The 60,948-nt window shown below is 36.8% G+C and overlaps 7 protein-coding genes and 1 long non-coding RNA gene across 13 annotated transcripts; 4 read left to right on the top strand and 4 right to left on the bottom strand.

Annotated features, from left to right (window-relative positions):
• Positions 1-4,802: 4,802 nt before the first annotated feature.
• LOC121779394 lies at positions 4,803-8,081 on the top strand. The gene is made up of 4 exons (XR_006045801.1): positions 4,803-4,865; positions 5,426-6,187; positions 6,309-7,338; positions 7,637-8,081. It is a non-coding gene; the product is annotated as an uncharacterized LOC121779394 (long non-coding RNA).
• A 4,228-nt stretch (positions 8,082-12,309) lies between these two features.
• On the top strand, positions 12,310-18,912 carry LOC121778624. Of its 2 annotated transcripts, none has more exons than XM_042176010.1 (5): positions 12,310-12,490; positions 12,687-15,238; positions 15,407-17,164; positions 17,683-17,932; positions 18,091-18,912. In XM_042176010.1, the coding sequence occupies exons 2-5, from the start codon at positions 12,749-12,751 to the stop codon at positions 18,588-18,590; spliced, it is 4,998 nt and encodes a 1,665-aa protein (XP_042031944.1). In that variant the 5' UTR covers positions 12,310-12,490; positions 12,687-12,748; the 3' UTR covers positions 18,591-18,912. The 2 variants fall into 2 exon arrangements, with proteins under 2 accessions (XP_042031944.1, XP_042031943.1); XM_042176009.1 differs by having other exon boundaries at positions 12,311-12,490; positions 12,625-15,238.
• Positions 18,913-19,553: 641 nt separating this feature from the next.
• Positions 19,554-22,758, top strand: LOC121779159. The gene is made up of 13 exons (XM_042176491.1): positions 19,554-19,783; positions 20,071-20,132; positions 20,226-20,313; positions 20,386-20,447; positions 20,518-20,614; positions 20,707-21,150; positions 21,227-21,682; positions 21,765-21,878; positions 21,966-22,067; positions 22,143-22,229; positions 22,301-22,433; positions 22,514-22,562; positions 22,647-22,758. Exons 1-13 carry the CDS (start codon positions 19,685-19,687, stop codon positions 22,756-22,758), a joined length of 1,905 nt encoding a protein of 634 aa, XP_042032425.1. The 5' UTR covers positions 19,554-19,684.
• A 782-nt stretch (positions 22,759-23,540) lies between these two features.
• On the bottom strand, positions 23,541-24,905 carry LOC121779158 (leucine-rich repeat extensin-like protein 3). Its single transcript, XM_042176490.1, has one exon. The coding sequence runs from the start codon at positions 24,903-24,905 to the stop codon at positions 23,541-23,543; it is 1,365 nt and encodes a 454-aa protein (XP_042032424.1).
• Positions 24,906-27,132: 2,227 nt separating this feature from the next.
• On the top strand, positions 27,133-31,683 carry LOC121779669 (histone-lysine N-methyltransferase, H3 lysine-9 specific SUVH5-like). 3 transcript variants are annotated; one of them, XM_042177038.1, is made up of 3 exons: positions 27,133-27,256; positions 27,386-27,434; positions 27,798-31,683. In XM_042177038.1, the coding sequence occupies exon 3, from the start codon at positions 27,801-27,803 to the stop codon at positions 31,506-31,508; it is 3,708 nt and encodes a 1,235-aa protein (XP_042032972.1). In that variant the 5' UTR covers positions 27,133-27,256; positions 27,386-27,434; positions 27,798-27,800; the 3' UTR covers positions 31,509-31,683. The 3 variants fall into 3 exon arrangements, with proteins under 3 accessions (XP_042032972.1, XP_042032971.1, XP_042032970.1); XM_042177037.1 differs by having other exon boundaries at positions 27,763-31,683; XM_042177036.1 differs by having other exon boundaries at positions 27,755-31,683.
• A 1,265-nt stretch (positions 31,684-32,948) lies between these two features.
• LOC121778151 (FCS-Like Zinc finger 10-like) lies at positions 32,949-35,357 on the bottom strand. The gene is made up of 3 exons (XM_042175450.1): positions 35,229-35,357; positions 33,521-34,579; positions 32,949-33,430 (listed from the first exon to the last, which is right to left on the bottom strand). The coding sequence occupies exons 2-3, from the start codon at positions 34,531-34,533 to the stop codon at positions 33,340-33,342; spliced, it is 1,104 nt and encodes a 367-aa protein (XP_042031384.1). The 5' UTR covers positions 34,534-34,579; positions 35,229-35,357; the 3' UTR covers positions 32,949-33,339.
• A 10,052-nt stretch (positions 35,358-45,409) lies between these two features.
• On the bottom strand, positions 45,410-50,604 carry LOC121780423 (general transcription and DNA repair factor IIH helicase subunit XPB1-like). Of its 3 annotated transcripts, none has more exons than XM_042178052.1 (10): positions 50,308-50,445; positions 48,645-48,838; positions 47,859-48,022; positions 47,667-47,739; positions 47,480-47,593; positions 46,347-46,409; positions 46,192-46,251; positions 46,016-46,099; positions 45,784-45,926; positions 45,410-45,704 (listed from the first exon to the last, which is right to left on the bottom strand). In XM_042178052.1, exons 2-10 carry the CDS (start codon positions 48,699-48,701, stop codon positions 45,617-45,619), a joined length of 846 nt encoding a protein of 281 aa, XP_042033986.1. In that variant the 5' UTR covers positions 48,702-48,838; positions 50,308-50,445; the 3' UTR covers positions 45,410-45,616. The 3 variants fall into 3 exon arrangements, with proteins under 3 accessions (XP_042033986.1, XP_042033987.1, XP_042033985.1); XM_042178053.1 differs by having other exon boundaries at positions 50,304-50,432; XM_042178051.1 differs by lacking the exon at positions 48,645-48,838 and having other exon boundaries at positions 50,304-50,604.
• A 2,776-nt stretch (positions 50,605-53,380) lies between these two features.
• LOC121779851 (kelch domain-containing protein 4-like) lies at positions 53,381-58,655 on the bottom strand. Its single transcript, XM_042177308.1, has 20 exons — positions 58,356-58,655; positions 58,111-58,197; positions 57,961-58,029; positions 57,522-57,654; positions 57,389-57,435; positions 57,235-57,321; positions 57,073-57,134; positions 56,797-56,839; positions 56,611-56,691; positions 56,285-56,404; positions 55,779-55,884; positions 55,313-55,376; positions 55,155-55,197; positions 54,848-55,057; positions 54,600-54,761; positions 54,368-54,499; positions 54,141-54,263; positions 53,952-54,038; positions 53,760-53,828; positions 53,381-53,670 (listed from the first exon to the last, which is right to left on the bottom strand). The coding sequence occupies exons 1-20, from the start codon at positions 58,485-58,487 to the stop codon at positions 53,563-53,565; spliced, it is 1,965 nt and encodes a 654-aa protein (XP_042033242.1). The 5' UTR covers positions 58,488-58,655; the 3' UTR covers positions 53,381-53,562.
• Between the last annotated feature and the right edge of the window lie 2,293 nt (positions 58,656-60,948).

Here is a 60,948-nt window from a genome sequence, read left to right as displayed (position 1 = left end):
TCTTCCAACATGGAATATCTTCTAGGAAGTTTCTAAGCCACTCGGCTTCTTCCCCTGCTTTGTCTAAAGTGATAAACTCGGATTCCATGGTGGATCGAACTATACACGTTGGTTTCGTTGACTTCCACGAAACAGCTCCACCCCCCACAGTGAACACATACCCACTCGTCGAGAACAAGTCTTTTGAATCACAAATCCAATTTGCATCATAGTACCCTTCGAGTACTTGGGGATATCTTGTGTATTGCAGCTCAAAGTTAAGAGTATACTTCAAGTATCTCAAAACCTATGCAGATCTTTCCAATGTTCCTTGCTTGGGTTGCTCATAAATCGGCTCAGCTTATTCACCGTACACGCAAGATCTGGTCAGGTGCAGTTTGTGATAAACATCAAACTCCCTATGATCCTTGCATATTCTTCTTGAGCTACAGGCTCGCCCGTGTGCTTACTCAAATGCACCTTGGGTTCCAATGGAGTCTTAGCTGGCTCACAATAAAACGAGTGAAACTTCTTAAGTACATTTTTCTCAATATAATGAGATTGTGTCAAAGCAATTCCCTCATGATTCCTTTTAATCTTGATTTTGAGAATCACATCAGCTAAACCCATATCTTTCATGTCGAAATTTCTTTTCAACATATTTTTGGTTTCGTTGATAATGGCACTATTGCTGCCCATAATCAACATATCATCTACATAAAGACACACAATAACAAAACTGTTATCTGAGTTCTTAATGTAAACACACTTATCACACTCATTGATAGTGAACCCATTTGACAACATCATATTGTCAAACTTTAAGTGTCATTGCAATGACGCTTGTTTCAATCCATATAGAGACCTCACTAGTTTGCATATCTTCCTTTCTTGGCCAAGTACTACAAACCCTTTAAGTTGCTCCATATAAATTTCTTCCTCCAATTCACCATTCAGAAACACAGTTTTCATATCCATTTGGTGAATCTCAAGATAGTGCATAACAGCAATTGCGAGAAGCACCCAATGGAAGTGATTCTCGTAACATGTGAATATGTGTCGAAGAAATCATATCCTTCTTGCTGCTTAAAGCCTTTTACAATTAGGCGAGCTTTGTACTTTTCAATAGTACCATCAGTTTTATATCTCCTTCTCAGGATTCACTTGCACCCTAAGGTCTTGCAGCCTTTTGGCAAGTTTACTAACACCCATGTGTTATTTCTCATAGTTGATTCAATTTCACTATTGATCACTTCTTGCCAAAATGGCGCATCTGGGCCAGACAGCTTCTGCCAACGACTCTGGTTCGTCATCCAACATAAAAGTTAAGAAGTCGATACCAAATGTCTTAGCAATTTTAACTCTTTTTACCACGTCTTGATTCTACATCCTCAGGACTTGACCTCGTCCTTTTTAGAGGATTAGAACCAGTGGATTCATCCATCATTCTTTCACTAGAACGATCCTCCTACCTCTTGCAAGGGTAAACATACTTAAAAAATATAGCATTCCTTGATTCATTGTTGTTCCTTCAGCCACACCAGGCACAATTGACCTATGGACTAGGAAACGATAGACACTACTATTAAGTGCATGGCCAATAAAGATGCAATCGACTGTTTTAGGGCCAATTGCAACTTGTTTCGGAAGTGGCACTTCTACCTTAGCTAAGCACCCCCACACTTTGAGGTACGAATACAAAGGTTTCTTCCCTTTCCACAACTCATAAGGAGTCACATACCTATTTTTTGGTGGAATCTTATTCAAGATATAATTTTCCGTTAACACAGCCTCTCCCCACATGTTATGGGGTAAACCTGAATTAATCAACAGAGCATTCATAATCTCTTTAAGTGTTCGATTTTTGCGTTCAGCAACACCATTTGACTTAGGAGAATATGGAGCTGTGGTTTGGTGAATTATACCACTTGCATGACATAATTCTGCAAACGACACTACATACTCACCACCTCTATCACTTCGAACACACTTAATTTGACAATTAAGTTGATTTTCGGCTTCATTTTTGAAGTCTTTAAACGCTTCAATTGCCTCATCTTTACTTCTTAATAAGTAAAGGTAACAATACCTTGTGCAATCATCTATAAACGTGATGAAATACTTTTTTATCATCTCTTGTTTGCACAAATTTCAAATCACATGCGTCTGTATGGATCAACTCAAGAGGTTTTGTGCTCCGCTCTACCGAATGGAACGACAGCTTAGCCCTTTTGGCTTCAACACACACTTCACATCTTTCTTGTGAGTTAAACTTATCTACTTTTAGTAAACTAAGATTTACTAATCTTTTTATAGCATTTAGATTTGTATGTCCCAATTTATTATGCCATAAATCAGAGCTTTCAAGCAAAAAAGAGGATGTGTCATCTTCCTTATTGCTTATTCCTTTTCCACGGTGAATGACCGTAACATTCAGCTCAAAAAGCCCATTCACTACGTTACCTTCACCTATGAACTTTCCATACTTGGTCAATATAACCTTTTCACACTCAAATTCTAATGAGAATCCGTGATTTACTAGAAGTGAGTCTGACACGAAATTATTTCGGATGTCTGGGACATGCAACACATCCTTAAGGGTAAGAACCTTTCCTGATCCTAATGTTAGGAATACATTACCCACACCAACCACCTTAGAAGAGGCTTGGTTTCCCATGCGTACTTTTCTACCTCCAACAGATTTGTAAGTAGAAAAAACGCTTCTCTCGGAGCACACATGACATGTGGCACCCGTATCAACAAACCATTCATTTGGATTATTACCATGGTCCACTTCGGAGACCATTGAGATCACATCATGATCTACACTTTCAAATAATTTGCACAGTATTGTTTCCAACAATAAGTACACAATTATGTTGAACCAAATGTGCATTGATATATTCAACAATTCATGCACCACAATTACTACTACCAAATCTAAATTGGTCTTGATTGTCAAATGACAAATGATAAACACAATTCTCAAGAGAATGAATCTCAAGGAATTAACAATTTCATAGCCCATGAACATCGCGACTGTTCGTTTCTTCATTCCAGCTTTGGAGCTCATGTTTCCTCAAACTTCGATTGGTATAATCCTGTCTTAGAAAAGTACACTAATTTGTCTTGCGATTGTTAGAAATAATGAGATAAAATTCTCAAGCCGTGTACATGCGGTACTCTAATTATTACAATCGAAAGAAAATAACAACAATAAGTGGAATGGAAATTACAACCGAAATAATAAAACAAACCAAACTATAAGTCGAGTCGAGGAAAACCCTCTTTCCGCAAGACAAATTACGCCCCGGCTAGTGCTCACGGAATGACGTATTGTCCCCAAAGATAAAACGACTTCCTCCTAGCGTGTAGAAGCACCTCAAACCCGCTAGACACCAGCGAACTTGATGGAGTTCCGAGAATCGAGCTATGCAATGCTCTTAAAATGCACACTATGATGTAGAGAGCTTGAGAGAAGATGTAATGCTTTTCGTTGGTGTGTATTCTCTCTACAAATCTATGCCTTTTATAGGGGCATCAAATGTAGACATGAAAAGTCATGGAATTAACCACCATAAACCACAATATTAACACAATAGAGGTTACAAGAATAAGAAAAGCCAAAAGCAACTCTTAAACCACACGTTTCCAACAGGAGCACATCTTTATTAACTTTAGAATCATCTTTATTAACTTTAGAATCTCGAGTGGTGTGTGATACTACTGTTGTGATTAATGGAAACTATTCATGTGCTTGTGTAACGACCCGATGGTGAAAAATAACGAAAAAAAAGGTTGAAAAAAAACTGCGCTACATTAGGAATTGCTTTATCAGCTTTGTTAATTTGTATTCTAATGCTTCAATCAAACTATACTGAATAGATTAAAAGTAGGTAATTTCACTCAACATTAATTTAATAAGATTCACAAACTCCTGGACAGCATTGAAATTTGTTTGATCAGTGTTGCATTGATATTGATTAGTCATGCATGCAAAGTTGAGGTTTAATTTTGTTGAATTTTCACGTTTGTATTTGATATTGAAATAGCCTAGCCATTTTTTTCAATTTACTACTCCCCTCGCGTTGATAACTTGATATCATAGTTTTCTCTTCTGATTGGGGAAACTGCTTACAGTTATTTGTTTTTTTGGTAATTTTAATCTATAAGTAGTTGTTTGCTCTTTGCCTCTTTCAGTCACATCATTAATTGAGATTAACTGACTTAAAATAAATTAGTACTACTATGAAATTTGTTCTATTATTATATCTTCCTTATAAATCCATTTTCCATCTTTCATTGATGTGGAATATAATTTGCTAAATATTTCACCAATATTATGGTTTTATTTTATGTTATATTTGGACTTTTAACAATTTAAACTTTGAACACTATGCTTATATGCATGATCTTATATTTATTTATATATAAAGATATGATCATTAAGTTTAAAAATATGCGTGATAATGCTAATTATTAGTTTTAGCGTTATACTCTTAGGGATGTGATCAAATGCAAACCATATATTTAATACAAATTCAAAACTTTAATCCTAGCCACTAATTATTAAAGATATGTGGTTAATATTGCATTTAATTTCTATGTCAACAAGAGTATGTAATTTGTCAACGGAAGGTAATTTTGTAACTTAATTTTCTCAGCGGTTTATGCGTTCCTAATTTCTCTCCCACCTTCCAAAACTGAAAATAATCACATATTCTTAAGGATCTTAACACCACGCGGAAACTTTATTCTGAAGACTGATTTTTTTTTGCCGGCGTATTCTGGAGGTTTTTTATTATCCGGCCGAATCTTAAATTGATTTCTTTGCTGGTGTCACATCGTTTTTTATTATTATATGGAGGGTTCTAACACTGATAAAGGTAATTTCACGGTGATGAGAATTATAGGTTACTCATAATGCAACAAAAGTTTTTTTATTTTTCATTTCCAGATTCGTGTTTTCCTTATGTCGTAGATTGACACATTCGTGATTCATAATTTCCATTCGTTGAAGATTGGCACATTCGTGATTCGTGAATTCCATATTTTAAAGATTTTTCATTTCCAGATTTGTGATTTTTAGTATGTTGTCGATTGCGAATACAATTTGTTATTTAGATTGTGTTTGTTTTTCCGTTGAACCTGTGTTGAAATTATTAGAATTTTTGTTGCTATGTCGTATCACATGGCTGATCCTATGTTGACATTTGTAAGCTACGGTTGATTCTACGTTGCAATTCTATTGACATTTTTGTTGATTCTATATTGATATTCTATATTGATATACATTTGACATTTGTAAGCTATGGTTGATTCTACATTGCAATTCTATTGACATTTTTGTTGATTCTATATTTATATTCTATATTGATATACATAGCTGCTGATCGAGTCCATTTTTTTTAATTCTCTGTTGACATTTGGCTGCTTTGTGTATCAGTCCCAATCATTCCAGAATGTAGATCCGACTTGAAGCCTTATGTTGGCAAGCTTTTTGAATCTGTAGAAGATGGCGTTTCTTTTTATGAAGAATATGCTAACGTATGTCGGTTAGATACCCGAAGATTTGGTCACAAATTATCAATTGGCGTCAAAACTTGGTAGACTCTAGTTTGTAGCAGGCAAGGTGAACTGTTGTGTGACGAGGAAAATGAAAGCACTACGCCCGAGGGTAGTGCCAACAAGCGTAGATGGCGTTCTAGTAGATTTCTCTGCAATGCGAGACTTACCTTGAAGTAAGTAATCGTTTCTGGCAGTGCAAGATATGTTATTAGCAACTTCATAGAAAACCACAATCACGAGATGGTTGACAGAAGCACGTTCGATACAAGAAATCCAACCGTAAGCTTGGGGATATCCATTATAAATTCATGCAGGATTCCGCAAAGGCAAATATTGGGCATACAACAACTTTCAACTTGTTAAAGGAGTTCATGGGTGGATACGATTCCGTTGGCTGCACCGTCACTGACATACGTAATAGTACTCGTGACATATTGCAGCAAATGAAAGACGTTGATATCAAGTTAATTTTAAATCAAATGGAGGAGAAGAAGGCTAGCTGCGACGGGTTCCATTACAAATTCCAACAAGCTAGTGATGGCAAGTTACTTAGTCTTTTCTGGTGGGATGCTATGTGCAGGAAGAACTACAAGATGTTTGGTGAAGTTGTATCATTTGATACTACATATTCCACAAACAGGTAATAGTAGTTGTTGAGATTCAGTTGATTCCACATTCAAATTAAAAAGTACATGTAGTTGATGCTATTTTCAAATGCCAAGTATATGTAGTTGCTTACATTTTTTAACAAATGAAATTAGGTATTGCATGGTGTTTGGTCCATTCACGGGGAAAGACAACCACGGATGTCCAGTAGCATTTTGGGCCGGATTTGTGTCAAGTGAAGGCGCAGACTCTTTCTCTTGGTTGTTGAGAGAGTTTGTAGAATGTAAGGGGGGGCTCCTAAGTTGATAATAACTGATCAGGATTGGGGGATGAAGCTTGCTATAGAACATATGCTAAACGGTACCAGACACCGTTGGTGTATGTGGCATATCATGTTGAAACTGCCTGATAAGGTTCCCAAAAAAATACTTGCTAGCGAAAATTTGAAGAGGGATTTGGACTCTTGTGTGTGGTCGGAATTATTGGAGCTAGAGCAATTTGAAGAAACATGGCTGGCAATTATGGATCGATATGGCTTGCAAGATGAATCTTGGTTCAAAACTATGTTTGAGCAAAGTGAATATTTGATACCAACTTAGTTTAGAGACTTCCCAATGGGGTCATTGTTGAAGACAACATCATTTTATGAGTCTGAGAATAGTTTCTTCAAAAGGTACACCAAGCCATACTACAATCTTGCTGACTTTATAATGCAGTACAACAGTGGATTGGATTCACAACGGAACCTAACAGAAAGACTTGATTTTGTTGATTCCACCAAAGTCCCAATTATGTCAACAAAGTTGTTGATTGAGAAACATGCAACATCTATGTACACTGATCGTATTTTCCAGCAAGTACAAGATGAGATCGTTGAGGGACATCGAAGGTGCCGAATGAAACATTGTGATGTGGCAAATAATTATGAGATATACACATTGACTGATAGTCATCCCAACAAATGTGTTGTCCGTCATGAGGTTGGCACTGAATGGTACGAGTGCGACTGCAAGCTGTTTCTGCGGCGTGGAATATTGTGTTGCCACGTTTTTTAGGTTTTCAAAAACCACGACCTTACATTAATACCAGATAGATATCTTGGTACAAGGTGGCTGAAGACATCGCTGTTAAAGGAAGTTCACAGTGAGCCTAATGAGGAGTCAACGCTTACTGCAGTTACTACAGGTGTGCACCTTATTCTAATTATGATGAATTTTGTCGATGGTGCAGACGTAGGCGTTTTTTAGTATGATTGTCTGTTGACATTGTGATGCTTTTGGTTGATCATGTATAGACATTCTGATGTTATTTGTTGATCATGCGTTGACATTGTGGAGTTATTTGTTGATCCTGTATTGACATTCTAATGCTCTGTCATGATACTGTGTTGACATTCTGATGCTATTTTTGTTGATCCTGAATTGACATTGTGATGCTATAGTATGATTGTATGTTGTATGATTGAAATTTTGTGCTAATACAGAGTCGCAAGTTGATAAAAAAATGAGAAGTTGCAACAAAACTGCACTCGTTGTACTTTCATTTATTTCAACGCGCCCAAAGCAACGACGATGACATTACTGCATTGTTTGACGGTATGGAAGCCCTAGGGGAAAAACTATTCGATGGTACTTTTCCATTAGTCTCATCGATGGATAAAGAACAGAGATTTGAGAATCTGTACGGATCTTCTCGACCTAGTGTTGTAACTGTGCACCCTCCTGATGTGGTGAAGACAAAGGGTTCAGGAAGAGGCGGCAGAATTGTGTCACCGAAAGAGAAGGCTATGAGGGAACAACAAAGGCCTCGTCGGCGATGTGGAAAATGTGGAGAAGTTGGTCACCACGATTCAAGAAACTGCGCCAGGCAAAAAGATAAAGCCAAAAAGTAGTGGGTTTTAGTTTTTTTTATGTTTACATGCCACTTGACTGTCAACTACATTTCAACAATGGTTTAAATTTTTCATTTCCAGATTTGTGATTTTCAGATTCTTACGATGTAGACGTCGGTATGTTGAGTCGGTTGCGAATACAATTTGTTATTCAGATTGTGTTAGTTTTTTCCGTTGAACCTGTGTTGAAATGCTATTGACTTTTTGTTGATTCTACGCAAGATGAGACTCAACAATGTTTTCAACTATTTGATAAGCACCGCAATTCTATTGACTTTTTGTTGATTCTACCGCGCAATTCCATTAACTTTTTTGTTAAATTTTCAACTATTTGATAAGCAGGTTTTCCATCCGTTAATTGCTTTAGTATGTTCAATTTTTCCACCAACATTCGACACAAGCATTTGTCAATAATATTTCAAGTTATTTTTACGACGTTCTTATAGAAGAATAAAGACCAATAATTTGATCTGAACAGAACACCAATACTATTTTTCAATCATGTGAAAATGACTTCTTACTGTTTTAAATTCAAATAAGAACAATGTTAACAAAAGAAACCTTCTCAGTTCTCAACAAAGTACGATTTTTAAAAAACTAGTCTGCTTCAAGCTACGCTAAATAGTTTCAACAACTAAACTAACTATTGATAGCCAAACTGTTGCTTGAACATGCAAAAAAACACCAACTTTCTCAAAAAAAATCAAACACACTTTCTTTTCTTCTTTGCCGGCTCCTTGTTGGGCATTTTACTGGGATCTTTGTTCAACAAACCATTGACCTGCCTCTCAAAATTGGTTCTAAACGAAGGGGTCACATTTATATAACTTGTCATGTACTTTGTGAATCAGACCCTGACTTTGTTGGATTCCGAAAGAAGCATTGTCTTGCAATAACGCCCCCTCAAAATCTGCAATGTCCTGACACTAACTCCTTGAAGACCACTATTCCACAAATTGATAGGCGTACCCATATATGTTTCCATATGTCTCATCAGGAAGACCGCAGAGTCCTTGTCGTTGTTAGTTGTTTTCCATGGCAAGTCCAGCAGCCAGATTCCACGTTCTTTACTTATCACTCTAGCAAGGTGTTTGAGGCCCTTGGTTAGGAGATATCGGACAAAAAATTCCCTCTACAGCAACCACGTCATAAGAAAATCAATATAAACACGTAGAACTAAACAATATTAGTAGAAAATCAAACCAACAACATTCATACAATTCACAATAAAATCAAAGACAATCTTTTCAACTAATTGTCAAACAAACTTAAATGTTGTATTTCAACAAAGCTTCAACAGCATATCAACATATTTTTAGGCACACACCTTTACCAACTGATTTAATATCAATACTACTACAGAAGAATATCAACTACAATCAGTTCAACTTTACTTAGCAGTAAAGTCAAGTCTTTACTATAGTTTGCCACATATCGAACACTGTTCTCAAGGACTGTATTGTCAATGACATTTGCAATTCCAGTCTTCATTGAAAAGCATACCAAATAGTAGTGTGTGGGAGACCATATTGGGAAAAACACCTGTAGATAGCAATTCAATTATTTTAATATTCAATTTGTAGTTTAAAGCCGATTATTGGGAAAATAACCTTCCAATAATTCATATTTGGTATAGATTTGAAAGAGTAATTACCAACTCATATTTGTTCCAGTCAAAAGTTTCAATGTTTTTGAATTGAGAATCTATATCCTTGCAGAATGCTTCCGCAGCTCTAGACTCCTCCCATTCATTTCTACGTTCAACCACATTATAAGATTGGAGAAACAAATTGAACATTAGTAAAGTATATCTCACATAAATCATAACCATTTACCATGTACACTTACCGTGGGAGTAGTGAACATGAACAATCTGTTGGGCGCTTTTGATGACTTGTACATCTCCATGACATTCAAGTACGACGCCCAAACATCAACAATTGCAGCGTTTCATGTGGCTTCAACGAGGTGAATTTCCTTTTCGATACTTCTATGACATCGTCCTCATAGATATTATGAGACCTGCAATTCAAACATATGTTAGCTGCTTGAATTTCCTTTTCAACCAAACTATACTAAACAAATCATTTAGTATAAACCTAGAGATTTGTTTCCTTTTCAAATCACTTTGTTCTTACATCCAAATCTCTTGTGTCGCAAGTAAAAACTGGTAACAATCCCTCTCTTCTTTGGTCAGAGTGGGGCTGATACAAATGGCACGCGAGTTGTATGGCAAGCACAACGCTGCACCCACCCGTCTTTCTGTAAGCGACCTTAGGTTCCTTGATGGAGCTAGTTGGATGACAACATATGTGCTTTCCTCACGAGTAGCTCCTTCATTATTCTCCTCAGTTGGTAGACCAGCATCAATTGCCGTCTCAGATGCAGATGGAAAAATACAAGTAGTAATTGTGGAAGATCCAACCATCATCCTAGCAAGATTCTTTGGCCAACGACTAATGATTTAACATGTGTTCTTTGGTGTCTCCAGGTTAACAACGACATCAACGTGTTGAACCACTATAACGTATTCAACAATGCGTGGAATGTAGAGCGCCCGTTGCAAGCTTCACGACCAATGTATGTCCGTACAACATAAGCTACTACTTCGTGAACAGACACCCCTATGTGGCTAGCTTTCATTATGACATTTTCATGTCTAATAGACTAAAAAAACTCATTTTGCACAAAAATAGTAAAAAGAAGACGTGAAAATGCTTTCGGGGCTCGCCATGCATGAACACATAATAAAGACCACTTGGTCGACTCCGACATGATCTACTTGAAGAAATCTAGGCATGCTTCGATCCCCCGATGATTATAATATTTTTCTATTATATTTTTAGTATTTTGACAATGTATTTATTGATTTCAATCATGTAATTTTAATGGTTAAGCAATTTTAATATTTTTCTGTTATTTGTAAACTTATTTGATTGAAAATTATTACTATTAAAAAAGAAGTAGGCAACTAACACTCGAAAACCTAATGCTTAATGGTCATGAATAATGTAAAAGAACACATGGATATATAATGTTTAAGGAATTAATACTTATAAATATATATTACCAGCATTAAGGCCATGTTTAGTTGCCAGGATTCTGTCTGTGAAAATAATCTGATTCCTTAAATTTTAAATTCATGTGTTTGTTTCCGTTTTTAATCAAATTGGGAAAGTAATCAAAATCCTGAAACAAGAAAAGTTAGTACAACTTTACAGGATTCTGAATCCTAACTTTTCTTAGGTATTCTTTTTTCCAGTTTTAGGATTCTTACGTATTTAATGCAATATAGTATAGTTTATTATTATTATTATTATTATTATTATTATTATTATTATTATTATTATTATTATTATTATTATTATTATTATTATTATTATTATTATCATTATATTTACTTAATTTTTAATTGAATAAATTTTATAATTTAAAATTTCACTACAATTTTATTGTTAATTACTAATTATAAATTAATAATTATTATATTATTATATAATTATAATGATTATATAATAATATAATAATTATTAATTTATAATTAGTAATTAACAATAAAATTGTAGTGAAATTTTAAATTATAAAATTTATTCAATTAAAAATTAAGTAAATATAATGATGATAATAATAATAATAATAATAATAATCTTATTTATTATTATATTATTATATATTATGATGTATAATCCATATTTAAACTATCCATCGTAATAATAAATAAAAGAATATAATTATTATCATTTGTAATTAGTAATTTATTAAATAATATGTATTATTATTTTTTATAAATAAAAAATGATAAGTATATTTTTAGTTTAGTGTTTAAATCAAATATATACTTTCAAATCTTGATATTTTCCAAACACGGGAAAGTAAAGTTATTAGAAATCATATTCCCGGATTTATTTTCCCAAGAATCATTTTCCTTGCCAACTTTACTTTCCCGCCAACCAAATATGGCCTAAGTGATTATATGAATACTATGAATTAATACTTATAAATATATATTACCAACATTAAGAGATTATATGAATACTATTAGTGGAGCTATTATGAATAGGAACAATGTTAGGTGCACAATAGTATTTTATTTAGCAATTTCCCTAAATCCACGTTTCGAATCGACGAATGATATATACCACGTGGGATTGATAAAGTGGCTTTGCATTAACCAATTTCTCATGAATTGATCCCTTTGATCGATTATTTTGCCAGCTGACAAATACAAGCCCTAATTTAGCAAAAATAATTACTAATAGCAAAAAGAAAAAAGGTTTTGGGAAAAAAAAGGAAATGGACAAAAAAAGCAGTGAATCAAATTAGGGCTTCAAATCAAAGCTGGAAATTTCTCCTTTTTCCCATTCTCTCAATTTCTCCCCAATTTGAACTCTTTCATGCTCGATCTCCACTTCTCCTATGGCGTGGTCGCCGTAATACTGGTTACAGGTACGCTTCATGTGTGTATGTCGCCGGATACATACTTGCATGTTTAATCTCTGCATTTATTTTCCTACTTTTTCTTAGTTTGCCTATCAAATCGGCGTATTTTAATAAATGAATTGCCTTTTGGTGTATTCCAGGGGAATTTGATGGGTTATTTATGGATATTTTTCGTTTTCTTTCCGTGTGAAATTTGTGGCAGATCTAAGTGGGACATGGAAACAAAGGGGGTCGTATAGATTTGATTGAATTGAGTGATTATTGATGGAAATCAGCAAAAAGAAGTCTGGTGGCGCTGAAATCTCTAAGAAAAACCGTTCATTAGATCTCAAGAGCCTCTATGAATCCCAGTTTTCTGAAGTGAGGAATAGTAAGAAGAAAGTTTGTGATGAAAATGATGGGGAAAATGTTAAAAAGAAAAAAAGGAAGAGTAGAAAGGAGGTTCCCCTGAGTAGTCTCGAGAGTGATGCTAAGAAGAGTAGGAAGGAGGATGTAAATGGTGTAAAACCAGAGCTAGATTTTGGAAAAAAATTGAAGGGTGGGAGTGAAGGTCTGCATGACATCTCGTTGCCTTTGGGAAACAATGGAAGTTCTTTCAATATCCCAAAGCGTCCACGGGGTTCTGTGAGGAGGAAAAAGTTGAAAAGGGATCAAGGTTCTGAGCCGACCAGACTTTCTGATTCTGCTGATTCTGCAGGAGAAGTCAAGGCTGAAGTTACTAAATCTGAGGATGGGGAGGCCCTCAATGACCGATTAGCTCAGGTAACAACCCCTCTATTGGGTAATGACAGTGTTTCAACTGTGAAATCCAAGAGAAAGGTAAATTGTTCTAGTTCAAAATCAAAGCAGAAGTCTGATTCAAAACCTGCTGTGAAGTCTAGTGGTTCAAATGTGAAATCAAAGCAGGAGGTGGGAGCTGAAGAAGTTAGGAATAGTGAGCCTGGTTCAGCTTGCCACACAGGGAAAGAATGTAATTCAGTTGTAAATAATACTGTTCCACCGCGTAAAAGAAAGCAGAGCAACAGTCAGAAGAAAAAGGATGTAGTACTTAGCAGTGGTAGAGGTGGTGCTGAGGCTAAAACTAAGAAGTCTCAACCTTCTATGGGTAGTTCATCAAATAAGCTCTTTGTTGATTTTGTGGATGAGGACGATGATGATGAAGAGAATCTTGAGCAGAATGCTGCAAGGATGCTTTCCTCTCGGTTTGATCCAAGCTGTACTGGCTTCTCATTGAAGAAGTCTCCAGTTTCTCAGAAGGCTGATGGATTGTTTTTTTCATCTTCATCTGCTCGGGACTCTTTTACCCGACAGGCCAAGTCGTTCGCTGATGGACCGTCTGCATCAGCTGATGATCAGAGCAGAAATCTTAGACCCAGGAGAGGAAATGCAGTGAAAGGCATCCCAAGGAAACGGCGCCATTTCTATGAGATTCTTTCCCAAGACTTGGATCCATACTGGGTTTTGAACCGGAGGATAAAAATATTTTGGCCACTGGATGAGAGTTGGTACTATGGCCTTGTGAATGATTACAATTCGGAAACTAAGCATCATCTCATAAAGTACGATGACCGAGAGGAGGAAATTGTTAATCTCCTAGATGAGAAATTCAAGCTTTTGCTTCTCCCTAGTGAGGTTCCTGACAATTCGAAAAGTAAGAGGAGAAGGGCCAAAGATTTACATAATGGACAAACAGCTCCATCAGCGGGTGATGCTAGCTGTACAAGGGACCCTCTTGATTCTGAACCCATAGCGTCATGGCTTGCTAGTCAATCTCATCGTGCCAAAGCTCCACCAAAATCTTTAAAGAGACAGAGGACTTCACAGAAGCACCTTCCTTTGGTCTCTTCATTGTCATCCGAGAAAACTGACTACTCAAATAGTGATGTAGTTGACTCAATGATATTTAGAAGTAATCCAGATTGTGAATCTGCATCAGTGGATAGCTTACTTGATGGCCAAAGGGGTAATAACTCTCTACATACACACACATCTCCAAGTGAGAAACATGTGGTTTATGTCAGGAAAAAATACCGTAAGGAAATTGAAGGAGGTAATTCTGTGTCTAGATCTGTTAAAGCGTGTAGAACTTCTCCATGGACTGTATCGCCACTTTCCCCTGTTGGTGTTGGCTGCCGACCTTCTAAAGGAGGATCTGGCAAGCTACTATGGTCGTTTGACTGTCAAGGCAAATTAAGACTGAAAGATGTTTTTCTGGATTCTGACCAATTCAAATTCGAGATTTGCTTACCTGTATTACCATGTCTAGGGACTTCATTTGAATCAGGGATTTTTTCACTGCTTCATGACATACTTATGCTTCAACATGGGGTGTTGGTGGCCAGTTCCACTGCTGTTGTCCTGGAAATGCTGTTTATAGATACTAATTATGGCATGAGATTTCTCTTATATGAAGGCTGCCTGAAGCAGGCTGTAGCTTTGATCTTCCAGATCTTGATTGTCTTTAGTCAATTTGATGAAAAGTGTAATGACGACATGAAATTACCTGCAACCTCAATAAGGTTCCAACTTTCTAGTTCTCAAGATCCAAGGAAGCAGCATGTGTTTGAATTTTACAGTTCCTCCAAGCTAAAAAGTTCAAGATGGCTTTACCTGGACTCGGAGATTCTGCAACATTGTTTGCTCATTAAACAACTGCCCATCTCAGAGTGCACGTACGACAACATTAAGGAACTTGAATGTGGAAATTTCCAGTCATGCGTACCTTGTGATGGTTTAAAACACTCGTCAAATGAGGTATTCTCTTATCTTACTTATTCATATGCTATTTATACTTTTGAAATAATGGTTTATGTCCCTCTTTTTTCTCCCTAACTGTATATGTAATAGCTATAGATACTGCGACCTGGAAGTTGCCATGGATCTGTTATTTAACAGTAATGGTTCTCCTTCTTTCACTTCCAGGGTTTCAAAAAGAAATATGTTTCTGGCATTTTGCCAATGGGTATTTCCCGAGAAGCGCGTAATAAAAGGATGACTCAGTCTGCTTTTAGTCTGGCCGCAAAGCCTGGAAAAGTGCCTCAATTCGCTCTTTCCTTTTTTGCTGCACCAACTTTCTTTCTAACTCTACATCTCAAGCTACTGATGGAACATAGTTTTGCTTGGGTTAATCTCCAACACCAGGATGCTCTCTGCTCTTCAGAAAGTTCTGATGCTATTTGTCAACCAGGTGCAGAATGTGTTCGATTTAAACCCAGATTCAGTGCTCTTCCAAATGGTACTGCTGGTAATGATATCAGAAAATTGGATGCTAAAGCTCCTGGTCTCAATGGTTTTCAACAAGATTCAGGAAGAGTTGTTATCTTGGCAAGCAATGCTGCTGAGAATGCATGTTCCTCTAAAAATATCCAGAAGGAGAATCCCGAGATTGATGGAAGGGGTGGATGTCTCAAAGAATTTGCTGGAAATGCATCATCCAAAATTATTAGTCAACCATGCCAGCATGAGCCTAGGAAAGAAGCGCACCAACTGATTGATGCACCCGAAGTTTCATCTATGCCTACTTCAATCACATCCCAAACTCCTGCCCCTAGGATTAATTCCACACCTGGTGCCATGAGAGTTGACATTCCATCTTCTGAATCAAGGCAGGCCTCTGATGTGGATTGGAATGTGCATGATGGATTTATGCATAAACCCAACACTATTGGCTTCAGAAGCTCATGGCAGCATAGTGGAAGCAACTCAGTTTCTTCTCCATTTGGACATAAACCCCTGGTGTGGCCTGATGGAAGCCCAAACTTCAAGCCCAATGGATTCAGTAATGGACCAAAGAAGCCACGCACTCAAGTTCAATACACATTGCCTTTTGTAGGTTGTGATATCAGTGAAAAGCAAAAATCGCCAAGCACAAAATCTCTTCCTTGCAAACGAATTAGGAAAGCTAGCCTGAAGAGGATATCTGATGCTTCTGGTAACAACCAGAAAAATGTGGAGTTGCTTCAATGTGTTGCAAATGTACTAGTCACCAATGGGGACAAAGGATGGAGAGAATATGGGGCACATATTGTGTTGGAAGTTGATGATCATAATGAATGGAGACTGGCTGTGAAACTTTCTGGGGTTACTAAATATTCCTATAAGGTTAAACACATTTTACAGCCTGGGTCTGCCAACCGCTACTCACATGCTATGATGTGGAAAGGAGGGAAGGACTGGGTACTGGAGTTTCCAGACCGGAGCCAGTGGATGCTTTTCAAGGAGATGCATGAGGAATGCCACGACAGGAATATCCGTGCTGCATCTGTGAAGAATATCCCCATCCCCGGAGTACGAATGGTTGAAGAGAGTGATGATGACCATGGAAATGAAGCTCCTTTTGTTCGGAATCCTGTACAGTATATCCGACAGGTCCAAAATGATGCTGAAATGGCAATGGATGCCTCACATATTTTATATGACATGGATAGTGATGATGAACAGTGGTTGATGGCACACAATAGTCGTGCTGACAAACATGATGAGATATCTGAGGATTCCTTGGAGAAGGCAATAGACATGTTTGAAAAAGTTTCGTATTCTCAGCATCGGTTGAACTTCACAGATGAAGAAATTGAAAAGCTTCTGATTGGAATGGGGTCAATGGGGGCTGCAAAAGTCTTATATCAATACTGGATGGAGAAGAGGGAGAAAATCGGCATGTCATTGATAAGACATCTGCAGGTCTGTTTTATATCATTGTCCTTTTATATTGTAGCATTGCATATCGTTTGTTAAGTTAAATACCTTTTGTCATATTTAATACTCCTATAGAGTGTCAAATAATTGCTCACTTTACTATGAATGACTTTTTAAATGTGTTTTAGTAGTGTGCCTGAACCAGAAAGAAAAGAGAACGAAGCATCAATGCACGCTTTCAATTGATTTTAGAAATACAATGATTGGTGGCATGTATGCTTTAAGTTGATCTCATAGGTTTAGTGTGCGTAGGTAACTGATCTCTTCAGGCGAATATATAGTGCTTTTGGACCATGCATCTGATTAAACCCATCACATTAGGTAGTGATTGAAAAATCACTATAAAACTGAATAAGGCTCTTCTTATTTTCCCAAGCTTGTCGAGCAAACTTAACATACAAAAATACAGCTACGGACTTAACTGGCCAATATATGGTATAGATATATATTTTCTCTCTTTTTTGTTGTTCTTAGGCTCATTGCTACCACTGTTTTGTATTCAGCCTCCTCTTTGGAAGAGGTATCAACAACAGCTGAAAGAATGGGAGCACAAGATTTCTCCCGGATTATATGCCTTTTCTGCAGGTAATCAGGGGAAGGTTCCTCCTGAAAAACCACCCATGTTTGCATTCTGCTTAAGACCACGTGGCTTGGAGGTTCCCAATAAGGGTTCTAAACAACGGTCTCACAGGAGACTTCCAGTTTCTGGACACCATCATGCTTCCATGGCGGATCAGGACGGTCTTATTTTTGGTAGTATTCACTGCTTTCCTGTTGCAATTGTCTCAATGATTATTAATAATTATACCATTACCTTTTTTTTTCTTTTCTTTTCTTTCTGGAAGCCATATCCATTCTGTCTCTTGTTCCATGATCATCTCTATTTTTGTATTAACAATTTCTCATGGCAGGGAGGAGATCCAATGGTCATGTTTTCGGAGATGAGAAGATGTTGTACTCAAGCAGTCTTCATCATGACTATTCCGATGTTTCACCATCATCAAGGCTACTGTCTCCACGCGATGCGCATTTCTACTTGGGCACCGGAGCCTCAGACAGCCCGAAGTTTTATAAAAACAAATCAAAGAAGCTCGGATCATACCCCTCTTATAACAACCAGCCATACACCCCGAGGTCAACAGGGAAGCGAAATGCAATCCAGCAATGGAACACAGGTGTGCCTGAATCACCTGGTCAGTGGCCTTATTTCCTCGAAGGACCTGACAGTCCAGATATCCACGAGCTACGGTTACGCGATGCATGTGGCGCAGCACAGCAAGCACAAAAAATGGCCAGACTGAAGAGGGAGAGGGCTCAGAAGCTGTTCTACAGAGCAGACCTAGCCGTCCACAAAGCTGTGGTTGCTCTGATGAATGCAGAGGCCGTAAAAGAGTCAGGCGACATCAATTAGAAAAGACAATGTGGTTCTGGTTCGTGTGGAGGAGAATAACTCTCCCATCAGCCGAGAGGGCACGATCCTATCATCGTCCTCGTCTCCGCTGTGGGTTCATAGAGAGTCGCAGCTTTCTATAATTTGTCCATAATATAAATATAAAACAGTAGTCATTTGTAGCGTGATGGCTGGGCAGGTATTTGTAGATGGCGATTTGTCACATCTGCCTAGTCTGATACAAAGGTCACTCGGCTGTATTTTCACTGTCAAGGGCATTTTTGGTAGACGCGTGTATTTTTCCAGCCAAAAAATGAAGCAAGAGGCGCCTCAAATTTTAGAATTCTCAATCTTTGTACATAATTTTTGTTGTTACCCTTTTCATGGTTTTCTAATCTCTACTGATATTAATTAATACACTATGGTTGTCAGATCCATCAAAACTGTATGGCTGTTACTCCAGGAAAGAAAATTTTATTTTATGCTTTTGATTAATGCTCTCTGATCATTCACCAAGTGAATGAATCCCAAGTAAATATTCCCAAAAAAGAGTGAAAAAGTTCTATTTGTAAGTGTTGTTATTTTGAAGTTTGTAATTTTCCCCTTTCTCTTCTTTGAATTGGGCGGAATGACTAATGAAGGATTAATTTTTTTTTATCCTTAATGCAAATACGAAATTTGCAAAAAAGAAAAAGAATATTTTAAAAATAAATGAAAATAGTAATGAATTTGGATCTTTAATTCTATTACAAAATCTTGAATATCATTACTTTGTCTTTGGTTTTAGCCATAATGCAATTAATAATAATAATTGTTATTACAACTATTATTAACATTAGTGAGTACCTTAAAACTAAAAAGGCAAAGGAACAGACCAACCGTCAAAACCGCCAAGATTCCCTCTTTGCCTCTCCGCCTCTGCTAACATGAAATCATCATTCTCATTCTCTTTTCTCCTTCCCTACTTCCACACTCCAAACTACCTTTCCTAATCCAATCATCCATTAATTTAGGGAGGGTTTCATCAATCTTGAAGATTTGCATCTTTTGGTTTTCTTGATTTTCTTTTTTGGTAGTTTTTGTTTAGAGGGTGAGTAGGAATACAAATTTGCAAAATGCCTCGTCGTGTGAAGGAAGAGGAGAAAGTTGAGATGATCATTCGCGGCCTTCTGAAGCAACCGGACAATAGGAGATGCATCAACTGCAACGCGTTGGTATCATTCTCCATCTTATTTTTTCATTTTTATTGGAATTTCTAGCTCATGCTCATTTAAATTGAATTGTTTTGTATTGGCAATGATCTTTTGTTTGATCATGTGAGATATACTCATTATTTGAGAAGTGAAACAATAATATTCTAATCATTTAGCTAATATCATCCCTATGTTTGTTTTCCCTTCTCTGTCATGTGTTACTACTGTGTGATTTAAAATGTTGAGGATCATGCATACTATGTTGTAGACGAGACGAATGAACCTAATAAGCATTATTGAATGATCAGGGGGCGCAGTATGTCTGCACGACTTTCTGGACATTCGTCTGCACCAATTGCAGCGGAGTACAGTATGTTTCTTTGAGTTCTTGTTCAATAAGAATACAGCAACATCACTACTCATTAGCCGTAGTAAATGCTGACTCGTCTTTCTGAAATCACAGCCGGGAATTCAATCATCGCGTAAAATCAGTGTCACTGGCAAAATTCAGTGATGAAGAAATCATGTCTCTTCAAGCTGGAGGAAATGAGGTCATAATCTGCTTTTGTTTTATCAGACTATGATCATAGCATAAAACAATTTTCTCTGCATAATTTTTTCAGAGGGCAAAGCAAATTTACTTCAAAAGTTGGGATCCTTACCACAAGTCTTATCCTAACAGCAGGTATATATACATAGTTATTGATTTTCCAGTTTATTGTCATCCCACATGAGGCCTATTCCTGCGTTTTCAGTAATCTTGAGAGGCTTCGAGAGTTTGTGAAAAGCGTTTACATTGATAGAAAGTATGCCGGTGAGAATAGCTCCAACAAGCTACAAATGGCCCAATCAGTAAGCCTAATGCTCAAACTCAGTTGGATCTAATTGATCACAAAATATAAATTTTGAGGTGCGAAGAGTTATGCATTGTTTCAACGCTGCAGGAACCAAGAAACGCCTTGTGTGAGTGGCCGTCTGAGAGGTCTCGTTGGGGTAGAAGGGATGACTATGTGGGGAGGTCTCCGGGTAGCAGTAGCTGTGGCAGAGACGAGTTTCGTGACCACAGTTTATTCGAGAGATCTTTTTCATCTGGAGGGTTGAATTTGAAGGATTTCTTGGAGGAAAGAAGTCCAATAAACAGCCATGTGATGCCAAGGTCTATCAGCCACAGGAGCCGTTCCACTCATTTCGAGATAATTGATGACAGGTTTCGAGATGATGGGGGCGTGAAACGCTACGAGAGGAACTCTGGCTCTGGAGGCAGGTCACCTTGCTCTATAAGGAGCACGTCAAGTGTCTCCCCTGTCAACTCGTTTTTGGGAGGCAAATCACCCGATCTACGAGTAGTTGCACTCGATGATCATAAGGCCTCTCCTAGTGGTCACGAGGTTAGTTAAATTTATAGATTACTGTCTTTAAACATTGAGCTTCAAAAGTGTTATGGTGCTTGTGTGATCATGGCAGAAGGTAGTTGCTGCTGCTGCCTCTAAAGAGAAGGAAAACGAGGCAGCAAATTCAACCAGCTTGATCGATTTTCTTGATGCAAAACCACCCAAGGCTAATGAGCAAGTGGCTTCAGAAACTAGCAATGAAAGCAGAAGCATTGTTCCTATGAATTCAGTTGAGGCTTTGCTGTTTGAACTGTCGGATCCCACGCCTTCGTCTCCAGCTAGTGCCTCCCAAATGTCTCTTGCAGTTGCAACTGTGAACAGCGCGAATAATGCTACTGATGTCGAGACAGAAGAAGCACCCGGGGTACCTGACTGCCCTGAACCTCTTGCTCTCACTGTCATGAAAAGTGACCAAACGTTGCATAGAGACGTCACCAATCATGTGATGCAACATGTCCACACACATCATATAATGCCTCCCAACACTACTATACAAAGCGCTTCATCAGTCGAATCTTCATTGAATGAGGTAACAAAATAGTTTTTTTCAAGATAATTATCTCACTTGATCATGATTATTTTCTGTAAAGAAAGACGTAATTCCTCTGCAGCAAGGGTGCAGATCACTTGCACCGGATGATCTGAGGCGAACGAAGAGCGTTTCAAACGTGCAATCATTAAGAGCTGCCAATACTTCACCTTGTTCTAGGAAGGAAATCCCAGAGGTATTAATCTACTTGTATAATCCTTTCCATAAGCTTATGTATGTATGTATATATATATATATATATATATATATATATGTTGTGCAGAATCTTTTCAGTTCGGGTTTCGTCTCGTTCAATCCAGCAGTCGTTGGATGGCAGATGCATCTGCCTCATGGAGGAATGCAATTCCATCATCATCCTGCACTGGTATGCCTCAAATAAATCTCAAAATCTTGATGTTTTACAGGTACACATCAATCTAAACGTGTCTTGTTTCAACAGCATGTGGCCACGTATCAGAATCCCCTGAGACCAAGGAATCCCTTTGACATTGATGATGATGACAGAATCCAAATTCAAGCAGCAACAGTAAGCACAAACAAACAGTCTTTTAATTTGTGAATGTGTTACCTTACCTAACTCGTATATGCTTGGTCTAGTTCATGGCCATGTCACCGTTGCACGGAGCTCATCCAAACATGTTGAATCCAGCAGCTTCACAGCCTCAGCCTTCACCTTATTATCTATCTCCTCAATCATACATGACCCCATATGGCATGAACATGCCTCAAGGTATACATTATAAAAGAAAGAATCATTTTTTTAAAAAAAAAGTTCAAATATTCATGATTTGATGCCAAACCTGCATGTAGTTCCTGAAGCTTACATGGCGCAGCTTCCAAACAACATGCTTCTTGCAAGGTAACATTGCAACTCTTTCTCCAAAATAGTTAGTTTTAGTAATATTTACATGGGAAATATCTCCTAATCAAGATCTGTTTGCAGGCCAGAAGGGAATGGCAACTTTGGCACAAGTGAAGACGCCTTTGCTTCCCTGAATCCGATCACACGCTCCTTGCCTAGTTCTCCATTGCCACGAGGAAATCCTTTCTTATGATGGCTTGAATGGTCGTGTATTGAGATACAAAAGTGCGCTGCCAGTGCAACGATGCTGTTTCACTAGAGATTAGAAATTGAGGCAATGTGACACATTATATGATGATGCTGTTGTTGTTGTATACTCAACCCTCTCCTATATAATTGAAAGCTTTGTTTATTTGAGACACACTCAATCAATTTTAATCTTATCTTAATTACAAGTAGACTAATTAAGTCAATGGCTGTTTAACATTAACTCAGAATGATCCCAATATATGTGAGCTTGGTGCATTAGAATCAGCAATATCTGAGCATGAAATGAAGAATTTGGAAGTATTCTAAATATTGCAATTAAACATTCTTCTTTTAGATGTGTATTTCAACTTGCATAATTGTAATTGTTTATTTCTCAGCAGGATGTTTGTTTTATGCTTCAGTTGATAGAAGATAATGACTGAAAATTGCATTAGTTGAACATAAAACTAGTACTAATTCAGAGGTAGAGAAGCTCATAACTTTACATTAACTCAAGCAATGTCAATGATACTGAATAATTATTCCCTAACAAGTGCAAAAACCAAACAAAGCCTTCTTTCATCATCTTCTCTAAATTCCTTGATCAGCTGCACATTGAGATCTTGAGTTTCAATCATATCTCACACCATTCATTCTTCACTTGACGTCACCTCAAAATTTTAATCTCATCGTGTCGGGGTTAAATAGAAACAACAGCTGTTATAGCAGTTGCAGTGTAGCTTCTGAACAAGGAAGTGAATGTGTGGAATCCGAAAAAGGAGGTGATCAATGATTTGTTGGTGGATTTGATGGTTGTTGGCACGGACACATTGGTGTTGTAGGGTTAAGAGCAGGAGGCTGAGCTTCTGGTGGTGGTGATGATGGTTTTGGTGGTGGTGGTGATGGTGGTTGTGGTGATGGCGCGGGCTGTGGCTTGTTAGGTGGAGGCAGAGATGTCTGAGCGGGGGGTGGTTGTGGGGGTGCACATGGCACCACCTTAGGTGGCGGTTCTGTTTTGGAATGATTGCATTTGAAGCCATCACAGTTAACCGGTCGAGCCAAGAACCTTTGGCACTCCAACGCGGATCTCTGGTTCGGCCTCTCCTTCAAACAGTTCATCTTGTCAGCAAACTTAGGCAGCTTTGGGCACGAAGCAGACCCTTCCGAGAAGAAGTTGTTGTCGTACACAAAGTTATCCAAGTTCGGAATCTCACATATCTGGTCAGCTATCTTTCCGGACATCATGTTGTGTGCCACGTTAAGTTGCTCCAACATGTTCATTTCCCCGATTGCACGAGGCAACTCACCAACGATCTGGTTATTGCTCAAGTCCAGCACTGTCAAGTTCTTCAGCTTCGATATTTCACTTGGGAAGCACGACGAAAGACCAGTGTTTATGAGGATTAGCTCGTTCAACGTCTCTCCCATCTCGCCTAATCCAGCTGGAACGCACCCTCGGAAGTTGTTGTTAGCCAGGACGATCACAGAAACGCGCGACTTGCCAATATTGTCAGGTAAAGCAGAGGAGAATCTGTTGTTGTTGACAAATATGGCATCAAGGTCTAACTCAAAGAGCTTTCTTGGGAGTTCGCCTTCGAATTCGTTGAAGCGGATGTCTAGGTACCTCAGGCTCGGTAGCTGGAGCATGACTCTAGGGAACGTCCCTGCAAAGCGGTTGTTGCTGAGGTCCAGCTCGTGGAGGCGCTTCATGTTGACAAAAGTCCGTGGAATGGTCCCACAGAATCTGTTCGAGTTTAAGTGGATCAAGGAGAGGTCGTAGAGAAGGCCTAGCTCGTTGGGGAGGCTCCCGGCTATGTCTCCGTGGTTGAGATCAATGCCTGCGACCGTGAGCTCGTGTGGGAACTCGGGCGTGGGCCAGCAGATGACACCGGTGTAGTTGCAAACGTCGTGTCCGATCCAGTTGGCAGTGATGTTGTGTGGATCAGAGAGCATGGATTCTTTCCAAGCTTGGAGTGCAATGTAGCCGTTCCTTAGCCTAGGGTTGCCGATATTGAGCCTGGGATCGACTGCTAGAGGCTCGCCTTGGTAGGACAGGAGGCGTCGTCTCTGGAGGTCCGGATCATCGTCTGTGGCTCGGGAGACGTTGAGAAGGAGGAAGATGGTGCAGAGGAACAAGTGAGAAGGTTTCATTGTGTTGGGATTGATTGATTGTTTTGTTATATGAGTTTTGGAATGAGGATTTGATGTAGTTTTTGAGTGAGTTTGGTGCTTAGAATAAGTGAGATGGAGCATGAAATTTGATAAATCTGTTGGTTTAGATGAGATTTTTATGCATTTTGTTAATTTGTTAGTGTGTATGTTGAGTGTAATTTCCACCACAGATATATTTAGCATGTATACTATGCTTTAATATTTACAAGAATGTGTATAGTAAGGAATGTGAATGTTTGCGAATTTGGTAGCTGAATTTCTGAAATAGTTGTGTATATAATTAGTTTAGCAGTTTTTAGATTATAGTAGTATATTTTTCTTGTTGCATTAGCGGTAGCATTGACCATATTCATCTTATTGTATTGGTGATTAATAAGCTTATATATTTGGTAAAGAAATGCATTGCAAGAGTACAAATTTAGAGTGTCAAATTTCTCCCAAGAGTGCTATATCAAAAGTCTTCTCGAAGGATGTTGTATTATGAAGTTGATCTCTGTTAGTCATATGATAAGATAAACTCGGAATCCGTAGCAAAATATTTAACGTTTTCTTCTTGTACTCTACTAGATGTATACAAAAAAAAACTTAATGGGGTCATCATATTTTGATATAGGTCGCATTCCTCTTTTATTCATATTGTGGAACGGGCATATAGGACTCCAAATGCTCGTTCAACATCTTTTCTGAGAGATTCTTAGTGTTAAGAAAATGATTTGTGCTTTTGAGTCTATGGAGAAGTAATTGACTTGACAAATGCAGCTCAAGAAGGATATACATTATCAGTCGGATAATATATTATACTCCCCACGTCCCTTAAAAATAGACCATATTTGTCATATTGAGATGTTTCTTAAAAATAGACCAATTCTATTCAAAGAAACCTTTTTCCTTCTATTTCTCTCTAATGGGGTGAGTCTCATTCTTCATTAACAATACTCTAATTATTTTTCCTTCTATTTCTCTCTTACTTTACCAATTGTGAATTAAACTCGTGACTTTTCAAATATTGTCTATTTTTTAGGGACGAAGAGAGTATTACGTTGGCGACCATTCACTATGTAACTGGTATATGGTGCTAGTTACTCGAAGACATCATCAAAACATAGGAGAGTCATGGAGTACATTAAAACTTGGAGTTCTGATATAAACTTAATCAAAACGTCTTTAGAGACAATAATAGTCATTCTCGTATGTTGATCACCGCTACACAAGATAACATATTATTAAGTTGTGAAATCCTACACATTAATAAATCGAAGTAGTGGCGTATACTCAATGTTACTTGCACGGTATGTTTATAATATAAATAAGCACAGATATTTCGCACTTGGTTTAATCAAACAAGTACTTATCTCACTGTGATCCATTTAGTATTACATCACACTTTAGTGTCATTAGTCATCCAAGATAGGAAGTGACTTTAAATCAACACCAGCACTTAGGTTGAAAATGATTACTTACTTTTGCAAGTTACCCCTCTGTCCATAATTAGAAATCTCATTTGAGTTCGACACAGATTTTAAAAAATGTAAAGAAAAGTGAAAAAAGGTAGTGGAATGTGGAGTCTATTTTTATTATATTAGTTTTATAATCGAATGTGAGTAGAATGAGTTAATGGAAAGTAAGGTCTACCTATATAGTAAAAGTGAACCGAAAATCCTAATAGCGGATAAATTAAAATGGTAAATCAAGAATCCTAGGGGCTGACAGATGGAATACTAAATAAAAGATCCTGTAAAAGACGTAATCATTAATATACCGACCATTCTATAACAAAGAAGAAATAATTATTAAGAGTTTAAAATATAATATGGAGCTTCTTTGTTATTTACCCAAGAATATTTACTTTATCAAATATAGTACTTCCTCCATTTTTAAACAATGATTTTTCTATTTTGATCGGTTCTATAAAATTAGGCCATTTTTAATTTTGGCAAACTTTTTTCTCTTATAAGATAAGCTTTATTCCCTACTAATAATATTATAATCAAATTTTCTTTCTATTTCTCATCTATTTTAGTATGTTGAATTAAAATTCATAACATCTCTATAGTTCCTATTATTAGGAAGTAGAGAAATTGAAAAGTAGAAAAAAGAATACCCGAACCCGATTAGAATTAGTGTGGATCCACGTGAGAAGGCCATAGATTCGGTTAATTCGCCCCAAAATCAAAGGGCTAAAACCGTAAATTGAAGTGCAGCACTGCCCAAATTTCCCTTTTCAATTCCACTCCGACACTTATTTCTCGTCCCTCTCTCTGCATCTATCTATGTCTCCATGCTCGCCTGAACCTCCAATCCTAAGCCTCCGCCGCGGCCACCACCACTCGGTACTTTTTTCTATTTTTGTTTTTATTTTTAATTTTATTCATCTGCGATTCGATTTGATTTGATTTGATTTGATTTGATTTGATTTGATTGATTTCTGGAAAATAATACTCTTTGTTGCGTTAATGCAGCTTCTGCGGTGACCGATTCGCTTTTATTTATTCGGGGAGATTGCTTCAGGTATTGCTGCATGTTTGTATGGTTGCATGTGTTTTCATCATTCTTCTTCTTTTTCCGGCTATTTATTTGTATGTCCAGTTTTCATTGCCAATGTGTATCCAATTTCTCTAGTTTTTTTTTTTCATTTTTCAGCCATTTGCCTGTTTTCCCTAAAGTTGTGTATCAAGGTTGGATTTTTAGGGGATATAAGTAATTTTAAGTTAAAATCACATTATTTTGTAGTAATTATTTAAATTTGAGAATTGAATATGTGTGTGTCTTGGGGGTGCCAGCCTTGATTTTACTGTGTCATTGACTCATTGTTAACCTTGTCTCTCTAGATTTTCAGGTTGGAAGTTGATTTCTTGTAATTGTTGATATCAGAAAATGGTTTCATGTTCAAATGGTAGCTTGTCTGATGAGGTCTCGAATAAGCGGCCTTTGGAGAATGGTTGTGTGCCTAAATATAAGCCCAGGAAAGTATCTTCTGTCCGCGATTTCCCCCCTCGGAGTGGCCCCAATGCAGTGCCAGTGAATTTGCGACCAGAAGAATCTGTTTGTAGTAACGCGGCTGGGAGTAGAGATGATCCAGGTGTTGTGAATTTGGAACTGCCCAACACTATGTTGGAGTGTCAATCACGTGAAGAAGTCAGTTCACCAACTTCCTCGACTCCCCGGCACTGTGCAGGTGTAAATGGTAGCATAGACGTATCAATGACTGAGACATTTGATACATTAATTGAGAAGGCAGAGGAGAATATAGCTGCCTCCATGAAACTGGTCGAGGAAATTGGATCTGTTGGAACTAAGATACCCGATGATGATGAGTCGCACAGACAGCAAGCAGTATGTAATCCTGTTGAAATAGAGAGAGATGAACAATTGGGTACATATGTGGGAAATGTGGAAACAACAGTAATAAATGGTCTCATGGACGAAGCTCAGGAAGTTATGCCAGAATCAGATCTTGTTGGAGTCAACATTGTGAAAGACATAGATACTCTTGATCAGTCTGGAGGTCGGTCACTGTTGGAAGAGTTAAAGGAGGATATTGGTGAAACGTCCTTTCAGAATTCTGGTATTGAGGTTGCTAAGTCCCTGGGTGATCCTCTGGAATTTTCTGCCATTTGTGGCAGTATTCAGCCAGGGCCTTCCATTAGGCCAAGAGATAAATACCGTCCCAGAAGAGTATCTGCTGTTCGTGATTTCCCTCCACGTTGTGGCATAAATGTTTCTTTATTGATTGAGAAAGAAAAGGGGATGGCTGGCCTAGGAAAGGATAGTCTGAACAGAACCGAGGAAGCTGAATTGACGCCAAAACCAATTATGTCGACGGATGCCTCAGAGAGAGAGATAACAAGCGAGATGCCCATGGCCTCTAAAAAATGTCCTGATGGTCTTTACAATGTTAGTGTTGAAATTGAAGAAAGTGAAGCATTGAATGATAGTGTTGGAAGAGGATTGCTAGGAGAAATGACGGTAGCCACTGCAGAAGGGGACGGGATGGAATTTGAAGAATACAACAGAGATTTACTGTATGGCATCACTGAGGAAAATGGAGCATCTCCAGGATCAGATACCTTGTCTAAGGCATCAGTGAATACCAGAATCGAGGATGTTGGAGGGTCAGTTGGCAAAGAAGTTGCCACTTTTTCACCAGATAGAAATGATAAAGATATGCATCCTCATGGTGATATTACCTCCAGGAATGAATTAAATAGAGAGGTTGTACATGGCCTGATGGCGGCACCATATTGCCCCTGGAGGAAATCGAAAGCTTCTTCAAACAGTCCAAATGGTGGAACAGATGGTCTAAAGAGGAGAATGCAGAACGTGTCTCTACAGAAGAAGCCCGAAGCCAATACTTTGAACACTAATGTCGAAGCAAATTCATCAGTCTCTCCATCTTCAAAGAATAAGAGTCCTGTTTCAGATGATAGGGATAAAATGCATAGTAAACCAACCTTCATAGACGAGGGAGATCATCATGCCGGAAGTAAGGGCATACGTGAAGCCACTCCTATATCCATGTTCAAGGCAGATGTTGACAGCAGTGATAATGATTCGGTAGAACCTATTAGAAAGAATGTTGTTGATTCTTCTCCAGGAGACAGTGATCAAGGGAGGAATTTGCATAATGCTTTTGTCTCAAAGGATGTTGTGGATAGGGTGGTTGTGCATGGTTTGATGGCTGCACCTAATTGTCCATGGAAGAAGGAGAAAGCAATAGTTAACTCAAATGGAAAGACAAGTGGAGCAAAAAAGATGAAGCAGAATTTGTCTTGGCGGCAGAAGTTCATGGCCGTTGCCATAAAAAGTAAACCTGAAATGAAATCTCCAGGTTTGTCTTCTAAGAAGAAAAAGAAAGTTCATATGTCCAATGATGTAAATGAGGGACCTGATGCTTTGGTGCTTGGAGATGATGGAGATCATGATGGAGATTTTGCTACAAATTCTCCTGTCAGCCGCAACCTAGAAGAATGTGAAATAAGCTTCCCTCGATTTGGTCCCAAGAGTTCTGGTCATGGTGATGATCGCAACAAAGTGAGAGAAACTCTTCGGTTGTTCAATGCTACCTGTAGAAAGCTCTTGCAACGAGAGGAAGAAGAAGTGGGAAACCTGGTTGAAGGAGAGGAAGGAAGATCAAAGCAGTCGGGCAGAAAACTCAGAAGGATTGATCTAATAGCTTCACAGGCGCTCAAGACGAAGGGAAAATATGTAAATACAACTAAAAGAATTGGAGCAGTTCCAGGAGTTGAAGTGGGCGATGAATTTCAATACAGAGTGGAGCTTGCTGTTGTTGGCATTCACTTCCCATTCCAGTCTGGCATAGATAGTATGAAGGTAGATGAACTTCTACTTGCTACCAGTATTGTTACGTCCGGGGCATACCAAGACGATGCCGAGAATGCTGATGTTTTAAGATATTGTGGGCAAGGAGGAAATGTCCTCGGGAAGTCTAAACAACCTGAAGATCAAAAGCTCGAAAGGGGGAATTTGGCTCTAAAGAATTGTATAGATAAAAAGACACCAGTGCGTGTTGTTCGTGGATGGAAGGAGATGGTGCGTATTGACCCTCTGGATTCCAAGCCTAAAATGGTCACTAGTTATGTTTATGATGGCCTATATACTGTGACTGATTGCTGTACAGAAAAAGGGCCACATGGTAAGCAAGTTTTTATGTTTGAGTTGAGGAGGAACCCAGGCCAGCCTGATCTTGCTTGGAAAGAATTGAAGAAGTCAAGTAAGTCCAAAGTCCGCCCTGGATTGTGTGTCACTGATATTTCTTGTGGAAAAGAACGCATTCCTATTTGGGCGGTGAACACTATAGACGATGGAAAACCACCTCCATTCAACTACATTTCAAAGATGATGTACCCTGATTGGTACAGTCCAAACCCCCCAGAAGGTTGCAATTGTGTCGGGCTATGTTCTGTCAGAAAAAAATGTGCATGTGCACATAGAAATGATGGAGCAATCCCATACAACCGCAATGGAGCTTTAGTTGAAACTAAGACTCTTGTGTACGAGTGTGGTCCCCATTGCAAATGCCCCCCTTCCTGCTACAATAAGGCCACACAACGAGGCATCAAGTTTCAGCTTGAGATCTTCAAGACAGAGGCTAGAGGCTGGGGTGTGAGGGCCCTGTCTTCTATACCTTCAGGAAGCTTCATATGCGAGTACGTAGGAGAACTTCTTGATGATGTAGAAGCTGAGGAGAAAATTGGCAATGATGAATATCTCTTTGACATTGGCCAGAATCTAATCGATTCCCCTGCCAATTCTGATGACGAAGAAATGACAGCTGAGCTTAAAGGAGGGGGTTGCACGATTGATGCATTGACGTATGGGAATGTTGGGAGGTTCATTAATCACAGCTGTGCACCCAACCTTTGGGCGCAAAATGTGATTTATGACAACGAGGATAAGAGAATGCCCCACGTGATGCTTTTCGCAATGGAGAACATTCCGCCGCTCCAGGAGCTCACCTATTCCTACAACTACTCCTTTGGTCAGATCCGCGACTCTGATGGAAACGTTAAGGTTAAGAGTTGTTACTGCGGCGCTGCAGGATGCAGCGGCAGGTTGTACTGAGGTGTTTGTGATTATGATTTTCATGTCTATATCTTTCTTCCATTTTTATGTCAGCTGCCATGTGCATATACAAAGCCTAGAGAGTGGCTCCCAAGTTTTCCAAATGAATGAATTGCAACATTTATAAATGCTGACTCTGTAAGCATCATATTGTTTTATGCAATTTCTTTGTATGTGATGCATGGTTACAGTTTCAAATAATTGCTTTACAAGGAGATGTAATCAAATGTAAACTCTAAATATTGTACATACTTCAAATTATGATATGGACCGTTAGAAAATGTCAACAGATGATAAAATAATGGCAGCAAAAAATGTTTATCTACGTTGACATTTTTTGTTGCTATTATTTTGTCATCTATTGACATTTTCTAACGGTCCGAATCATAGTTTGAAGTTTGTACAGTATTTAAAGTTTGCATTTTATCAGTACCCCATAATTATGTATATACTTGCATTGTTTGTGCTAAAACAGTAGTAGCCGTTGACGTTGTGTTGACATTTTTTGTTGCTATTGTTTTGTATCTGTTGACATTTTCTAATGGTATAAAAGAGTAGTAAATGTAATAGTATTAAAAATGAGTTGGTGGGTCAAAATAGACATATAGTATTAGCCAATTCATCTGCCCTAAAAATTGGTTAGCTCATTTATTCCCTCCCCCTATACTACACGCAATTTGTCGCATTGAATTCACATCAATCTTTCAATTTTCATCTCTTTATATTTCAAGTTAAGTTTGATCACAATAGCCTTTCTATCAGATTATGAATTTATTAGCCTTTCTATCAGATTATGAATTTATTTGCCAATCAGTTTTTAAAACTCAATTATGAGTTGATTTTGTTCAAAAGTAATTGAAGATATATACATACCAATACTTCATGTTCATTGAATACCAAAAGGGAGAAAGTCTTGTTGAATGCAATAGTGAGAATAGTGTTGACATATGATACTTTTCTTGGATACTCGTGCAATTATATCATATGCATATCTCCACTGACAATATTGAATAATATTAATTGCTTAAATTAATTTCTGGATAGTACCAAATGCCAAAATTGTGCCTTTGTGGGGCAAAATGGTATATTTTGAAAATTTCAGTCTTTAGTCCACGGTCAAGAATACCATTAATAACATACAATAATGTTAAGATTTATTGATGTACCAACCTTATTTACGATATCATTTAATCAAGTCACTCTTTCACGTGCGACATGGTAAATTCGATCCCATCTTCTAGTCTATCATTTACTTGGAAATGTCTTAGTTTCCTTTGGAAAAGTTAGTACTCCCACGTCTCAAGAAATATGACCTCTTTCTTAAGCGACACATGTTTTTATACAATGTTTTTTTTGTGCATTAAATGGAGAGAAACGATACTCTAGGATGCATATGCTTTGTGCAACATCTCTGATTTCTTTTCAATTTAGTAATGGATCGTCTCAAAACATAACAACAAAATCCGAGTATCAAAGAATGTGTACAAAATTCAAAATTTATGCTCAGAAAAAGCCATTTATATGGATTCAAAATTCATCAACAAGGTGATCAAATTGGGGAGCCATTTCAACATCTCACCAATATTAATATATAGAGCTTATCTTTCTATCCTATCATAGAAAGTTCCCAAGTCAAAAAACAGCTTCTTCTTGCCCTACTCACACACTATCACCATGAGAGATGAAACGCAATCCAGCACACGCGATCCATGATCATCCAAGGCCGCAGACAGATACACGAACAGCTCTAAGTTAAAGAGGATACAGACGAGAGCACCTGTGCTGTTGTTTCATCATTCATGGCAAGTGTTTCAGTAGGAACAAGCCGCTGCTAGAGGAGGCTTTCAGACGACTCACTGTCGTCCTCATCGATCTCCATCTCCTGTGAGCGACAAGCTGAGCTGCAAAACGCCTTCTCACCTCTGCAGAAAAAAACAACACACTTTCATCAAAATCATGCACACCAGCAGAGAAAAATTCGAAGATGGTCAGGAATGTCGAGGCTGGCTAACCTATACATGAAGATATCCTCACCATCCAACCTTTTCTTGCAAGAAAAACAGAATTTCAAGAAATCATCGGATGGATAAGGTGGAAGAACGTCGCACTGCCCTCTTGCCTCAGGGGTATCTTCAATATTCTTCAAAAAATCGCTGTGACATTCTAAAATGCAGTCACCAAAGATATGAGTAACCTTAGGATAGGGGCCATGAGTCCAAACACAGGTATAGTCCTCAGACAGCTCAATCTCACTTGTGGGAATGGGACTAATAAAACAATTTCCCGGAAGAGAAGCCGAACTCAGCTTCTCCCCACTCAAGTCGCCCAATTTAGGGCTCACGCCAATGCCTCCAGAACCCAAACAAACAGGCTTATCAACGCCAAAGCTGCCAGACCCAAGCCTGGACTTGTGGTTCTTAAAATCCATCAGGTGTGATCCGTATCTTCCAGAATCCACTGAACGAGCACGGAAGCTTCCAGAAGCCTCCTTCTCGAACGGGACCTCCCCAATCTCAAAAACAACATCAGAATCAGGCTTACGGGCATTGGATGGCTTAGGGAAAATAGCAACATCATTAGGCAGTGACTTAGGTGCCTCCAAAGAACCGCAAAAAGTTGGACTTCTAAAACTCATATGCCGTCCTAAAATAATGTTCTTGTTATCAGATGATTGGGTGATGCTCTGATCAAGCTCGTGGTCGAGGGAATCTATAATGCTTAGACCTACTTTGCTACAATCCCAGCTCTTGTGGTGCCCCTCATTCTGTGCTTTTAGAGACCTAAAGGGATTGCCTAAGACTGGAAAAATCCTAAAATCTAATGGCGAAGTGGGGCTTCTCACTGCATCAGAATCCGAGTTCCTGGCATTAAATCCCACAAACAAGCCAGGAACCTTCAAAAGGGAGGTATTTTTGTGCTTCTGATTCGAGACATCATCGGAGTGAAAATGCCCCAATGTTGAATCAGTTCCTGTAGTGTTCATGTTTTGATCCTTTTGGTATGATCTATTTCTCTTCCTCAGCATTTTTGTCAAAAACTAGACCTCCAAAATGCACCAAATGAACAATACCCTGTATCCACATGAATCCATCACAAAATTAGAGGTGCATTGTATAATTAATTCAACAAACAAATAATAATGACAAGAACACACAACCCTAATTTTAGTTTCAATCACCAATCAATCGGCACAATTTGTTAGCATTAAGATATGTAAGTTACAAACAAAACAGAAGTAGGAGATTTAAATAGAGGAAAGCCCAAGATAATGGATCTTTCCAGAATCAAAGGCGAATAAGAAATCAGAGAGAAATCATTCGAAAAAGGGGGAAGGAGTCAACTTTATACTCAAATACAGTAACGAGGAGTCAATAAAAGGAAAGAAATCAAACTGTTGAAGCAAAAAGGAAAAAATGAAACAAAATGTAGAAGAATTTTGACTCGTCTCAACATACATAACATTAATCTACAGATAAAACTCTCCTGATCAAGAGCATTCAGAAATAAAATTATTGAATGTTTGGAAACAACCAAACTCAGAAATTCAAACGGTACTGCCCTAGTAACAGCAATGAGCTAGGAGAAAACAATCTAGAGATGAGTATTTGATGAATCAATCGACTTCTTAGCAAAAACAACGATAAACAACAATCAACATTGATCATTTTTTGTGTATATATTTATGCAGAATAAAAAAATTAGATTGGGGGAAAATCCCACCTTGCTTGCTCTGTTTCTCTCTCTAAAGTGGAGAGAAATGGGGTTAAGAGTGAGAAGAAGGAAACCCAAATGCAGTGAAGAAGAAATGGAGTGGAGACCCTTCTCCTGTCTTTATCTGTGTGTGAGAACCTTGTACACTACTCTCTCTCTCTCTCTCTCTCTCTCTCTCTCTCTCATCAAATTCAGAGAGTGATTTACACGTGGCACTTATATTTCTGTTATTGTCTCATAAAAGAAAATTCACATTTCACATATTATTAATTTCATTTACTATTTTTTTACTACTAACATTTTTATTTTTTCTCAGGAAACTGTGGCATAAAAATATTGTGATTTTTTGTCATTAGTGGTAGTGGTATGCGTGTAAAATCTGCAAAACTGCAAAGAGTAATTTAAAATATTTTCGAGATTACCTATTGTGCTATGCAAGCATGGAAAATATTAGTATGTACACTAAAGTCGAAATTAGTATTTTTGTGAAATTAAACTTTTTAATAGTAGAAAAAATTAATACTTGACTACCAACTTTATTCTTAAAATGAAATCTAATATTGAGGTAAAAAGACAAATATCTTTGATTTAACATGTTCATTTTCACTTTACATTATTTTATTCAAATTAGGAGTTCTAATCTCTCTATCTGTTATTCAATTTAGGAGTTCCGATCTCTCTATATCTTTCAATATAGGAGTATAATGATATGAAGTATAGTGATTATTCAGTTTAGGAGTCTGGAGCTCTAATCTATTTATCTCTTTAACAATATCTAATTAATTTTGAAGTATAGAGATATAAATGTATTTAATTTTACTCAATCTCTCTCCCTCTCTTTCTTTCAAGTTTTTTTTATTGCAATCAATTTAAACCATGCATAGAAAACAGGCAATGCATGTTTTGAATTTGCTAAATTGTCCATATAGGGAATGCGTTTGGTTTGCAAGATTGTATCTCGAGATTAAATGTGTAGGGTGTCTGGTTCAAGAGATTATATCTCATGACTCAGTCCTAGATGGATAATCATATGATAATTAGTCATGATCAATCATTTCTAATTAAAATAATCTCACAACTTAATCCTAGATTATATCATATGTTAAGAGCACAATTCTCTTAACGAAGAAATCCTACGATTTCACTCGCAACACACCAATCCGGCGCCCCGAACGTTGGGGTCGGCGGCTCAATTCGTGGCTGGCGCGGAGAACTTCCTCCGTCGGCAGTCTTCAAGGTTTGATAAGGAGTATTGCACAAGTAATGTGGGCAAATTATTTCTTCATTCAATGAATAAAACGATAACAACCTAGCCCTATTTATAATACTAGAATACTAGCTTAGGGAACAAGAAAACAAGATATGAAAATATACTATGAATCAAAAGATATGGGGAATCCTAAGATATAGGGGGATCGTAACAACTCCCCCACGGTTAAAATCCACCTTGTCCTCAAGGTGGAAACCACTACACCACGAAGAGTCCCTCCGGGTTCAAACGCACAAGACTGCCCTCTCTTTTTCAATATTTTCTTTGTGTTGCTGATTGCGGTCTTCTTCGTAACCAATTTTACAGTCTTGACTCTAATCTCATCCTCAAATAACATTCTCTTCTCTTCCATTTCCTCTTCAAGGTTGTACTTTTGTATCTCAAAAGCAGCCTTGTCCTCCTCAACAAGGCTTAGACTCTCCATCCTCTCGATTTTGCTCTGCTTTTCAGGATGCATACTTAAAGTCTTTTCTTTCGACTCCAAACTAGAATCAAGAGCTTCAGGTTTCATCTCTTTCTCGATCACCCTCAGAAAAGTGTTGTTGACCTCATCTTCTCTTTTGGTAATAGAGTCATTCTCTTTCCTTATCTCTTTTTGATTCCACACATTACTAAGTACTATCAACTTCTCTTCCCTCTTCTCTTCATCATCGTGCGAATCAATTTTCCACTCCTTTTTCCTTGAGCTTGAGACACCCGCTTGCGGTTGACGAGGACAGGCGCATAATGGAGCTTTCACGGACATCGATAGCAAGGGCTGGCAAGGGCTCGGTGCGGCGTAGGGAGGAAGCTCAATAGTCGATGTTGTACTTGGCTGCTGTAGCTGACGATCTGACGGAGTCAGCTGTGGCTGATGTTCTGGCAACGGGGGAGCGCGAATCTTTCCAACACGGCGACCGGACGTTTGGGAGGGCAGATCCCAGCAAGTCTGGTTTTTCACATGCAGAAACGGCTGCTGGTGCGATTCTGACGAAGACCAACCCGAGTTCGGGCTTTGGCGAGCGCAATGCGGCTGTCGGAGTGGCCGTTCCTGCTCCGCGAACTGATCCCCAGAGGTGAAGGCGTTGCGCGGAGGCCGGTAGACATTCTGTCGGGCGGAATACCAGCTGGAAATAGAGCGTGCGTGCGGCGGCTCGTAGTAGTCGCTGAGCACTCCAGGTTGTTCCCAGTCTGAACACGAATACGGCTGCGGGCCGTACGTATTTGGGCTGAAATACGATGACGGCCTAGAGGTGTATGGAGGTGTTCTAGGCCGCGACTGACTGTGGAGTGGATAGCGGCGGGTTCGCTGCGAGTACATCGGGTCTGGAGTCTGATGAGGTGGTGGCTCCGGCAGGGGAGGCGCACGAAGTTTGCCAAAGCGTCGATTGGCTGCGTCCAATCGGGTCTCCAGTTTGTCAATCGCAGCATGTATGCGATCAAACAACTTGGTTGTATAGGAGTCTTCCAAATTTGGCATCTCAAAGTCTCTAATTAGGGTGAATGGATGCGGAGGGTGAGAACCGATGAAAGCACCAGTTGTTAAGAGCACAATTCTCTTAACGAAGAAATCCTGCGATTTCACTCGCAACACACCAATCCGGCGCCCCGAACGTTGGGGTCGGCGGCTCAATTCGTGGCTGGCGCGGAGAACTTCCTCCGTCGGCAGTCTTCAAGGTTTGATAAGGAGTATTGCACAAGTAATGTGGGCAAATTATTTCTTCATTCAATGAATAAAACGATAACAACCTAGCCCTATTTATAATACTAGAATACTAGCTTAGGGAACAAGAAAACAAGATATGAAAATATACTATGAATCAAAAGATATAGGGAATCCTAAGATATAGGGGGATCGTAACATCATAGTACTACTATTTTATCTAGCAAATCGGATGCCACCATAGAATACTATCTATACCAAATTTGCTTGCATAGTGCAAGGCCTGACTACTTGTTTGTTTAGTATACATTGTTTAAATTGCTCGAATTCAAAATCACATAATTTGCGTGAAATATTGAGGTTAGCTGTGCCTTGGAATAATACACATATGACATATTTAAATTTGGCAAATTCAAATCTTGTGTACCAAAATTCGAACCACATGCACCAAAGTAACTGCTTTTCAAATTTAGATTGTGTACAAATTGTTTCACTCCATACTGTATATAGTAACTAAAACAGTACACATATGATAAAAAAAACTAAGTAATCAACATAATATATCTTTACATATATTAATCAAATGGTTTTTATAGCCATAATATATATAAATTCATGAATATCTATATCTATGTCTATAGTATTGATTTAAAAAATAATTCAATAACTAATAGGATAATTTATTTATTAAATAATACTAGTATATTGCAATATTTAATGAATGTTTGTTGAGAAAACCTACTTTTTTGTATTGTTACTGTTGTAGACGTGGTAATCGAAATACACATACACCATACGCTCACGTACGCATCAACTATAATTATTAAAAATAATAAGTGGGGAATAAAATAATGATTATATTAAAAAAGTATTTATCTGAAAAGGTAGAGTTATTATTACGTATTTTCTTTGCATTTCTTATTTGTGTGTTTCACTTTTAAAGGGTGATGATTCATCACAAGACGACAAAATAGGTCTCATTCTCTGTACTTTTCAGTTATATCCATGTGAATAAAATATTCAAATCAAATAAATTAAATAAATATATATTATTTTAAAACAGCAGTGGCTGCTGTGCAAGGATCCCCCTCCCCACCCTGTTTGCAATGAATACTGCTTCGCCGTATTTTCCATTTTTAGCTTTTTTCTCTTTATTTTCTTTTTTTCTGCAACCCTATGCAAAGAATTTTATATTAATTTTTTTTTATAAATTTTTACTTTATTAGAAAATTGATCGAAATTTACTCAGTAAAATTGTCGGGTTGGGGTGGAGTATACTCGATTTGCCACCCAACTAGTACCTAAATTTATTCCCACTTTTTAAAATTTTTATTGAACACCCGGTGACATTTGAATAGATATTTCTTTTATTTTTTTCAGTTTTTATGTGAAAGATATCTATTTTTTATAGAATTACATTTGGTTTGTCCCGATCGAAAAAAATGTGTACGTCATCATAACTATTGGTACTATTAATTAAACATAAGAGATACAATATTACGGACTCAATTTCCATATCGGTTGTGAGAACAACTGAAGTGAGGTATATAGATTAAATGAACTCTCTCACTTAATAGGCTAGTCTTTTGGGATGAATTCTCTCGTTTGGTCTGTATCAATTAGTGCTTTCATTGAAAGTCCAAACGGCTAGGAGTGGTGGCCGGACAACGAACTCGCCGTGACCAACGAGTACGTTTGGGACCGACTCGGAGTGGTGACCCACGGAGTGGTAGCCGGGTAAAGAATCCGCCGTGACCAACGAGAACTCAGAGTGGTGGCCCACGAAGTGGTGGCCTGACAAAGGACTAGCCGTGACCAACGTGGTCGTGACCAACGAGGACGTTGGCCCTTAAAGGAGGGTCAAACGTTATGGACTCAATTCCCACATCGGTTGTGAGAACAACTGATATGAGGTATATAAACTAAATATGTTCTCTCACCTAATAGGCTAGTCTTTTGAAATGAATTCTCTTATTTAATCTGTATCACACAACTACTTCATTTAAGTATAACTAATCAAAACCTTTAGCAAGTACTAATGATGGTTCAGTTTGATTACTTAAGCTATATTTGATTGGCATAGTTAGATTATTAGCAGTTATTAAAATAAAGAAATGGGAGAAGAGTTGTTGGGAAGCAAAATTCGTGAGTGTTTGTTGAATATACAACAATTAAAATCTAAAGTATAAACCCACTCCAATAACTTGGTAACGAAGTTGGTGAATATGCAGTTCGTATTTAAATTATTTAAAAGTGTATAGTGATTGTACTTATTAGATTTTACGTTTTTTTTAAAACGATTTTGTATGATATGTATATACAGTTATTTATTCATCTCATGTCTCATTAACAAAAAAAATGTTTTTAAAAACATGTTTTTCGTAACATATTTTATGTAATGTTATTTAAACGTTATGTAATGTTATTTAAGGTGTTAAATAGATAAAATAGTGTTTTCAGTTTTAAAGTACAGTGTATGTTTTTTAACGTGGAATTTTCTAGAAAAAATGGATCCTTCAAGTTTGATGGATGGGAGGAAGCATATAAACTATCGCATAAATAAAATATAGTGTATACACATACCGATAGGGATATGATATTTGATTTGCTTTTGATTTGTTTATAGGAAATCTTTTTTATACCACGCATATTATAAATATGTGTAGAGTCTTTTATTATTATTAAGCAGAATGAAGAATTAAATTATTAATCTCGTTCTCTCCTTCAGTTCTCCCTCTTGGAGAAACCGTCAATCTACGCTATTTTCCTCCATGTGTGCTCTCTTTTCATATAATATATTCAATAGGAATTAATCTCATATTAATTCCTATCACATACCTACACGGGTAGCGATTAAATGCAAACTGTAAATATTGTATAAACTTCAAACTAAGATCTTGGCCGTTAAAAATGTCAACAGATGATCAAGTAACGTCAACAAAAAAATTAACACAATTTCAACACAACATCAACCGTTGACATTGTGTTGACATTTTTTGTTGCTATTATTTTGTCATCTGTTGAAATTTTCTAATAGTCCAAATCATAGTTTGGAGTTTGTACAATATTTAGAGTTTGCATTTGATCACATCCCTATACACTAATATAATTATGTGCACCTTCAAACTATATACAGTACTAGTATATTTTTTTTAATTTTCTTTAACGTCCTTAAATCAGAAAGAATTTTGAAATAAAGTAAGTGGTCGATGAGTATAAGTTTGGGGTGATTACACTTTTTATATATTATAAACTTTCATGTTTATTTAAATTAGATTGACACAGTTTTTCATTCTATTTCATTGTCATTCACATTGCATCATAAAACTAAGTACATAAAATTGATATTCACGTTCCATTAAAACATTACACTCATATTTCATATTATAAAGCTATTAGTATAAAAGTGAAATACATTCCACTAATTTTTCACCCCTCTTTCACATTTCTTAAAACAGAATATTAATCGTGAGAAAGTAGGGAGTAGTAATATTTTTGGGAGAGAGATAATAATTAATGTGAAATTGTATATATAAACAAAATTTAAAAAATAATTATGAAATTATGTTAATGTAAATTTATTGCCTGCAAACAAACGATCCATAATTAAGAATCCGTGACTCGGTAATTAATATCGAATCTATTACCTTTACTCCACGTCAATCTAAGGATTACGAGTTCCCCTCACACCGACATATGACGGCGTTACTACCGCCGTTAGCTTCCCACCGTCATTTTTAGCTCCTCAACTGCCACGTCAGCACTGGGTTTGCTTGAACTAACCATGGTTAATAGTTGGTGTAATAGTATCATTACGTTGTTGTACTTTTTCATTTTACTTCTTTGCTTTTTTATGTAGTACTCCCTCCGTCCCGCACTACTCGCACGTATTTTCTTTTTGGGCGTCCCAAGTTACTTGCACTCTTTCCATTTTTAGTAAAAATTTTCACCTACAGCCGTCATTTTTTACTTTCCTATACACTCATTCCTTAATCTCCGTGCCGAAAAGGAAATGAGCGAGTAGCTCGGGACGGAGGGAGTATTACTCTTAATTCTTGTTTCCCACCATTTTAAGTTTCCATTTTGTAGTATACATATAGTAATTGTTTCTAAAAAGTATTCCAATTAACGATTAAGTTATCCAATTTAGTTATCAACTCAGGGTTGCCTTATTTATGGATTAATTCCATTCTGTAATTACATTGATTTATATATAACTGCCACTGGTTTAGTTAAACAAATCGTATTGTTTTGTTTTATGTAGTCAATATTTATATGGGATGGAAAAAGTACTCTACGTACCATTTATTTTATTCACCTCCAAAATTTATTCTCCATCCATCTTATAGAAATAGACTATTTAGAGTTGACACGAGTTTAAATGCGTAATTGGTAAAGTAAGAGAGAATGAAAAAATAATAGTTGCTCGTAAATGATAAAGTAAAAGAGAAAAAGAAAATAATTGCGATAAATGGATATGGACTATTTCTATGGAATAGATGAAAATGAAAATATGACTTATTTCTATGGGACAGATGAAATGTATTTATTGGTTTCGAATAAAAACTAAACATAAATATGTGACAAAGCTAACTTATTATTCCTTCCGACCATGCAAATTTGACTGGACATAAGTTTAAAAAAATATAAAATGAATTGAAAAGGGTAGTGAACATATGAAAAAAAGTTAAAAATGAGATAATTATTGTTGGACGGAGGGAGTATTTGGTGCGTGAATCATAATTCTAAATGGGCCAATGATGTAGGCTCACTGTAACATTCAAACCGTATTTATACTACTATAGTATATTGTACCGTAGCACGAATTTGATAGTAAAATTTTGTCGTCGTTTTTAGTTTAGAACTAAAAACATTAAATAATACTCCCCTAAAAACCCGTGTGTCTATTTAGTATAATGAAATTAGAATGGTGTTATAAATTGTATTTTATGAAAATATAATATTTAAATTTAATTCTAAACTTTTTATTTGATAAAATCAAATATTTTTTAATTCTGAAATTTTTTGATAAGCCAAAAAATTTAGTTGAAATTTGGCATGACTTTTCATTGAATTTTATTTATTTATAGCCATTAAATAATTTTATAATATTATTCTTTTGAAAATATTTTGATGTGTAATGTATGTTGATTATACTGTCTGTGCAGTATTGTTTGTGCGTGCACCGAATACATAGTGGGTCGCAAGTTTGAATCATGTGAGAATCTAAATTCTTTTAAAAATTACACGTAGGAGTATATTATAATGCTCTCAATCAGTGTAAAATATTAAGTATTACTAATATATAGAGTAGATGCCAAAAGTGGTTCTGAACATATGATGATTTTGATTTTGGTCTAGAACATTACGTTTTGAATTATTCCGTCCAATGCATTTGAAAACGAGCCGGAATTAAGTCCTTTTTGGACAACGCCGTTTAAAACTGACAGTCATCGGTGTTTAGTCGATTTTGACCAGATTAAGTTACTAATTACGTTTTATTAGAACCTAAATTATAACCTAATTTTTGTTCGAAAAATTTTAAAGGTAAAATACTTTTATCTAAAAAAAATGCAAAAAATACAAAACAAAAAAATATAATTCAAACACAATTTTAGGGATGTTTCACAAGAATTAGACCCGAGCTGTTGGTAGTAGAATAATTTGTGAAAAACTATCGGTGGATCTAAGCTGCAAGCCTCAAGAATTTATTCCAGTTAATCTTTTTTTGATGTTGACTTGTGCAGAGCTTGAACACAATCACAATCGTAGAAATGGTTTACTTAGAACATCCGCAATGGCGGACTTCCGCCATTAGGCGTGCCCACCACGGATACGGAATTGGGCTGAGGACGTCGCAGGTCCGCGGCGTTAAGCGGAATTCCGCCATTGCGTCGACTCCCGCAGAATTTCGCTTTATTTCGTTTTTTTTTTGTAATTATTGAAATGTATATTTTTTATTTGGTGAAATGTACTTTTCTTATTTTAATGGAATTTTTTCCTTATTTTCGTCAAAATTTTAATTACGTAAATTGTTTACTTCCGAAAATTGTTTAATTTGTGATTTTTTTTAATGTGGGAATTCCGTCGGGAATTCAGCAGGGGAATTCCGCCACTGTGCAGTGGGAAGTTCATATAACGTGGCAGTGCAGTGGGAAGTCCTTATGACGTGGCAGAAGGTGTTTTTGGGAATTCCGCGGGGAATTCCGCCGGGACATCCGCACCAATGCGGATGCCCTTACCACCGCCCTGCAAAGATCATTCAGCAAGAACATCAAAGTGCTTAACGAAGTTTGGTAATCCTATAAAGCCAAAATGCCATGGGGAGAAGGTGGTTGTGGTAAACCAGCAAAAATGTTCGATTTGCATGCTAGATTTGGTGACAACGGCTGCTTCCTTCACTGACGGCGTGAATCGTTGTATATGATTAAAATCTATCAAATTCAATTGGGAGAAAGATCTACTATAATTCTTCAATTGGGAGAAATATCTACTAGGGTTCTTCAAAGAAGACGAACCGAGAAAGAAGAAGTAGAAGAATAGAAAGAATTTTTTTTATAATTTTTGAAAAAATTAAAATATCTAATCTAAATTCTTAATTAGGTCAAAATCGACTAAACGCCGTTGACTGTTAGTTTTACACGGCGCCGTCCAAAAAGGACTTAATCCGACCCGTTTTCAAATGTGTTGGACGGAATAATTCAAAAAATAATGTTTTGGACAAAAATCGTAAAATCGTCATATGTTCAGTACCACTTTCGGCCCTTATTGTAATATATAATCATGCTATCATCTCAATCCTCAAATATGTCCAAATTAATCTGATCCAAAATTCATGATTGAAAAGACACGAAAACATGAATAAAAAACACAGCACATGAATCCAAATAGTAGATGACAAACTTGTACAAAAAGCACTACGAACAAAATAATGAGCACAAGTATGTAAAAAAACAACTTTTCCAAATGGAAGTTGTCATTGAATTTTCGTTCCAAACTTCCACTCCACCAATATTTTACTACAAATTCGTTTCATTTTTTAAACTCGAACAAAATCATTACTACAAAAAAGGTTAAAGGAAAGGCCTACGTTCACAAGTTAAAAAGGTATAGTACTAAAATAATAATCAAAGAAGGCATAAAATCTACCATTCGAAAACGAAATTGGATTTTAGCATATAGAAATATTCAAACATCTGAATTGTTCCTCATGTCATGTGACAGACAAACAGTACACTGACATAATACTACTAATTTATCACAAGTGACGAAAAATTCTACCATCATTCAAATTACTCGTATACAATATAAATTATTCATCTTCATAGCCGTTCTATAAAAAAGACAACTAGTAATTTTTATTTAAAAAACAACATATGTTTGATGATTCAAAATACAAGAACACAACCAAAATAAATTTTTGTAGAGTTTAACTAACTATATACTATGATATCACTATACCTGTTTCTCTTTAGATTTGATGTATCAGCCAAACCGTTTCTTGAACAAGTGATGCCTCTTAGCCGGATCCTTAGGTTTACTCTTCATCTGGCCTTGTAGCTTTTTACCAGTACTGCAATCAAGAGACGAACGAGGTCAGATACAGCACGACGTATTTCACAACCAATACGGCAAGGTAGCACGATGCATACCTATACTCCATGTATACCCTTCCGTTGGCTCCAGACATTGTGCTCATGGATCCAGCTGAGCGACGGGCTTTATGAAGTGCAATATCATCTGCATCTTCTTCTAGTTGCTCCAGCCCAACTTCATTGTCGCCTGCACTTAGCACCTTTTAGGGGGACAACGCGTAAGATGTTAACATTTTAGAAGTAGAAAATGTCTCAGATTATATGATAAGCTATTCATGTTTAGAAGCACCTTTCCAAGAAGTGCAAGCTGATCATCAAGATGGTGGTAGCTCAACCCGGGGCCTGTATCAGCTGGTTGCAAGCTTGTGATCACCTGAAACAGATTACGACAGTAAAAAACAAAACGTAGTGAAAAGGATGGTATTTGTGTCAGAAAAGCAACATAGATGGATGTTGATATGGTACCTTAAAACTATAACCTTGATCAATCAAAAACTGCTGCCTTTTTGTTGAATAATACATCTCCTACATCACAAAAATGGCATGATCATAAGTGAATTACTAATGCGGAAATATATTTTGAATTTAGAAACCTAAGATAGCTGAGTGTCCGTAGATACAAGAGAGTAGAAAAATGCATTGTACTCTTCCTTGCCTCCAGCAACCCTGTCTTGAGGCTTCCCCTACAACCAAGAAAATTTACAGAGTAAGACTTAAATCCAAGATACTTCCTGATGTGAAGAGAGATAATGGAATTCATGGGAGAAATAAGAAACAACAGTGAGACAAGAACACTGCTGAGAGTCTAAACATTTTGTTGGAAGATCCGCATAGAAACAACCCATACTCCCTCCTCACCAAGATAAAAGATGTTTTAGGCTTTTGTTTAGTTTCGCAATTTAAGATTTTCTCTTTGACCAAGATTATTTATCTTTCTCCATTAAATTTTCCAGTTTCCAACTCCCTCATCAAATATTCATGTGGTTGAATGCCAAAAAAATATTTAGAGCTTGGTTTTTTTTTTGCTCTATAAGTTTATCTGAGTATGGAATAAACAGAGAAATACATTAAATGTTGATTAAGATCACATTAGGTTCAGGGAGAGAGAGGAGAATGAATTCTTAAAATGGCGTCAATTCTTATTTCAAAATCCTAGAGTAAAAGTTAACACATCTTATATTCTGGGAAGGAGGAAGTAGTTGTTTATACTGAAATCGTAAGTCACCACCCAGAAAGTGCATTAGTCTGCAGGTTCTTGAGGTTTATACAGGTTCCAATGATGAAGAGGGGGGAAGCAACTACTATATAACACCATGCCCATCGCATACCATGCTAACAAATCATCTAAGAAGAAGCTGAGCACCATATGAAAATGCCAGCTATATTTTCTCATGCTTCCTCCGACCCATATTATCGCACTTCTCATTTTAGGTCGTTAATTGGTGATTGATTTTTTAGTGTAATTAAATTAGTATTTTAAGTATAATGAGAGATCACTTAATGATGGAATACTTAATTAACTCTAATATATTAATTAAATACCCTAATTTTTACTTAAAATATAAATAGTGTAAGTAGTTTGGGACGAGCCGAAATAGAAGACTGCGAGTATCATGAGACAGAGGGGGTACTTAAAAGACATGCACACAGATGAACATGGTGTGTGTTCAAGACTTCTTTCTGAGAGCATTTTATCATGTAACATACAAATGATCAAATTTGTTAGCTATACATAGGTTTCTAGAGAACCAACCTTGGCCCTGAGAATACGCCCAAGTCGTTGAGCCTCTTGACGCCTTGAACCAGCATGTGATGAAATCTGAATTATCACATTAGCCTCGGGAATATCTATAGAATTGTCACCAACCTGTAAAAAGTATAGCAAGAAATTATCTTCCCTTTTTACATCATGCATCACCATAGTCCATAAGAGGCCATACCTTTGAGAGAAAAATGGTATTCACATCACAACTGGTTTTAAATGCTTCAAGAATTTTTGTTCTTTCAGGATGGCTGCAAATTATAAGTTGAGAAAATATTACTCCCAAAACAGTATAATTACCATAATTATAATGGGTGGAGTGTTCTTTTCTTTTTTTCCTTTTATAGTGAAGGGGGATGTACGAACTAACCTGGTGGCACCATAAATCATAGGTTTTCGAAGCTTCATTGCATATTCTGTCAGAGCAAAAAGATTATCCGCAAAAACTATAATCTTATCACCACGCTGCTGTTCGTGGAATCGGATAAGGAACTCACAAGCCCGAAACTTATTGGGGTTCATCACATAAAGAGCCTGAAAGGCAGAAAGACAAACAGATATCAGAGGTGACACGGAAATAAATACACGCAATCAATCATCTGCCAAAACCATGCAAAATTGTTAGAGCTATGAAGGCGGGAGGCACAATAAAAGGATTTCCCAACTGAAATTCAATTAAGAATTTAAAACTAAACGGTTCTGTCTATAAATTTTGATACTTAACTAAATGGCCGTAGTACTTAGAGATGAAGATGGTGATCACCGGAGAAGATGAGGAAGCAAGTTATATGAGGAGTTGAGGAATTTAATTAGGAAGAGGATGAGGACGGTTGATTGATCATGTTGAGCTCAATTCGATTAAATATTTGCCTAATAGGACATGCCTTATGTTGTGACTCACTCACACACATCCTGCCTCTTCCCTCTAAGTTCTGGATAGTTTCATAATTGGACATCAATGTAAAATGTCACTCCAACCACCAAAAACATTTTTTTCCAAATATTTGGTAAGAATCAGGAAATAAGGACATCTATGAGACTATGACACATATAAACAGCCATCCATTTAAGGGAATGGGAAGTCTGAAGCAAAACATGCTAACTCCCTGTAAGCTGGCCCAGATTCAAGAATACATAGCTGGAGTTATCTCCTTGCCTGTTTTTTCTTTGAATTTTCTTTCTTCAAGTACTCGGCAAAAAATTCCTTTGTCATTGGACACCAAACTTCTGCACATTGAACATTTGCGATAAATCCTCCTTTCACAAGATCCAACCAATTCGCCTCATACAACTTTGGACCAATTAGGAAGTTCAAATCCGTAATTCTTTCATCCTCTCTCACAAGAGTGGCTGCAAACCAGTTGGTAACAACAAATTGTTCTCCATCAACTCAGCACAACACAAAAAATCTTGATGAATGATAAATATTACATTTACTTAGTTTTTAACGGTCAACGGGTTTAATCCCGATTTTGACCAAATTAAACTGTTAATTATGATTTTTACTCCCTAATTATTTCCTTAATTATTTTAATAAATATTCATTTAAAATATGAAATAAATAATAGATTAGGATTCCCCATTTATTCCATCTTCTTCCTTCCTTCCTCCCATCGCATTTACCACTTTTTTTTCATCCTCTTCCTTCCTTACTCCCAAAGTATGATATAAAAGTTAATTACGTGTTATTTTGAATAACATGATTCACATCAACCTTATTATTGCATACTTTTAACAATATTATAAGCTAATTAATCTTAAATTACCAAATTAGTATGGGCCCACGTAGCCGTAAATCGTAATCACATTTTCCCATCATATAGCTCATGAATATTTCCCCAAAAAGAAAATTTCAAGAATTCATACAATCGATTGGACAAGTTAATTCGTTATTATCCCTAATTCAATCAACGATCTGCTTAACAAACCAATGCCGACATATTTTCGCACTCTTCAGATCTCCAACACGTTGCCTCTCTCTCACTCCATAACTAGGGTTCTTCGTTTTACCCACTGAAAGATAAGAGGAAGGAAGAAGATGAAAGAAAAGTGGGAAAGGCGATGGGAGGAGGGAATAACTAGGGTTCTTCGTTTTACCCACTGAAAGATAAGAGGAAGGAAGAAGATGAAAGAAAAGTGGGAAAGGCGATGGGAGAAGGAAGAAGATGAAATAAGTGGGGAACCCTAATCTATTATTTATTTCATATTTTAAATGAATATTTATTAAAATAATTAAGGAAATAATTAGGGAGTAAAAAATCATAATTAACCGTCTAATTTGGTCAAAATCGGGATTAAACCCGTTGACCGTTAAAAACTAACGGAACAGTTTATCCAAGACCAATTGTGATCTGATTTGAAATGTTCAGGATGCAAAAATTCAAAAGATAAAGTTTAGTACAAAAATCGTAAGATGGACATATGTTCAGGACCAATTGTGGCCTTTACTCTATATATAAATACATTTTCTACAGTTCTTCACCAACAATAATAAGTATAACTTCACCACACCAGTTTCAAATTGAATTAAACAAGATGATCGTCTCAAATCGAATTAGTCAAAGGTCTACACTTAGGCAAATCTCTTACTAGTAAGCTCTCCAGTTTATGAATCCTTACAATACTAAATCAGCAATCTCGCAGAAAATCAAACACTGAACTACGCAAGCATAGCAGCTCAACGCATACACAGTTATACGATCACAGGTCAAATAAAAACACACATAATCCGCTGAAATTAGCAATTAGCAATTATTCCTTCTTTCAATCAATTGCTATGAAACCAAAAAATAATGACATATGCACGTAAACATACAGACTTGTTGCCTCCGTCTTCACTGACGCGATGGCCGAATTGGATATGGCGGCCGGCGAAAAGGCCGCGGTTGGCAAGGGCCATGACAATTTTGCGATCCGGCACCCATTTTTTCAACTGATCTTTCACTCCAGGAGCTAGATTCTGTTCGCCTCCGATTTTCTTCACAAGTTTCTTCATCATCTCTCAGGACCTAAACGCCATTGTCTCGAATTTGTTTCTTCGCCAGAAACGTTAACTGAGAATAAGATTGGGGGTTTTAGCTAGGGTTCTAAATTGCTCAACCCACACAAGTACGCGATGAAATACTCGTAAATAAATCAGTGTTTTTTTTGTTTTTGGCAAATTTATAGTACTACTACTTTTCAATAAATTCAAATTCTGAAAAAATTAGTAAGAGCGTCTCCCATGGTAATAGGTCAGTCATAGGCTAACCACAAACTCCTTCTGTCACGTTATCAGCGCTAAAAACTCCTCTTGCCACATCATCAGGACAATCAATAGAATAGGCACAATAAAATTATAAAAAATAAATAATTAACAATCACACAAAATACGGAATTAAATTTACGACACAGATACGAGAAAATTCAATAATAATAATAAAATTAAAAAAAATACATTAATTTTAAAAAAAAAAACCTAGGGCTGACAATTTTCGACACGACACGATAATCTGACACGAACCCGCACGATATTATTGGGTTGGGGTCAAGTCTTATTGGATCCGTGTCCTTATCGGGTTGACCCATTAAGAACCCGATAATTTCGGATTGGGTTCGGGTCGGATGCGGGTCGGATACGGGTAACCCATTAAGAAATAATATTATTATTTTTATTATTATTTAAAAAAATGTATATTACTTTAATTTTTTTAATTTCTTATAAATTAGGTTTAAATAGTATAAAACGAATTTTAATTGTGTAAATTAGGTTAAAAATTAAGGTTTAATCGTGTAATATTAGGTTTAATAGTGTAATATCAGGTTCGGGTTGTTATCGTGTCGTGTCAACCCATATTATATCGTGTCGATAACGGGTTCGTGTCGGGTGCGGGTCGTGTTCGGATTTGAAGGTAGCAGGTCTGGTTCGTGTTCGAATTTACAGTTTCCTTAACAGGTCGGGTTCAAGTTAGGCCTTATTGGGTTGGATCATTATCAGGTTGACCCGATAATGACCCAATCCGCACGATTTGCCAGCCCTATACACAACACATAATATGTCAATACAATGCTTGTACAATGTTAATATGAAATTGTATTGACATTGTCATGTCTTTGTGTTGATGTATTTCATACACTGTATTGACATTGTGTTTCTAAACGCTAAATTTGACAGTTGCTATTATCTTTTAAATATTAAAAAATGAAAAACGAAATTACACATGGCAAATTATAGACCACAAGATTTCTAAAATCCTATGGTCTTAAATTAGTTATAGTTAGCAATTAAATGATGAGTTAGCAATTGATCACTCCCCACTAGTATAATATATTGCATAGTTATAATAATAATAATACTCATCTTTTTTTTTGCCGCAATGAAATTTTTAACCATACATTTTGTTAGTATTGTTTAAAATTTTCTGGCGATAATTATATATATAATTGAAAACTCTACACAAAAAATCATATAATAAAATAATTTGATACTACTCCCTTTGTCCACGAAAAATAGGGCACTTTGTGAATGACACAGGTTTTAATGTAGAATTCGTAAAATAAGAGAAGGAAAAAAAGTAATAGAGAAGGGAAAAAAGTAAGAGAGAAACAATGTTAGTGGAATGTGGGGTTCATATTATTAGTAAGAGAAAATAGAAAAAAGTAAGAAAAAAGCAGTATTAGTGGAATGTGGGTCCATATTATTTGAATTTGCCCTATTTTCCGTTGACAACAAAAAATGATAAATGTGCCCTATTTTTCAGAGGGAGTATTATTTTTAAAGTTTATGGGGATAAGTACATATGTAATTGAAAATTCAGCACAAATAAAAGCATGACAATAATTTCATTTTTCGATCTTCTTTATTGTTAAAGCATATAAGCGATTATACATGTAGTCAGTAGCTTAATACTGAAATAAAATTTTATTTAAAAGTATGTACATAGTAATAAGAGGTAAAAAAAATATTGATTTTCCATATTTAAAGATTAAGTAGTTTTTAATCAAAATAATCTATGAATATCTTCTAAAAATAACTTTACAAGTGTGCATGTCTAAGTGGAGGTGGACCCCTTTATACTTCTATTTGTCAAAGATTCATTAGTTAGTCACACCACCTCATTTTACCACTTTGGCTGAATATTTTCTCAAATTCTGGTATTTCTCATATACTTTAAAATTGGTTTAGAATATCACAAACTTTGCAATTTGTTTTGTATTTCCCACAACATGTCTATCACTATATTTGATTAACTTACGAGGCTTTTTTTATCATACTCGACACATTTAAATCAATGTGGTTTTTTACGTGATTTTTTATCCTACATGATACGAACTTAATAAATGGTTTAAAATACCATAAAACGTATCACTGTTGTCCAGGTAAAATAAGATTTTTATGAAAATATCTTGTTTGAGTCACTTTGGAAAATACCAAATAAATGGCAAAGTTTGTGATATTCTAAATCAATTATAAAGTTCACGGAAAAAACTAAATTTTAGCCAAGTTTATGATTTTAAAGAAAATATCCTTACTATATGACAACCAAGCGATGGTGCAATATTAGATACAGTACGTGCCTACTATTTAAAATTTATTTTCGAAAAATAAAATCCAAGCCGGAAAACTAAAATTGAATAAATATAGTATCCAAATAACTAGGAAGATTAGGTCGGATTCTCCAAATTGTTACTATAATAACTTTACACAATATCTTTATCCGGTAACAATACAAACAACATTAAAATAACTCTTTTTCACTCTCAATACAAATAAAACTAGATTTCTTAAATTTTATTTCCAAAGATTTGTTCAACACAGATTTAACTCTATTCTCCGATAAAAAAAATATTCCAGCTTCATAACTCAAGTTTAATTTTGCTTTCCTAAATACTGGAGTACTATTTTCAGCAAAATTAAAAAATCAATTTCTCATAACTCTTTATATTCCTGAAAAATGTGATCCCATATGTCTTAGACAAAAAAAGTAAACAAAAAATCAAACCCGAAAGGAAGGATTTAATTTCATAAGTATAACAAACACCATTTAGAATTTGCTCAAAATGTGAAATTTTTTTCAACTAAGCAAATTTCCTCTTCACCTGCCAGCCGAAAGCTTGCCTTTCTTGGCGCCCTTCTTCCTCGAGCCACTAGATTCCGGTGCCTCTGCCTCATCCACCTTCTGCTCCGCCTCCAAGATTGCCAACTGCAGAAACGTGTCCACGACGAAAGAGTGAATGTTAGCACGCGCTGATTCTTGAAATCAACGGGTGAAAGCAGAGGAGACAATGTTACCTCATCGAGTATTGGTTTCAGCTCCTTGTACCTCATCTTAGCAAGATCAAATCCATCTTTACGGAGTTCCTGCAGCACCAAACCACCTTAATCCAACAACACAAACGGAATGCAAACATAATATTTTCCTTTCGTAATATGTAAAACTCAATCTGGACCATCGATCTTTGTATGATCCACGCTAAGACTGACCTTTCCCGTGTGCTGTGTATGCTCATAAGCAGCCATTTGCCAGTACATATCCGTACGTTTGTAGAAGTCCTTGAGAGACTCCCCGGGCTTTACATATAAAGTTTAAGAACGAAATCAATTTAGAAACATATATGCAAGATTTGGCGACATAATGAAGTAGCTCAATATGGAACGGGTTGCAGCAAGTACCGTTGGCGTTCTCTGTGAATCAGAAAGGCCGAGGGTGACTCTGATTTGTTCAATCTTGATCCGTCTCTCCTTCCTCCGGAGGGTTTTTCCTTCTCCCTTTATTATAGCAACGGCATCCCCCATCTGTAGCAGCAAACGCAATAAGAAACAAAGCACATTTTTGTCTCTGTAAAATCTAGAAGTGAAAATAGCATATTTTTCAGTGTTCTATTGACATGAGAAAATACCTCCACATCTCCATCCTCAGATTTGTCGCTGTCATCTTCACTGCCAGAGTCTTCATCTTCACTATCATCTTCATCTTCGTCTTCATCCTGTTCTTCATCATCTGATACTTCAATCCATTCTGATTCAGATGACTGTACAAAACGGATACAGAAGGACTTCAGTACAATGGATCCGAACACGATACGGAACCCAGACACGTAATTAAATAGCATGAGCAGGATAGAAACGAACCGGAATGATGCACTTCCACTCATCCAGTTTACTAAGGTTGAGTGCATACATATCATCAAGAGTGATCTCTTGATCCTTGATTTCCATCATGCCACCGTACAAATATAACATATCTTTTCCAACGACCATACATGAATTGATCCGTCCACAAGGTTTCACTATCTGCAAACAAGAGTTAAATAGTTCAATAGACAATTCATCAAACACAAACGTAAGGCAAGGGAGGACAGATGCTTATAGTAATAAACCTCTGGTAAATCAGATTCTTGCACCGCGAATTTCTTGCTAGATCCAGATACTTCTTGGTCATCAACAACTGTTACTTTTTTATGCAAACTAGCAGATATATTTTTTACGTCAACATCCATATCAGCATCATCATCGGAATTTTCATCTTCGTCAAGAGATGATATATTTTGCCTTTCTGCTACTTTCATCTCGTCAGAATCCTTCTTTAACTGTAGAGACATGAACCAAGGGAGGAGTCAGGCATGTGGATACGTCGAGACAACCATAAGAAGAGCTGGCATTTGGGAGCTCTCCCAACAACAATACCTTATGTTTCGTTGCCTTCTCCTTCCGCAGCTCCAACGGATACCTTTTTAAGACACAGAACAAATCATCATCGGTTCAGCATCCTTAGCAAAGTAAAGGGATGACAGAATGGCAAGAAATAATAATTATATCTGAATTTATTAGCAAGCAGATCATACCAGCGATGGTTGTCAAGTTGGAAACCATAAATCTCATTTAAGAACAAGCTTATCATTAAGTCACCTGTGCAGAAACGTGGGCCAGATTTATAAGCTTAATTGACTCAAAAAGGACAAAGTCTAGTAGTACTATTTAAAGTTCTTCATTCAGCAAAAGGGAAAAAAGGAGGATTAAGTACTAAAAAGAGAACAATAAAAAACTAAACCTCAAAAATTAAGGTTGCAATTTTACTATCACTTCATCTAATCTAATCTATGAGGACATACATGTACTGTATAATGCAGATTATACTTTGAAATCTAGCTGAGGCCATACATATGATTAAACGTAATTCGTACCCCAATTGTAAATCTAACGTATCGTAACTACTTCATGGGAAAGCTCAGTTCCAAATACTATACTTTTGTTGCTGAAAGCGAAGGATTTAAATCAGCTAGGCGATAATTTTTTTTTTATAATATCGACCTTCCATTTCCATGTCAACCACTCCTCCAAAGAACAGTGCCCTCTTCTTATGGACAGCCATAGAGAAACCAGCACGAGGTCCAGGAGGCATCCCAGTCTTCTTGACCTTTTACATGAGACATAAAAGAAGTATTAACATAGAAAATACACCAAAAAATGGCCAGGCACAAAAACAAATATAGTCATTGATTGGACTATTTTTAACTTTATCTTTCTGCTTCAAAGCACATATTTTAGGTTCTGCTTCTATCAAATTGAGAACATATCACACAATAGGTCACATAGAACTCATCCGTATCAAAGATTAACTGAAAAGGAGTTATCTTTAAAAGGTAGTAGTATTTTTTTTAAAAGTGCAAAAGTGTATTATTAATAGAAAAAGAGTATCTAAGAGAAACAAAGCTATCAAGTATTAACATGTAACAGCAATCAAAAGTCATTCTGTAACTGTGAATCATATTTATTTCGCAAAGAAAGTGAATAATTAGCGAAGGAAACGTAGATACCTTATTCCATTCCCAGGTTTTAGGATCAAGGCACCACATATCTGAATGAACATTTCCCTTTTCTGAGACTTTTTTGTCTGATGATGAAACCTCTTTTGAGTAGCCGCCATATAAATAAATCTGGGACAAACAGTCAATTATAAGAATGTTAGAATATAGTAATAGTATATTATAAACTCAAACGATTGAGTTCAAACAACATTGGTATAAAACAACTAGGCTAGCTCTACAACCAACAAATTTGACATCTATTATGGAGTATTTAATGTAGACAGAAAGAGTGTCCTTTAAGCTAATATATTATTGAATCGGCATGCATCACTCACCTCATCTTGGTAAACAACAAACTGGAATCCACTTCGAGAACTAGGCCACAAGGATCCTGGTCTAGGTTTTATCTCTTGCCACTACAATCAAAGTGATAATTGCCTTAAGTTAACAATCTGAAATTAAGCAAGCATCAGAGAACATATGCTGAAAAGGTCAAATTACAAAGATAACTGATACAATACCTTATACTGATCCAGATCGAATACATGCAGATCATTGTAGTATCTGCAGTAGGGTAAATATTTTACAGATAGACGAGAAAATATTAAGGAATATGATTGGGAAGAATTTAAAGCAAATCCACACTCAATACACATAAATCGAGTTCACTATGCAAGTAATACCGCTCATAATTGTTTGATACAACTTTCATGCTGACATAAATCGAGTAGTCCATATTGAAGTGATAATGTTGTAGAACAAGTATTACAAGAGCACAGAAAGAACCGGAAAACTACCTCACTTCTCTAAGAGTATCATAAAATCCTCCAAAAATTATGATTTTGTGCTTGTACAGTACCTGCAAAAGAATGAGAACACAAATTCATTATGACATTTCAATTCTCATAACTAAAATTCTCCAAAGTTAATGCATGTCAAATCAGAAAGCTCCAGCTTACCATTCGGTGACCTGATCGTGGACTAGGGCAACCTTTATAGTTCAGTTGCTCCCATTGATTTGTTTTCAAGTCCAGCACCCAAAAATCCTATAAGCACATTTCAGAATCAAAATTCCATATTTACAAAAGCTTCATAATACCCAGCAATCTATACCTTGTAGTGATGAAAACGCTCTTGATTTGGAGATGTAAATTCACCACCTGATTGCATCATTCATTCAGAAAACAAGATCAATGTAGTTTATCTATATATAAAAGATATAATTACTCTTGCAGTCTCGTTATACCATAAATATAGAGACAGTTCTTCCATGCAACTGCCTGATGAGCACTTCTAGGGGGCGGGCTATTGGGGCTCGAAATTAACTTCCATTCTTGCTTTTCCACATCAAACCGGTAAAGATCACCATAAACGAATGTCTGCATCCACAATAATCACCTCAAACTCATTACTTGCAAGAAAATAGAGGGATCTTGCTTTTCACCTCATCTAATATCTCTGAAATAAGCCAGTTTACCAAATACACAATTCAATATAATCGTGACATTTGTCATGAAAACCAACACCTTCACTTCCTCAATAGTCAATACCAGAGCACCACTTATAGACAAAGTATGTCTGAGCTCATGCCACATATAAAGTTCGGAACTTGACTTAGGCTTCAGACTCAATTGGGTCAATTCTCCAATTTCTACTGATATATAACAATAAAGAAAGAAAGAAACCTTGTTTCCATTGTAAAATTCACCACCATAAAGCACGAGTTCGGTCTCTTTCAATGGATTAACAGTTAGCTGCACGTACAAAAAGAATTCATACATGAGTTTACAATCCAATTACAAATTAAACTTGGCACAAATTGAAAGAGGCTGTACCGAACAATTTGATCTTGGAGATGGTGCTGGGACATTATCTTCGACATGAACTTCTTTCTTTTTGGCTTCCTCTTTTTGTATACTCAACTGCAGGCATCAGCAACCAATTCCAAGAAGCCATTTCACAATCATTCAGCAGAATCCCAATGGAATTGAATAAGTGTGAAATTAATAAACAATCAAGTGAAAGAATGGTTTTTTGGAGAAAAAAAGGCATTGATATTTGAAGGAGAATGTAGGTATACCAAAATAGCATCGATGTCATCTTCGGGAGAGACTTTTTTGGACTCACGTCGCGCCTTTTTCACCTCGGCTTTTGCAGTCTTCTTTTCCGTCTTCTCTTTTCCTTTCCCGGGTTTCTTCGTTTTCTTTCCCATTCTTCTCTGCTTCAGCTGCTGGCGCTAGTTGCTGCTTCTTCTCTCACTATTGATTGGATTTGGGAGTGTAGCCGTCTCTTCTTTTTGGCTATTTATTTCGCGGCGGAACTTTAGCTTTAGGGGTTCAATTTTGTATTCTTGATTTTGGTCTGTGCTCTGCTTCTTGTTTCATACAGTATGTAGGAGTATTTTTCAGTGTACACATTTTTATGATGTAAAGGCAGATATTTTTCTTATTTAAATTTTAATTAAAATATTTTTTAAAATTATAAAATTATTAAAACATCCAAAATTACATAATTGAAGTAAAAAATTAGTGAGTGTGTGGTGACCCTATTTCTTTAACAAGAATTAAGAATTAAACACAAAAAATACTCCATTTTTCTTCATTGAAACCTAGCATTAGCCGTTGGTGTTAAAAACTTTCTTATTTAACTTTGATTTTTAAAAAAAAAAGAAAGAAAAGGAAAACGATGTGTGTTGTCCCTTCATTTGACGATTCAACGTGTGCTCATGCATGCACATGTGTGCGCACGACCTTGTAAGTTCGTGCTTCAGTATTGAGCATTCATGCTCGCATGTTGAGCACAATACTACACCCTGTAAAAGTGTCACTTTCTTTATTGAGTCATTTTTTCATTTGTACGATAGATTTCTTTTTTCGCGTAAAACACTGCTACTTTCTTTATTGAGTCATTTTTTTGGTAATAAATCTGGGTAACACCCGAAACAACTTAACGAATATAAGAAATACCTAATCTATCATGAAGAAGCCAACTATGAATGCCTTGTGGTGTCATCTCTAGAGCGTGGAGTCCTCTACCAAACCCATAAGCAAAATGTGACAAATAATGGGCAGCAAAATTCTCTTCTCTATGCACATGATGGATGGCCACTTAATCAAAATCTTGAATTAAAGAACGTACCTTTTGCATAATGGCTCGACAACTAATAGTGACATCATAACGTTCCAAAATCATTGATACTCCAACAAAGCTGTCACTTTCCACCTCTAACTTTCTAAAACCTAAATCCTTTGCCGGTTGTAGACCATATAAGATGCACCAAAGTTCTGCAGTTAGGATGGAACACTTCCCAATATTAACAACAAATCCATGTCTCCAAACACCTAGATCATCACGAAATAATCCTCCACCAAAAGTCCGTCCTGAACCTCCTTCTAGAGAGGCATCCGTGTTGAGCTTTAAAGTGTCTCTCAACAGTGGCCGCCAACTAACTAAGATAGGAGGTCGAGAAATACCTAGAGCTTTATCGCCCACTATCCGAGCCTCCACCACCCATTTGGCCATATTAATGATCTCCATCGTCACAACTTCGGGTCCTCTCCTAATTCCTTTGAAAATAAAGTCGCAACTCTTTTTCCAAATGTGACAACATCCTATTCCAAAAATTAAACTCCATCTAAGACCATTCCCCGTCAAACTCTTAGAGCTAATATTCTAAATCAGCCAATCCATTAGACTCAACGACTGCTCAAAGAATCTTTCCTCTCATTTATACGATAGATTTCTTTCTTCGCGTAAAACACTTCTGCTAAGTATTTATTCAAATGTTTGGTGAATTGAGGATTTATTTGAAGGAATTAAAAGAGCATTAGATATCAATATTATATTAATCAATACATTAAATTTATATTTTTAATTGTTCTTATCAATTAAATTTGATCCATGACTATTAAAGATCAGAGCCTTGCTAATCCAGCAAGGGCTATCTGCAGCTTTGGAGAAAAAGGAGACCGATCCGAAGGCCAGGGAAGGGTTTGATGAAAAGGCGAAGGCTAAGCTAGCTGAGACCCACGCTAAGGCGCATAGTGTGATGATTTTATGCCTTGGTGATAAGGTATTAAGGGAAGTTTCAAAGGAAACTACAGCAGCTAGAATCTTGGCCAAACTAGAGGGCTTGTACAAGACAAAGTCTCTAGCTAACCGGATGTGTATGAAGCAGAGGCTGTACTCGTATAGATTCTTGGAAGAGAGAGGAATCAATGAGCAGTTAGAAGAGTTTAACAAAGCTGTGAATGATCTCGAGAACATTGATGTTTAGATCAATGATGAAGATAAGGCAATCATGCTCCTAAACGCCATGCCGAAGAATTATGATCACCTAAAAGATGCAATGGTGTATGGAAGGGAAAAGACTATCACCCTCACTGAGGTGCAATCAGCTCTACGTGCAAAAGAGCTACAAAAGGGAACTGTAAAATCTCAAGAAGTTATCTCTGAGAGTCTTCATGTGAAGAAATTCAAGAAACATAAATTCAAGAAAAAGGTTGATGAGGGAATGTCTGCTGCTCCAGAACAAAGGGAGACTAGATCTTGTCACTGGTGTAAAAATCTTGGGCATATCAAGAAAGGCTGCTATGCATGGAAAAGAAGCCGGTTGAAGGTAATTCTCATCCCACCTCTGATTGTGTTGAAGAATGTGCTACCCCAGAAATTGT

Source organism: Salvia splendens, chromosome 19, assembly GCF_004379255.2.
Source record: "Salvia splendens isolate huo1 chromosome 19, SspV2, whole genome shotgun sequence".
NCBI lineage: Eukaryota > Viridiplantae > Streptophyta > Magnoliopsida > Lamiales > Lamiaceae > Salvia > Salvia splendens.
This window is presented reverse-complemented; position numbering and strand designations above follow the sequence as displayed.

Coding starts and splice junctions, on each gene's coding strand:
- LOC121778624 (XM_042176010.1), top strand. CDS start 12,749: ATGGAAATCAGCAAAAAGAAGTCTGGTGGCGCTGAAATCTCTAAGAAA. Junction 17,165..17,682: donor CATTGATAAGACATCTGCAG/GTCTGTTTTATA, acceptor TTTTGTATTCAG/CCTCCTCTTTGGAAGAGGTA. Junction 17,933..18,090: donor TCAGGACGGTCTTATTTTTG/GTAGTATTCACT, acceptor TTCTCATGGCAG/GGAGGAGATCCAATGGTCAT.
- LOC121779159 (XM_042176491.1), top strand. CDS start 19,685: ATGCCTCGTCGTGTGAAGGAAGAGGAGAAAGTTGAGATGATCATTCGC. Junction 20,133..20,225: donor ACCAATTGCAGCGGAGTACA/GTATGTTTCTTT, acceptor CTGAAATCACAG/CCGGGAATTCAATCATCGCG. Junction 21,151..21,226: donor CCTCTCCTAGTGGTCACGAG/GTTAGTTAAATT, acceptor TGATCATGGCAG/AAGGTAGTTGCTGCTGCTGC.
- LOC121779158 (XM_042176490.1), bottom strand. CDS start 24,905: ATGAAACCTTCTCACTTGTTCCTCTGCACCATCTTCCTCCTTCTCAAC.
- LOC121779669 (XM_042177038.1), top strand. CDS start 27,801: ATGGTTTCATGTTCAAATGGTAGCTTGTCTGATGAGGTCTCGAATAAG.
- LOC121778151 (XM_042175450.1), bottom strand. CDS start 34,533: ATGCTGAGGAAGAGAAATAGATCATACCAAAAGGATCAAAACATGAAC. Junction 33,431..33,520: donor GAGGATATCTTCATGTATAG/GTTAGCCAGCCT, acceptor TTTTTTCTGCAG/AGGTGAGAAGGCGTTTTGCA.
- LOC121780423 (XM_042178051.1), bottom strand. CDS start 50,486: ATGATGAAGAAACTTGTGAAGAAAATCGGAGGCGAACAGAATCTAGCT. Junction 48,023..50,303: donor AAGACGGAGGCAACAAGTCT/GTATGTTTACGT, acceptor TCTGCCTTTCAG/GCTCTTTATGTGATGAACCC. Junction 45,705..45,783: donor AGGGTATACATGGAGTATAG/GTATGCATCGTG, acceptor TCTTGATTGCAG/TACTGGTAAAAAGCTACAAG.
- LOC121779851 (XM_042177308.1), bottom strand. CDS start 58,487: ATGGGAAAGAAAACGAAGAAACCCGGGAAAGGAAAAGAGAAGACGGAA. Junction 54,500..54,599: donor AGTGGAAGTGCATCATTCCG/GTTCGTTTCTAT, acceptor CGTTTTGTACAG/TCATCTGAATCAGAATGGAT. Junction 53,829..53,951: donor ATACACAGCACACGGGAAAG/GTCAGTCTTAGC, acceptor TTGGTGCTGCAG/GAACTCCGTAAAGATGGATT.